The sequence below is a fragment of the Cannabis sativa genome, chromosome 3 (genome assembly GCF_029168945.1).
Source record: "Cannabis sativa cultivar Pink pepper isolate KNU-18-1 chromosome 3, ASM2916894v1, whole genome shotgun sequence".
Taxonomy (NCBI): domain Eukaryota; kingdom Viridiplantae; phylum Streptophyta; class Magnoliopsida; order Rosales; family Cannabaceae; genus Cannabis; species Cannabis sativa.
The window spans coordinates 46,213,592-46,285,680 of record NC_083603.1 but is presented as its reverse complement, the minus strand read 5'-3'; the positions used below and the strand labels follow the sequence as shown (position 1 = coordinate 46,285,680).

The window sequence follows — 72,089 nt, the reverse complement described above, 5'->3', positions numbered from 1 at the left end:
GCGTTAGTTATTAAATGAAGCAAACAATTTTGCTTCATTATATAATTGACGACAAATGTGTAATACTTTTGGCGTCGATTATTATATGAAGCAAAAAAAAAAAAAATTAGCGTCGGTAACAAAGTGAAGTAAAAAATAAGATTATTTGCGTCTACAGTTATTACATCGGTTACCCTAACCGACACAAATCATTTATATGTCACTTAAAAATTGAAGCAAAAAATCATTTTTGTAGCAGTTTTGAATTTAATAATTGCGATTCAAACCACACCGAACTATATATTACAAAATTACCAATTATTACAATATAATTTTTTATTTATTTTTTCATAATAAGATAAATATATGTAATATATGTGTATATTACATTACTTTTTTTTTTTTTTTAAAAAAAATTTAATATAATGACTTTGTGATTAGTATATATGTTATGATGTTAAAATTTTAATAAGATTTTTTTTTGTATTGTTAAAACTTGATTATATTGGTTTTTGAATTTTTTATAATGGTTGATAATGATGATAGTGTAAAACGCTCAAATCTCATAACACAACACCACATTTTTGCAGTTTTAAGATCTCACGGTACGTTTGTGATTTGAAAAATCACAAAAAAGGCATATGCAGTTTAGTTTGAAAAAATATTACAACCTGCACAACCCGCACCGCGAACACCCCTGTAAACATGTATGTTTTATTTTTTAATATTTTTATTAACTTTTAATAAACATGATAAACGTGAGACATATGTATGTTCTCTGCTAGGGCTCAATCATTTCAGCACTGCTGAAGCTATGGCCACACGGAGGAGTCCTAGAAAGAGTGTGATTAAAGGCAATGGAAATGGAGGTTCTCAGAAAAGTAACTCAAAGAAGAAGGGATCTTCATCAGAGGACCTAATTCTTAAAACAAAATCAATGGCAAAAATGATGGGTAGATTACTACCGTGGAATTCTTAAATCCAAAGGAAGAACTAGATTGTGCTGACGCTGTGGAGGAAGGTACGTTGGAGGTGGAGAAGATTTTGGCAAGTTACACTCCTCGGGAGAAATCAGCAGTCTTGAAAATAATTTCCACTTGAATTGGGGTTATGCGTGCCTCAGAGGGAAAAATGAGTATGTCTGTTATTCCTTCTGCACATGTCTAAATTTTGATGAATCTATGGCAGTGCATTTATAATCACATATTAACTTTGAGGGGAGTGGAAAGGAGAAAATCAAGATTTAGTTTGATGATATAGAAGATGAAATTTTGTATTGGAACTCTCCATTGGTCTGTTATGTGCTTGGGGCTAACCCTCTAATCCATGTTATGGAAAGTTTCTTTCACAGGATTTGGAAGGAGAAAAGAATTGATTAGGTTTCCCTTCTAGCTCATCAGATGTTTATTGTGATATTTCACTCTATTGAGGATCAAAATAGGATAATTGTAGGGGGGATGTATCTTTAGTTCTTGACGGAAAACCTATCATCATGTGCTGACTGAGATTTTTAGCAACTTCTTAATCTTATTTTAAGAAAATTAATTATGAGTAGAAAAGAGTATTTTTACATGGTCTAGGTGTTAATTAACCGTAGTCCACGAGTCACTTGTATTGATGAGTAATATTGTTATTACTTGAGAGTATATGCTCTCTTACAATTTCAGAGTTCTCTCTTTTTCTCTAAAATTCCCAATCCCCTTTTCGTTACATTTTTCCCTAAGGTAAAGGAAATGGGATATTCTTAGGTGATTGGTGCATCTTCCCATTACCTATAGGCTCCACATAGCATTTTTTTGCAGGTGTAGATGTTTGTAATGTGTGCATAAGGTAAACTCTGAAGTAGGAGTTTGATGACACAAGACCTATCTTCTAGGCGGTTAATAGGATAACACAAGGATTAGCCGTCAATTAGAATTCATTAAAAAAGGCAATTTCATAATAGTATGGGCTAAATCTTAAATATAACTTCTTTTGTAGGGTAGATTCACTTTGTCCTCTATGTTGAGGCAGTCATCTATAATGCTTTATCTTGGGAGGCGTGTCGAATCCCTTAGTACCTCTCGGATGCCATATAAGCCGAGAGTCCCTCTATTGGAACTTATTTTACCAGGATCTAGATTTAATAACATGTATGTTTGATTATAATCTATAATTTAACATCCTAAATGAATTTTCTAAAACAATGAAATAAAAACATAAGAGATTAAGAAATCCTTACATTGATGACATCGAAATAATAATAACCCCTTCCATTCAGATCTCTAGCCCTTAATTTCTGTTTGTAGTAGAGCATTATCAAGATATTATTGGGTTTTATGCCCTAAATAAAACTCTTTACAATCTGATTAGTTATCAATATAAGAAATTTGAAGTGATTGATGTTTGCATGAATTCTACATGCTAATGGTTTAATATGTTTATTACTTTTATACACAAAATCAGTTAAATCCAGATCATATGTTTATTCACAATTACAGTATCGTCAACACAGTGGAATGTGATTGTGATCATATGAATCAAAAGTATTGGTCCCTGTTTCATCAGTGTTATTAGATTTACACTAATGTGATAATCAGCGATGATGTGTACTTACAATTGGAGTAAGTGTTATGTTCTTTCCAGGACATTAGTAAAGTATACTAGTTTCGAATGTATGGAGTATACATTGGACTGGACCGATATTGCAACTAAGTTAAGATATTACAAACTTACCGTTATATATATCTTTCCAAGTCAATATCAGTAGTTGATCTTAAGATTAAAAGAATCTAAATCCTGATATGCTTAGGCTCAACTCAGGAGTACTATTCATGTTCTTTGATTTATTAGTTAAGCCTACTTTTAGGTCAGGGTGATACGTATATTTTGGGAACATGATAGTATGATTGAGTGGGAGTGCTGAACATAAATATGGAATCTATAGCTTCTACTGGTGTATAGAAGTCAAGTGATGATTCCCTTCGAGCTTAGCAAATAGAAGTAAATGGATGAGCTCTTGTTTAACTGACTAATTATTAGATCACTAAACACCATTTACAGGTAGCTAAGTGTTTTAAGGGAAAAAATACATTGAGGGGTGAGAACGGTAAAATTATCCCATCTCGATGTAGATCATCTATATAGAGGATCTTTAAATCACAATAAGATTATAACAATGGTTAAATGAGATAGCATATTGATATCGTGGAACATATAATATGCTCTATATAAGTCTGAGAGTGCAATTCTAAGTTCTAAGAAAGGATTCAACGAAGAATTAATAAGTAAGAATTTACTTGGTAAATTTGGTTCACTTATTGGAAGCTCAGCATATAGATCCATGGTCCCCATTCTAGTTGAGAACATTCTGCTTGTAAGACTCATTAATTGATTCGTGATTGATCAATTATAATTCTAAAGTTAGACTATGTCTAATTTTATGAATTTTCACTAAGCAGGGGTGAAATTGTAAAGAAAAGAGATTCTAGGTTTATTTATTTATTAATGGACTTTATATGTCTAGTTAATAATTAAATTAAATGATAATATTATTTAATAATCTATTTTAGTTATTAAATAATTAGTTTTGGCATTTAAAAGGTTAGAATTAGAAAATTGACGTTTTTGAGAAAATAGAAATAAAATTTGATAAAACTGCAAAATCAAGTGGGGCCCACTAACACACCATGGCCGGCCACTATTTGTGGATTTTCAAATTGATTTTTTCATTATTTTAATGCCAAATAATTCCTAACCTAAACCTAGTAGTTGCCTATAAATAGAAAGTGATGACTCAGTCAAATAACAAGTTTTCATATCATCTTCTGACAGAAATTTCTTTCTTCAGAAAATCTGAGCCTTCCCCACTTTCTATACCTGGCCGAAACCATCCTTCTCTTTTCTCTTCATCAATTTCGTGACCCTAGTGAGAGAGTGAGTGCCCACACACAGCAAGCAGTAACTCAATCATAGATTGGAAGATTGTGAAGGATCAAACTCAAAGAAGAAGGACATTCGGGCTCAGATCTTGATTATACTCTGCTACAGAAAGGATACAAGGGTTAGAGATCTGAGTGGAAGGAGACATTAATTCCGCTGCATCAATGTAAGGTTTTCTTAACTTTATATGTGTTTAATTTATCGTTTTAGAAAGTTCATATTTAGGGTGTTTAAACAACATACTTGTGAGTAGATCTAAGATCCTGGTAAAATAAATTCCAACAGATATGCACCTAGATCTTCTCTCATTCAATTTAGTTATACACAGTCTTCCTTACTATGTCAGGTATTGCTTTGATATGAGTGGGCATACTCTCAATTCACTTCAGGATTCAAAAATATTGAGGAAGAAGAAGAGGGAATTCAAAATAGAAGAAGAAAAAGCTCTCGCTTTATTTTCTAATTGTCTAACAAAAGAGACTAATGTAGGTTATGAAAATAAGAGTCATCTTATTCTATTTATAGGATTCGGGTTAGGTTTAGAATTTAAATGGAATTAAAAAAGATAAAATAATAGCTTTATTGAACTTAAGGGGCGGGCCATTTTATAGCCCCCACAAGTTTCAATTTTGCTATTTATTTAACTCCTCTTTATTTTCACAAATGTCATATTTTAATTCTGACTCTATAAATATTAATTCTATCTATTTAATAATTATGATTAATTATCAAATAAAATTGTCATTGAACTTATTTAGTAATAACACCTTACAAAGTCTTTTAATTAATAAATAAACCCTAAATCCTCTTTTCTTCTCAAATAAGCCTTTGCCTAGTGAAAAATTCACAAATAAGACATATTCTTATTTAGATTCTAATTGATTAATCAAAACTAATTAATTGAGACTACAAAATAATATTATCCCAGTTAGTGTAGGGACCATGGCCCTATGTAATCAAACTTCCAATAAGTAGTAACTTATTAATTCCTCCTAACTTCATTATAAATTTTGAATTGCACTCTTAATTATGTAGAATGCTGTATTACCAAAAATAGATGCGATTTGAATTACCAATTGTTATAATCCAAATAGTCAAAAATTCTCTATAGATGATCTACATCGAGTAAGGACAAATTTAAAGTTCTACCTTTCAATGTATTTTAACCTTAAAATTCTTTAGCTACTTGTAAATAATATTTCAATAAACTACTATAATTAGTGAAAGGAGCGCTCAATACATTATCGCATTAAGCCAAGCTTGAACGAAATCATCGTTTCACTTCTAGAAGTTACAGAAGCTATTGATTCTATATCTATGATTAGTGCTCCCGCTCAATTGTACTACCATGTTCCGAAGATGTATGTATTGGGAAGATCCACTTGGTTAACTTTAATGAACAAGTCGAATGACATGAATAATACATTTAAGACAGAAGCTAACCATCTCAGGATTAAAATCTATTGACCTAAGATCAACTAAATGATATTGACTTAGAAAGATATAATGGTAAGTTTATGATATCTTATCTAATGTCAATATCGATCCAGTCTTATGTATACTCCATACATCCGAGACTAACATACTTTGCCAATGCCCTGGAAAGGACATTCCACTTATCCAAAGTGTAAGTAAACTTTATCGCTGATTATCATGTCAGTGTAAATTCAGTGTACTGACAAATCATGGGACTAAACTTTTAAACATATAATCATAATTATTTTCCACTGTGTAGACAACACTATAATCATGAATAACTATATGTTTTGGATTTGATAGAATTTATATATTAAACATATAATCATGAAAAATAATCATGTGAACAATGCAACATAAATTGATTTTTGATCTTTTATTAATTAGTAAATCTAATTATATTGAAATAGGTTTTATTTAGGGCATAAAATTCAAACAAACTCCCACTTGCACTAATATAAAACTAAAAGTGTATTTCAAGTAATCTTAACACCTTGATGTCTAGATCAAGTGTAGTATGTAGTATTATCTTTGTAATAGGATATGACAGGTTGTATTCAATTTCAACCTTCTCCACCATTACATCTCCTTAGTCATAAAATCCTTGATATTGTGAATTTCTTTCTATATGTTTACTCTTCTTAAGATATTGAATTCTTTTTTGGCAACTATATGTATGTTATCGGGAAGTAACACTAGTAGTTAATCCATGACTGGAATAACGCTTAAAATTTTATAGAACTTTCCATAAGGTGAAAAATTATCTAGTAGCCTTCTGGACTACTTTAACATTCAGTCTCACTGGTAGAGTTAGAGACTCTAGATTAGTTTTTACACTTTTCCAAAATTACTGCTCCACCCCAAAGTAATCCCCATCTCATAAGTAGACTTTCTAGCATTAACGCAAGTCTAGAAACCTAATTTGGTGTAGTCTAAGAGTATTAAAATACCACCCTTATTGACTAACATATAGTTCCTCTTTTAATCTTAAGAGTTATCTAATTGTCTTCCAATGTTCCTTTCTTTGGGTTAAACTGATACTTACTCACAACTCCCACTCAACAACAGTGTCTGGTCTAATGCATACCAGAGCATACATGAGACCTCTCGCTGTTGGTGCTTAAGGAATTCTTTTAATGACTTTTTTTTTGGAATAGTTGAAATTGCTCCTTAGATAAATAAGATATATCTCTAGGAGTCAAAAGACTTCCTTTAGAGTTAGCCATTAGAAAAATGCTCCAGCATCTTACTAAAGTAAGTTGCTTACACTTGAGTAAATAAATTACCAGGCATACCACAAGCCATAGGTTTAGATAATCTCAAACCTATGATACTAGGATTGGGAAGTTTTATTAAGTCCATCAAATAGACGTATTATCAGATTTTCCTTTCTTATCCTTGTAATAGAAAACTTTTGGTTGCTCCATGTGAATGATTTTAACCATAGTTCTTTTTGGCTTTGATACTTAGTTCCTGATCTTGACTATCCATTGTTTATTTAAACTAACAATGAATTTTTATCACAAGTGTCTTCCAAGTAATATTAGGGTGGGTTCCTTGAAAACCTATCACTACGACAAGGTACCGTGACTTTCTGTCTAGGAATATTAGTGGAATTAACCTCATCAGTTGTGTCAATACAACAGAGGCGGTGGGACCATCTTATATAGGATAAGATGATAGAAGACTTTGGAATCAAGAAAAATATCTCCTCTACTTTACTACTTTATTTTCAGATTTAGTCATGTTCTTAGAAAAGTATTATTTGTTGAAACAAATACTTTCTTATCTTAATGACCATAGGATGGTTCACCCCTAATCATTTTAGAATAGCTATCAATCATGCAAACCTTAGTTAACAGTTTTAGCTTTTCTTAAGTTCGTGATTAGGACAACCCTAAATCTAGTAACGGTGTACACTAAGTATATGACCATTCAATCATTATGTGGTTTTCTTGGGATCATACTTAGATGGAACGACATAGAATGTTGTTTGCTATCTCTAAGGCATTTCCCTAGAAGGACTTAGGCAGGTGCTAGTCACTAACCATAGACCTTACCTTTTCATCAATATGCGACTTCAAAGTTTTAGGAAGGTAAGTTTGGATACAATTCAAAGTTCAAATTAATGATCTTTGAACTTCATAACTAAATATTTCTCCACCCTTATCATTTCGTAAGATCTTTAATCACTTACCTTAATAGTTTTCACCATTGCTAGAAATTGATGAAATTTCTCAAACATTTCAAATTTTTTTATTTAAGGTATAATCTAGAGTGACAGTCTTAAGAATTTAACGATAACTCATATTTGCCCCTGAATGTACATCCGTATGTTCGAATACAGATGAACTTACTTCCTAGTGGATATTGGCATGTTTTCTCTTTGCAGAGAATAATCTTGTCGAAACCACTATGAACAAGATTCAAATGCTATAGATTTAATATTGTGGTTGTCGTCTTTTGATGACTTGGGTTTTGTTACAACAAAGAGTTCTTAGAATAGTTCAATTGGATTCTGGTCATAAAATACAAAACTCATAATCCATACATTTAGCATACAGTTTAGATCCACTATTAGAAAATGGATATTAACAACTTGTTTAATGTATTTTGGAAATTGAAATTTAATTTCTATTTGAAATCTAAAATTTAAAGTCAAAGACATAAATTTATACCAAATATTTCTTGAGTAATTATCTTTTTCTTAGACCACCACTACCAATCTAACTCTAAACTATGTTGCCTATAGTAAGCATATATAAGTAAAAGATTTTCTAAGATTGAGGATTTATATCATTACAAGATAGAATATCTAAAATGTAGTCATCTACGCCACTCAATTTTATAGAAGAAAATACAGTGACATCATTAGCAGATGATTTGTAAACCTTCTGTCCAATGATATACTTTCTAAGCAATTTGTTAATGAAAAAGCTAAGAGGAAAAATTAAAGGATAATTTCGATTAAAATAAGAATCCAACGATGTCCCATTTAGGTGAGAGTTAAAGTTATTCTTATTTTATAAGCTTCTTCATTGTTTCATATTGTAAGCACTAGTCTAAGTTTTCATCTTTAGGGATGAGTCAACTAGAGGTCGCATTTACAAAATACTTATTTATGAGATCTAACATTATTATGTTTGTCTAACAAATGACAATCTTTTGAGGATTGTCCCACTAAAAACAACAAACCAAGTTAGACCAACAATGAAGTTCAAAATTTATACTACATAATCAATAACAGAAAACAATACATGTTCAATATAAATTCATAGACATATTCAGAAATTATAAACATTTAGCAAGTGATAAAGACATGTGAGAATACAAAACAAACACATCTTAAATAATTTCTAAGGTTTCTAATAAATCGATATCAGTGTCTCGTTTAGGCGAGAGTCAAAGATATCATTCATTGAATGTAGTAGTTAGCTCATCTAAAATGGATACCATTTTAACAACCTTTTATTCAATCGAAATGAGAATCCGACGTTGTCCTATTTAGGCAAGAGTCAAGATCATTCTATTTCATGAGCTTCTACCATTGTTTCATACTTTGTAAACCATACTCTTAATAGTCACTATTGGGGTGATTATTACTAAAAATAAAAATTTACAATAATACCAATCTTTCAAGATTCTACGGTTTTAAATTGCTAATGAATGAACATCTATTAGGGATGAATCTCATTAAAATAAGAACCTTATAGAACCAACAATGGAGATCGAATATCCTTAAAATTAAAGCTCATTATTTTAGAAGAAATTAAGCAAGAACATGAAAGCCTCAAGGCTGAATATGAATAAAAAATTGGTTCAAATGCATAAGGCCAAGCCCTACAAGAACTGTACAACTAAAGAAGAACTGGACAGAGTTCTTATTGGAACCACATACTGGGCTAAGGCAAAGGTAGAGTTCCTTGCAGGTTCCAAGCCAAAAAGATGATTTCCTTGCAGGTTTTAAGCCATAGACAAAACTTTGGGCAACCGTACCCAATGGTGCTTGCCAGACAATTTCATTGTACAAGGCTCGGTACTAGCAAAGTACAAGTCTCAAGTTTAACAAATTAGATAAATGTTGAGTCTTAAGTTGAACATTCGACTATAATAGACTCACCTTTAAGTTTCATATAGAGTTTCCAAGGGAACCACGTATGAGACTAAGGTTGTATATGCCTGTAAGGCCATGACAAGATTTTACCAAAGTCAAAGAAGACAGAAAGCTAGCCACCCGTTTGGAACCAAGGCCCAGACCGGCCAAGGTTCCCAAGCCTTGAAAATGTTAGCTAGGGTCCCATGAATCAGTCAAGAACCGACTAGGGTCACCAAACCTATGCATGAACTGGGTAGCTTTATAGGGTGCAACCCTAGAGCTGGCCAACTCCCATGATTGAGTCCTAGGACCGACCAAGTCTCAAGCAAGACCTCCAAGGCCAGCCAAGGTTTGTTTTGAATCCAAATGTGAGTTTTTTTTTTCAAAACTCAAATATGTGCTCCATGTTCTTTATGACTCAAAGAGTCAAGAATCACAACAAAGGCCAAAATCTAATCCTTTCCATCAGGAAGCCACACATTATACATTCTAAAACTGTCATGTGGATCAAAATACAAATAAGACTATAATCTAACAAGAGAATCAAAAGTTTCTAAAAGCTTAAAAAGCTTGAAACTTATCAATGGTAGGTACAAAAAAGAGATATCAAAGAAGGGAAGATGAGAAGTATATATAGGGAGAGAAGATAAAAGATTAAAAAGCATGCCATGCAAAAAGTCAATGCCTTGCTAGATAAGGCTGCTCGACAGAGACTACTACAAATAAGACGAGAGCTAGAAAGTCCCCATCTAACCAGATGTTCGAACATGGACTTGGGGGAAAAATGTTATTCCAAATTTTATCCACCTGACGTGGCATGTCAACGTAAGCCAAAATAGAGTACATGTGAAATACAACCTTGCCAATAGCAGAACAAAGCCTCCTTACCAGGTATGACAAAACTGTCAAGCAACAAGAAAAAGGAGTTAAGCGAGCTATCAAGCAGCTGTACTAACATGTCTGGCTAGCCAAGGGGAGTATATAGGCAGGCCAGGATGAGCTTGTATGGCCAGCCAAAATCTGGGCACAAGCTGGCCAGCGAAAAGGTGACTTTCAAACCAAAGGAAGGCCCATTCAAGTAAGAAAGCCTGACTTCTAAAAGGAAAATGTGTACAAAAGCTAGCTTCCATCTCTGAAGGCTAGCCTCCATCTCTAAAGGCTGGCCTCCTCTTGGTAAAGCTGATGGGAGCATGACCTGCAGGATCCTAGCAAGCACATGACCTGCCAGATCTTGGCAGGAGCATGGCCGACCAGACCTTAACCTGCAGGTGTATGGCTGGCCAGCTTTTCCCCTGCAGGACATTGATGCGTAGCCTTCATCCATAGATAGAAATCCAAGATGCGAGTTAGGCCTTTTCAGCCCACAAAGATGCTACAAAAATATCTAGTTTCAAGGGAAAATTTAGTCATTTGTATTTTACCAATTTAATATGTAAATATCTATTATTTTATCTTCTAATTATTGTTTAAGCTCTCTTATATAAAGAGCCTTAACTCAATCCTAAAAGGCTAGGTCTCATTTGAGCCATTAAGCTTTAAGTCTAAAACCCTAATCCTCTTCTCTCTTTCCTTTATACACGCCTAAAGGGCTTTCTCTCTTCCTCTCTCACACGCCTCCAAGGCCCTATCTCTCTCTCATTAAAGATCTGCCTACTGATTCATACTTTGTAACCTTAAGGAGAGCTTATCAGATCCCACCTATAATGATCTAAATAGTATTATCTCTCGATATTAGTACAACCAAAAGGGGAGTAGGTCATTACCCGCTAACTAAGGGGGCCAAACCTCTTTAAGACCCTTGTATTATTTATTTTATTATTCTTATTGTGTAACATGTGGCAATTATCAACATTGAATATAACTCCGCTGTCAGTTGGCCACTTTTTTGAGGTCAATAATACCCTATTCATAAGGTTAATAAAGGCTGCTAGAGTATTGGTTAACCTGAATGACATAACTAGGAACTCATAATGACCATACCTAGTTCAAAATGTCATTTTTGGGATATCTTATTCCCGAATCCTCAACTGATGGTAACTCGAGTGCAAATCATTTTTGGAGAAAACAGTTTTACCTTGGAGTTGATCAAACAAGTCATCAATCTAAGGCAATGGGTACTTGTTCTTGAATGTTAGTTTGTTTAACACCCGATAATCAATAAACCTCCAAGGGGACCTACTTTTCTTTTTCACAAACAAAGCTAAAGCTCCCCAGGGCGACACAATGGGTCTGGTAAACCCTAAATCCAGCATCCCCTAAAGTTGTATTTTTAGCTTCTTGAGTTCTGATGGAGCCATTGGATAAGGTGCTTTTGAGACAGGGTCTGCTCCAGGTACTAAGTCAATGATAAAGTCTATTTCTCATTATGGTGGTAATCCCTGTAGCTCTTCAAAAAATATATCTAGAAATTCTTTCACCACTCTGACATCCTCAGGCCCAAATGTTTCAGGTTTATTGGAGTTAATCATAACCACTAAAAATCCTACACACCCACTGTGTAGTAAATCTCTAGCCTTTGAGCTATAGTAATCAGAATCCAAGAACCCTGAATGGACCCGACATAAACAAATGGTTCCTCATCTTCTGGCTGAAAAGTTATCTTTTTCCGTTACAGTCAATATTGGTCAAGTATTTGGATAAAAATTCTGTTTCGAGTATAATGCCAAACTTGGTCAGTGATAGCTCCACCAAATAAACACTTAACTCCATACTCTTAATTCTGATTAGCGCAGACCTCACCCACCTTCTGGAGATAACCAACTTTCCACTAGGTAGTAGGGTTCCAAACCCTACCTCAAAGATATCACTAGGGCTACCCAGCTAATTAATTACTCTCGACGCTACATATGATTCTGTAGCCCCGAAGTCAAACAGAATAATATAATTTTAGTTGTTGATAAGAAACTGAGTTGTAACTATCGTAGGACTAGCTGCAGCATCAGCTTAAGTGATAGCAAATACTCGTGCTGGAGTGGGCTTTGCTTCTTCTTTCTTTAGTTGAGGGCAATTTTTCTTGAGGTGCCTGACCAACCCACACTGGAAGTTGGCTTTTGGGTTACAATTCCCAGGGTGATGTTTCTTTTAGCGTGGAAACTTAGGATATGAGTAAGCTTGATGTCCTCTTTCGCCTTGGTTTGCACGGAACCTCTTATTCTGACCTAAACATCCTATAGTCGAAAAAGTCTTCCTCTTCTAGTTAATGCTAAGATCACCACCCTCCTTACTAGAACCAAAAGTGGGAAGGGTGGTAGTCCCACCAACACTTGGAGTCCCTCGAGACTCTTGAAGGAATTCCATTACACCTTCGGCTCAAAGAGCCTTTAGAACCATTTTTGCATAATTTGTTGTATCATTGGTTGTAATAACTAGATCGTGCCTGATCTTAGCATTTAAACCCGTTAAGCACTTTTCCTTTTCACTAAAATTTGTGGGTACTATTCCAGTGGCTAACTTGGCTAATTGGCCAAATTTTGTTGTATACTCCATTATTGACATGTTCTAACCCTACACCAGGTCAGTAAAATTTTTCCTTTTGGCACTACGAACTGCATTATTATAGTATTTGCATTAAACAGATCTTAAAATTCTTCTCAGGTCATTGCAGTGACGTATCGAGTGAGGGACACAATTTTCCACCACACAAGGGGATTTTCCTGGAACTAAAACGTAGCACACATCGCTCGATCAACCTCGATGACTCCTATAAAATTCAAAATTCTTTCAATTACTGTCAATTATTATTCAACTTCATAACATCGAGACCCCCTAAAAAGATTTGAGGTACTTGCTTTCGAAATCGTTCATATAAAGGCTTTATATGGCTACCAGCATTAGGTTACTCTACTGGAAACAATGGAACAATAACAGCTGGTGCTTGCAGAGGAGGCACTACAGGAGGACTCTGTTGTCTAAACCTCTAAATTTCATCTTCTTGTTGGCTGATTCGGGCTTGCATCTCTGCAAACCTTTGCTCCAATTCAAGAGGATCCTGAGGTTAATTCCCTTGGCCACCCCTTTGAGATCGACCGCGACCTCTGCCGCGTCCACGAGGGTTTCGGGGATTTTGATCACCGCGACACCTCCGGTCTCAACCATTTCACCCTGACCTCTTATGTTTCACTGGGCATCCATATTATAGGACTTGGCCTACGAACCCATAAGGCATGTAGGTTAGACAGTGGTCAGATACATCCCTAGTACCACATTTTATGATTTTAGGTAACACATTAAAACATCTAACATGCTTCCTTTATGTTTTCCAAATTAAACAAATTAATAAACAAGTAAAGGCTTACTGAACCGTGAATCAAGCTCATCTCTGGCAATGATTGTACATATCTTAATGATCTTCAATAAACAACATGGTGGTTTTGATACCAAAAATTGTAACGCCCTTCTACTAGACACACAATAGAAATTTTCTCAAAAATAATGAAAATTTAAATTTTAACTTTTATCATTATATATATGTATATAAATATTCTTACAAAAGTTAGGATCCTGATTCAAAATATTATTTTCATAACATAATACATTTTTATAGCATGTCACACAGTGACTAAAAAATTTAACCCCAAAATACTTTAAGACCGAACTCTCCAAGCTAAATTGCCGCAACATTTATAATCATTGCCAAGCCCTGGACTCACTGGTTCTCCGCTTTAGCCTTTCCTTTACCTACAGATGGTAAACAACACTAGTGAGTCAATAAACTCAGTAAGAAAAACATAGAATCTACAATGTAATACCGACTTGTACATAGGCTCCCATACGCCTATTTACAAGACTTATCAGATGCTCAAGAACATTCTTAACAGAAGTACGACCTCTATACCATATGCACTAAAGTAATCATTTTGTACTAGTTTTGGTAGGGCTAAATCGTACTCCTAGGAACCACTGAGTGTTGTACCACATGCACTACGTACTCATCCCATACTAGTATTGGTAACACTGTAGCATACCAGCATGCAATTTAAATACATACACACATACATATACATACTTTATGCCAATCTTACCTCATTTTCAAATTCAAGCGTGTTGGTCGACCTGAATAGAAAACACGTGCTAAACGGAAGCCCAATGTCACATTCACATAAATGGGTAAACAACTTGGATAAACCTTCTTGAGGATCTAAACTTAAAACTAGAGGTTTCTTTATTGATAACTAGCATGGTAATATTCCAAATACTGAGGAAACACAAAAATAAAAGGTCTAAAAACTGCACAAATCGGTAAACTAGATTCTCAAACCGGTGAACTAGTTCCTTGGGCCCTGCTTGGAGAAACGGTTAATCAGTTCTAAGGTCAACTGGTTCTCTGCAGGAAAAGGTAAAAACCTCAAAACTTAATTAATTTTCCCTAAATTTAACTAAACTTTCCAAAACACCTGTAATATCATCCAAGAACAGTTTCCAAGTAAAAGCAGTAGCAATTATTCACGGAAACTCAAAACACCATTATTGAGCCATGTTTCAGTTCTTAAACTTAAACTTGCTCAAATCCAAAATTAATCAACAAAAATAGCTCAAACAAACCCAAAACATCAATATTAATACGCAGAAAAGAACCCCAACCGAAACCGTAGCAAAACAGAACCTAAATCCCAACTTAACCCTAAAGCTAACAAAACTTCAACAATACAAACGATAAGGTTTTCTAGGTTTACCTCCATTTGAACCACTTTAAATCCTAGCTGAAGCCTCAAAAAATTACTGATGTTGAAAAGCTTTTTCTCTGGTTTCCCCTTGAAGCTGAAAGTAAGAAAGAGAACATCAAGAAATAGGTTTTTCTTAAACTTAATTTTTAATGATTATGTCTTAATCTAGGTAAATCAATAATAACCTAAGTTTATCCACTAACCAAGTAGTGGTTAGCAGCCACTTAAAGGGATAATCCACCTATCCTCCATTTATTCAAATACCAACTTTACCCTTATTTTGGTGCTTAAATAATAAAATGGCTTAGGGGTAAAATGGTCCAATACCATAACCTCACCTAACCCCGATATTTCAAGCTCAAACATATAGTTGTCTCCTAAAATAAAAAGGTTCTATGTTTACCTATGTGACTTTAATGGCCATTAGATGTATTTTCCATCACCACTGAGCTAAAATCAGAAAAAAAAAATGCATATTTCATATTTAGCATTGATAATACTCTCAGAGTTTAATAAAATCTTCAAAATTGAGAAATTATAACCTAATGCCCATTTTATAAAAATAGAGCCCACAATAAATATAATCATATATAATAACACAATAGTAATAATTAATGTTAATTTCCTTAATAATCTATAATTTAATCATGCAGTCATTACAGAAGTAGAGCATAAACAACATCTCTGAATGGTTCTACAACGACTCAGAGATCATAAGTTGTAAGCAAAGTTTAAGAAATGTGAGTTCTGGTTATGACAAGTATCCTCCTAGGGCATATCATCAAAAAAGAAGGAATTATGGTCGATTAAGGGAAAGTTAAATCAGTTAAAAATTGGCCGAGGCCAAGGACAGTTACTGAAGCTCAAAGTTTTCTTAGACTGGTAGTGTATTACTGATGTTTTGTCGAATTATTTTCTAAGATTTCAATGCCAATGACAGAAATGACTAAGAAAAACTAACAGTTCGTAAGGTCTAATAAATGTGAAACAAATTTCTAAGAGTTGAAGTAGCGATTGATTACGACACCAGTGTTATTTTGCCATTAGATTAAGAAATGTTTGTGGTATATTGTGATGCATTCAGACAGGGTTTGGGTTGCATTATTATGTAATCTGATAGTTTCATTGCTCATGATTTTTGCCAGTTGAAGGTGTATGATACCTAACACATGATTTTGAACTTGCTGCTGTTATGTTTGCTTTAAAAATTTGGCAGCATTATCAGTATGGAGAAAAATATAAGATCTATATTGACCACAAGAGTCTCAACTACTTCTTTACACAAAAAGATTTAAATATGAGACAGAGGTAGTGGTTAGAACTAGTCAAGGATTATGAGTGGATGATTTTGTATCCCCCCAGAAAAGCCAATGTAGTGGCGGACGCTTTGAGAAGAAAAGGTCTTGGGCAGGTTTGTAGTACCATAATGATCTATCCTCAGTTAGCTTTAGATATGGTTAGGGTTGGTATTGAATTTGCTTTTGGAAAACTTCATAACCTAACACTCCAGTCAGACTTATTAGACAGAATCAGAGGGGTACAATTGAAAGATTCTGAGTTAGTCAAGGTTTGAGAGGAAGTACTAGCTGGTCAGGCAAAAGACTTCTCAATATTGAGCAATGGAATGTTACTTTAAAAAATGGGGCCCACAACATATATAATCATAAAATAAAAATAATTTATGCTAATTGTGCTACTAACCCATATTCTATTCATGCGGTCATTACAGCTGGAATTGAGGCATTTTTCATCATAACATTCGCCTCGTCAACATCGTTGGCATGGATTAGCCATCATCACAGTATCCTAAACATCACACGTTTTCCTAATGCGCGTAGAGTTCATACAGTTAGAAGGTAATGCCTCGTGTACAGAGTTAGTTGTAATCCAAAAGTCCCCCACCCTCCACATTTGGAGATATAGAAGGCGAAAGATCTCTTCCATTTTAAGATTATCCATGTGTCCATGGTAATCTAGAAAGAAGATTGCAAGCTTTCGCCACTATTGAGTCCTCGAAGCTTGAAGTGTAAATGTTATTCGTATTTTCAAAAGGGTAACAAGTGGCGTCTCCAAAGGAGGATTAATCCAAAATGACTTAGACTACAACCTTTCCATGAGGGGAGGCCTAGTCCAGGCTAAAGATGGGCTCGAGCCCATCCAAAACCTAGAAGGCTCACCTCTGAGACGAGGCTTGTCCGGACCTTAAAAGGCCTCTAGCCTTCTTGAGATGGAATAAATGAAGCCTTCTGGATGAACATTGGGTCGCATTCAGAGAGGGTACTCCAAAAGGCTCCTTGAAAGCCTAGTATAGGGTGACAGGGCTGCCCTCTAACACCTAGTCCCACCATATAAGATCTTGTCCCTTACGTCAAAGCATGATAGTGCGAGCACCACCAAAAAAAACATTTCTTTTGTCCAATATCACATATTTGACATGGCCGACCATATTGGTGTGCAAGGTGGGATCTGCACAGGGCCCAAAAAAATAAAGGGCCCAATATATTTTTTCTTTAATGCCCGATAATTTTTTTTAATGAACCTAATTTTTGAAGAGGCTAACAATTTGTTATTAGTCACTTCCATCACAATTCCCGAAGCCCATTTTCAATTCTATTGATGCTTTTAAGCAAAAAAAAAAAAAAATCTATTACTGTTATTTATTATTTTTTTCAAACCTTTTATATTTGTTTCTTATCACTTTTTTGTTCTATTGGAATCAATAATAATTTTTATAAATAGTTGGAGTTTTTTGGTGTTTTATAAAATGTATAACTGAATGATAATATTTAAAAATATTATTTATAAATTTTATATTTTTTGTAGGGGCCCAAATTTTAAATTATAAGAGGGCCTCTAAAATGTTTAAGACGACCCTGATATTTAACACCATAGCACACAAATACGGTGCTTGTAAGACATCTGTCCCAGGTTGGGTGGTCCCCAGACATACGAAGGCTTTCGCTTCCCGAGCTAGAATTCTGCTAGTGGGCCTAAAGTCATGTATTTTATGTATTTACCCCAATAGTGGGCCTAGTTTTGCACGAAAATCCTAGCGGGTCACGGGTGTACTTGGATCCAGATCCTAACCTATAAATACCCCTTTATACCTTCATGCAAGGGGGGATTCACATAACTTCTTTTAGGTTTTCTTCTTTGAGAAGTTTGAAAAGCCTAATTGACAAAATCAGAAGACAAATAATATAGCAAGAAGTTAGGGTTCTTGAACTTATAAGATCCCATTATAATACCTCAATGACATTTGACATAATACATTGACTCGTGGAGTAGGGTTAATTAACACCTGAACTACGTAAAAATCTCCATATCCATTTTATATTTACTTATATTATTTTTAAGCTCTTATTTAAATTGATTTTTAAAAATCTCAATAAACAATATGATAATAAATTTAATGTAAAATTTCTATAATTTACAATTAATGATAAATATTTTAAAAAATAAATAATTTAGACAATAATTTACTTGATTTGGTAAATAAATATAATAATTTTATAATTAATTGTGTAACTTTAAATGTTCACATTAACATAATTATTAAAATTATATGCATAAATGAATCATGTATGTAATTACCAAATTAAATATTTTTACTTTTAATTTATAACCAAATAACGTAAGAATACCAAATATATGTTAAATCAAATTGGAAAAAATTAATTAAATATAATTTATATACTAAATTAGTAAAAAATGAATTTAAATTCCAAAATAAATTAAAACAATTATAATTTTCATAATTTTTACATTTTTTTATGAAAACTGCCATTTTCCCCTTCATTTGCAAAATTAGCTGTTGTATAAGTCATCTTCCTCAGCTAACCGGGTCTTCTTGACGCGGATTCCTGTACGTGGGTCTACAGGACCCGATTCCCCACCCAGTCGGAAAATCATGTTTTTGACGCCAAAAATTATATTTTCAAGCCCAAAATTGATCGAGACACATCAATTAAGTGTTCATGAATATTTTAAGCTGAAACAAGCATGTTCGAATTTATTTTGCCTTTCAATAATATATTTATCCATGATTCATGGTGTAGATCCAAAGCAATTCGAAAAATATACATTAAAATATGAATCACGTTTTTATGTCAATAAAAATTGGAAAAATTAACTTTAATTTGAAAATAAGTTCTCGAGTATAAACATGTTTGTCAGATTTTTTCAAAAGCAAAAGATCACGAAACCAATTTAAATTTACATAAAGAATTACCAAATGTAAATAAACGATTTCTCAAATAGTAATTCATAAAATATAAATATGAATTACATTAAAAAAAAAAAACTATTACCAAACACTAAGACAGTCGAAAAGAATTTTAATTTTTTATTTATATATATAAATATAGATCCATTTAGTAATGAGGTAAAAGAAAGTAAAATGGATAAGAGAAATAAAAGAAATATGCCCAAGCCCAAACAAATACATAATGAACTATGTATACATACGTACGTATAGATAAAAAGTTGTTCGAACATATAAGATTATATATACAATTAATCAAGGTAGAGGTGTAGATATGCTATTGATACTAACTATTAAAAATTTATATAAGTGATATAAAACATATATGATTGTGTATAAAATACCGAATTAAATTTAATGTATACATGGTATAACTAAAATACCTCAAATCATTGATTTTTTGACCTTCATTTCTACAAGAGTTTTGGATCTACCAAAGAAAAAGAAACTAGTTAGTTCAGGCAAGTAATTACATAATCGGAGCTTCTAAGCTCTCTTACTCTCTCTAGATAAAATTTGTTATTTTTACAAAATGAGTAAGGATCTCGAGAATCAGTTACTTATATTTATAAGTGAGATACTTCATTAATATTTGTATTACATTAATTGTTAGAATATTCTGATAATTATTTTAAAAAATTAAATCAAAAAATAAATTAATTAGTGAATAGAAAACTGACCATAGAGTATTTATATACACGTAAAAATTAATTAAATGACTACATTTAATATAAAAATATTCTAACTCACACGTATTAAATTGTGGGTCATGTATGATTGTGATAAATATTATTATTTATGGAATATTATAAATTCAAGAAAAGAGTCACATTCACGACTGTGGTATCCAAAATATATAACATGTATCAAATAGATAATTTTAGGTGGTAGTAGTAGTCTTCAATATAAGGAGTTAGAAAGTAGATGTAGTGGTATATATATTTACTATGTATATATTTATATAAATGCATTGTCCTTTTGAGTAGAGAGAGTCACAATCAACCAACAATAAAGCTTCCTTTTCAAGAGATGATGATCACAAAATAATGATAGTGAAAGTAAAGCTTTGGAAACCCCATTTCTTTCCCTTCATCCTTCTCCCAAATGATTAGGTCCTTTGCCAAATGGGTCTCATTAACTTTTGCTTTGTCTCCCTTTGAAAAGATTTAAAAAGAATATTTCTTGTCGTCAAATAATCACAAAATATTGTTTTGGCTCACCCCATATGACATGCTACCGGTTTCACATAATTGCTCATTGACAAGTAAAATTTCACAAATTTAATTCTTTAATTATGAACATAATTAACTCATCATTCCCAACTTAATTTATTTATGAATATATACATACTTGTGGTAAAAATATTTAAAATTTTTTAGTTAATTAAGTATCTGAGTTAATACATTTAGAGCAAAGGTACTTAAATTATTATGCTTACAAATAGTTTAAAAGAGTCATTTTTCTATAAATTTTTAAAAATAAAAATATTTACTACCATAATCCTATAATTTGAGATCATTTGCTATAATTGCCTTAGATTTTTTTTAGCTAAAGGCCTCAGTTAATTTGGGAGGGGCATGTACTCAAGTTATTTTAATATATATATAGTACCGATAATAATTATAAGTAAATTTTATAACACATAAGTATACTTTAGCACCAAAATAATAAGGTAGATATTACTACCAACATAATAATTTATTGTAATTTTTGTTGTCAAAAAAATAATTTGAATAAATAAGTATTTTAATGTAATAATTAATTTAATGCTTTTACAGCCAAAGAATAACTTTTACAAACTTAGGTGTTATAGATTTTTTTATTTGGAGTGTAGTATAATAGTATTACAATCAATTAATAACTTGATAGTTTAAACGCTTTGAGTTCGAACTCATAACCTCTCCCTTTTTTCCTTCCTTTCCTCACCACACCACTAAGCTAGCCTTAGTGGTTTTAGGTGTTATAAATGTTATAATTTATGATGTATGATGTACTTTTGAATCACTCATTTTATGGCTTTCAGAATAATTCACATTTTATCTATTGATATATGTTAATGGATATATGTGTATGCATTGTTTTTGACATTTGCAACCACATGCTTGGAGAAAAAAGTACAAAAGAGATAGAGAGAAAAAGAAAAAGGTAGCACAATTTAATTACAATATTTATATATATATATATATGGATGAGTTTGGTGATAGTATGTCCTTGGCGAGAGGTTGTTAATTAATACTTAATAATTAAATTCAGCAGAAAATACTTCTTGTGGCATTATTGCCTTACTTAACTTCAAAATGGGGTTATTAATTAGGGTTTTCCAACTTGTTATTAAGGTGAATAGTGTGGAAAGATTCCTTGGTCCCCTCCATGCATCCAAGCCACTAACAATCAAGTCAAAAGTTGTAATTAGAGTGCCTTGAGAACTAAAACCTTCCATGTCTAATCAAATTGAGCTAAGGGGATAACCCTAATTAAAGTTTCATGTCTCTAATATGATAACCCCTCAAAAAAAAAAAAATGATTTGACACCAATACAAACACTAATTAATAATTTAAGTAATACACCTTTAAAAGTTGTACTCTTTGGCTCCACCATTTTTTCCCTACTTATAACTCTTATAATCAAATTCTCCCCATTTGATCATTCATCAACACAATTAGATCCAACCTCAAGCTGACACGTAAAAAAAAATTGTGTAACTTCTTTCTCTTAATTAATGACTTATTTCAAGGCTTTTAAGTGAGAACGTTGTACGGCTATGTGAAAGTCTTATATAAAATATATTACATCATCAACATGTTAATTCCCACTAAACACACACTAATTATAACTGTTTTGTCAAAATTAAGAAAACAAGTATTTGTGGTGGTGAGGTGAGTTGATCATTATATTTGCTATATGGGAAGTCAAAGATATCAGAATATATTTTTCTTCTCTTTATATATTTTCTTGGAAAGTTAATATGTATGAGCGCACATATATGTAGACCTTAATTAATCGATATAATAGATGTTGGACTTTTTAAGATTTCTATAAAGCTTTTATAAATTATTACCACCAACATTTTATTTTTGTTTGAAATTTTTATGATTATGTCCCAAGAGTAGGGCTAATTATATATCGGCGCCCACCCATATGGAATAAATATTAACCTATATTTTACATGTGTTTCTTGTATCTTTTATTTATATCTATTATTCAACTAGAAAATTATTTCTATATGTGAAATTAGACATTTAATGTTTGTATTCCTATATATATTTTTAATTTATATATTTGGATTCACTTTTAATAGTTATTATTCATGAGTATTATTAGAAAAATTGAATTTTTATACTTATTTTTGCTATTTAATTAATAGAAACCTTTTAATATTTTATAATATGGTTGACGTTGTTTCATTGAGTCTAGAGAAAGAGAAAAAATAGTTGAATTTGAGTTAGAAAGAAAAATAAAAATAAGATGAGTGCTAGCCACTCTCTCTTTGTTCTAATGACAAATATTATTTTCTAAAATGTTTGCTCATACTTAATAATTAGACATAGACTAATAACTGTACTATATACATTTATGCCATTGTAATGAAATTACTTTACTATTTTATTAATTTAGTAATTTGTTCACTTATATGAGAGAATTTATTTTTATCTTTAGTTTTCTTCTTCACTAAACAAAATTATATTATATATGTCCTTGTTTAATATCAATAAAGTATTATCTCTATTACACGGTGAATCCACGACTCTCGATGAAGATGGGTCCAAATAATATATGAAAATTAAAAAATATATAAGAAAAAAAATATTAAAATAGGTCTAATGAGTCTCACCTTAAACTAAAACCCAATACTAATAAAATAATCCCAACAAAACATATGCATGAAAGACTCTCCGTACAGGCGAGTATTTAGATTTTAAATTTAAAGACTATTTTCTAGAAGGAGGGATTTTATCCCAACTTATAGCACATGGAACACCTCAGCAGAACGGTGTTGCAGAGAAAAGAAATCAAACCTTTTTAGATATGGTTGGATTTATGATATGTTGCTCGATACTGCCACTAAGCTGTTGGGAATACACACTTTAGGCAACTACTTTTGAATGTAGTATCCTTAAAAAACATAAACAAAACTCTAATAGAATTATAGAATGGGAAAAAACTCAGTTTCAAATATTTCTACATTTGGGATTTTCCTGCTCATGTTCTTAAACCCATGACTGGGAAGCTTGCTCCCAGAACAAAAGTGTGTATGTTTGTAGGATATTAAGAGAAAAATCAAGGTGCCTACTTATATAGTCATCAAGACAATAAAGTATTTGTATCAGCAAATGCTACTTTTCTTGAACATGACTATATGAAAGATCACAAACCACATAGTCGTTATCAAGCAAATAAAAAAATGATTAGTTTTCTTAACCATCAACTCAGTACCATTAGTTGAATGACCAACATTGGTCACCACTATTCTTGAAAATGAAACCCCGGTACATCATCGTAGTGGGAGGGTTGTAAGAAAACCTATCCGCTATGAACACGAAACACATGTTCTTATCTCTGACTCAGACAAGGACGATCCTTTGACATACAAAGAAGAAATGGAAGACCCTGACTCTGACAAATGGAACAATTTCATGGATCAAGAAATAAATTCCTTGCACACCAACAAAGTCTCAGTACATGAAACTCCACTTGAAGTTGTTACACCCATTGGGTATAATTGGATTTTTAAAAAGAAAAGAAATGTTGAATGGAAGGTAGAGACCTTTAAAGCTAGGCTTGTAGCCAAAGGCTACACACAGCAAGAAGACATCGACTATGATGAAACATTTTCTCATGTGGAAATGCTCAAAGCCATTCACATTCTTCTTTCCATAGCTACCTCTTATGATTATGAGATATGGAAAATGGACATCAAGACTGCTTTTCGAAATGGCATATCTTGACGAAATCATTTATGTGGAACAACTAGAAGGGTAGGTGTTACTAGGGGAAGATCGAAAGGTAAACAAGTTTCTTAAGTCTATTTATGGATTAAAGCATGCCTCTAGATCTTAGAATATCACTTTTAATAAGACTATTAAAGTGTGTGGCTTCAAACAAAACAAAGACAAATCCTATGTATACAAATACATTAAAGGTAATGTAGTAGTATTTCTAGTGCTTTATGTTGATGAAATTCTACTTATTGAAAATTGAAAAACCGAGTTTTTGTAAATGTCAATAATTAATACAAAAATATACTGTATATAAAACTGTATATGTCTGCAACAACAGAAAGTAATTTTGATACTACAGAAATCAATTTTGCAGAGACAAAACAGAACTGTCAGAATATAAAAATAATTGCAGAAAATTAAATCACTTGACACAAGAGATTTGTACGTGGTATCAGTGTTCTTTCAAACACTACTAGTCCACGAGGCCACACCCAGAGAATGAAATCAATTAATAAAGTATCAAAGATTACAAAAGCAATTGACTTAAACAAATTTAGACTCCCTCTAGTGATTTGCCGCAACCCTTTGTAATTCACCTTGCTAATTTGATCTCTGAAACACACCAAGTAGTGAATTCCCTTCAGCTATTGATGTGTGCTTACTTCCTCCCAAAGTAAGGCTTCAACAAGATATATGCTCACTTCCTCCCGAAATGAGACTTGGAAAAGTCTTCTCCCGAAGACCCACGCTTGTTCAAAGCTTCTCTTCATACTATTCTAAGAATAGTATGAGATCATAATAAGAAAACCAAAACCTAGTTGAACACTCTTGGTTTTTACAAATGAAACACTCTTCTCACAAAGAAAGATATGAAAATATGAGACTAGAAGAGATGAAATCGTTTGGCTGCTCTTTAGGTCCTATTTATAGAACATAGAAACCCAAGAGACAGCCACAAAAATGATTTCCCAGCTGTACAAAACTTTCTTAAAAAAAATTCCTGATTTGCAGCATCAGAATTGGGTTTCACAGTTGCAGATCAGTACTAGAAAGGAAACTTTCTAAAGTGAACCAAGATCACGAATTTGGACTTCAAACCTGCCAAATAAAGTTTATTTGATTTGTTCTAATAAAGGCAAAATCGAAATCATCCATTAGAAAAAGGGAAAGTCAAGTTTCTCAAAATTAGACAACTTTCCATAAGAGAATTTCTTCTCTTACAAGAAGTTTCCAAACAAAGAAAAGTCCGGTTGAAAAATGATTCTTTCCTAAGATAGAAAAGAGCAATAAAATGCACAAAATCAATGCAATAAAAATAATTTAAATGCTCAATAAAAATGCATATTAATTAAAAAATATTTTAACAACTAAATTTTCAAAAAAAGGACCTAACAGAAATAATGTAGAATAATTATCATACATAAAGAAGTGGTTAGCCATAAAATTCTAAATGAAGGATTTGGGAGAAACAAGGTATGTTCTCGACAATAAAATCTATAGAGACAGGAAGAGGAGAACATTAGCACTTTATTAAGCAACTTATGTCGATAAAATGCTTGAAAGAATATCAATGGAGAATTCCAAGAAAGGATAGTTACCGTCCATGACAGATGCAAAATTTATAATTTTTATGATTTTTGCTCGGTGACAATGAAAAATGCGACAGATGGTCGATTTAGTCACTTGGGTTAGCTTGGAACCCTTTTTACTAGAGCAGACCCAGAAAAACGACTCGTTTAGCTAATTTTCTCGTACCTGCCATTTTTAGGCAGTTTCCCCGTTTAGCTAATTTTCTCGTGTTTCCTCGATATTTAGGCCTTTGCCATACTATTTATCAATTGGAAAACTTTTAGTTTCAAGTTTCAAGTCTAAATAAAACCTATTTCAATATAATTAAATTTACTAATTAATAAAAGATCATAAATTATTTTATGTTGCATGATTCACATGATTTATTTCATGATTATAAGTTTAATATATAAATTTTATTAAATCGAGAACATATAGTTATTCATGACTATAGTGTTGTCAACATACTAGAATATAATCATGATTATATGTTTCAAAGTTTAAGTCCCATAATTTGTCAATGCACTATTTTAGACTGACATGATAATTAGCGAGAGAGCTTACTTACACCTTGGATAAGTGTTATGTCATTTCTAGGGCATTGGAAAATTATACTAGGAGCAGATGTATGGAGTATGTTGGAAATATTTTACCAGGATCTAGATTTAATACCAAGTATGTTTCATTAACATCCTAATATGAATTCTAAATCAATGAAATAAACACATAAGAGTTTAAGAAAACCTTACGTTGGGTGCAGAGCATTATCAATGAAAACCTTCCATTCAGATCTCTAGCCCTTGATTTCTTTCTGTAGCAGAGCATTATCAAGATCTGAATTTGGATCTCTTTCTCTCCTTCTTTGATGCTGATTTTCCATAGTCTTACATACTATGATTGAGGTACCACTTGATGTGTGTGGGCACTACTCATTCAGTCAAGGGATTTCGAAATTTAGAGAAGAAAAGAGAGAGGAAAGTGGCACTCAGGAATTCTCTCTGAAAAGAATGAGATGCAATTGTGTGTTGTTTCTTGAAGCCATTACTTTCTATTTATAGAATGCCCTCTAGGTTTAGGTTAGAATTGTGTGGCATTAAATTAATGAAAAAACAAAATGGTAAAAACCTATGCATAGTGGGCGGCCCAGATAAGGAATTTGGGCCTCACTTTGCAACTTTCCCATTTTGTTATTTTTCATTCCCATTTTCTCAAAAATGCCAATTTTCCAATTTAACCATTTAAATGCCAATTCTAATTATTTAATAACTTAAAAAATAATTATTAAATAATATTGCCATTTAATATATTTATTAATTTAGACATATAAAGTATTTTAATTAATAAATAAACCTAGAATCTCTTTTCTTTACAATTTCGCCATTGCTTAGTGAAAATGCATAAAGTAGACATAGTCTAACTTTAGAATTATAATTGATTAATTAAAATCAATTAACTGAGTCTTACAAGCAGTATGGTCTCAACTAGTATAGGGACCATGGGTCTATATAACCGAGCTTCCAATAAGTCGAACCGAATTTACCAAGTAAATTCCCTAACTTATTAATTCCTTATTGAATCCACTCTTAGAACTTGGAATTGCACTCTCAGTCATATAGAACGCTCTATATGTTCCAGGATATAGACACGTCGTTAGTTATCCATTGTTATAATCCTAATGTGATCAATGATCCTCTATATAGATGATTTACACTGTAAAGGGATTAAATTACCGTAACACCCTACAATGTATTTTATCCTTAAAACACTTAACCCTGTTTAAATGATATTTCAGCTAAGTGAAATGAGTACTCCACCATTTATTTTCGTTTGGTTAAGCTCAAAGGAAATCATCCTTTACTTTCTATTCGCCAGATAGAAGCTATAGATTCCATATTTATGTTAGCGCTCCCACTCAATTGCACTACCGTGTTCCCAAAATGTACGTATCACCCTGACCCAAAAGTAGGCTTAACTAACAAATCGAAGAACACGAATAACACTCTTGAGATTGAACCTAATCATATCAGGATTAAGATCATTTGATCTAGGATCAACAGGTGATATTGAATTGAATAGATATTACGGTAAATTCTAATATATCTAATCAATGTTCAATATCGGTCCCTTCCAATGTATACTCCATACATCCGATACTGGTAAACTTTGCCAATGTCCTGGAAAGGACATAATACTTTTCCAAGGTGTAAAAATACCTATCTCTGATTATACCATGTCAGTCTAAATCCAGTGTTCTGACAAATCAGGGAATAAACTTTCGAACATATGATTAAGATTATATTCCACTGTGCTGACAACACTAAAATCTTTAACAAATTCATATGTTCTGGACTTAAATAGAATTCATACATTATATATATAATCATGAAATAAATCATGTGAACCATGCAACATAAAATGTTATTTCTGATCTTTATTAATAAGTAAATCTGATTATATTGAAATGAGTTTTATTTAGGGCACAAAACCCAGCAGAGTATACATCAGACTAGACGAATATTGAACTTTGATAAGATATCATAAACTTATTATCTATCAGACTAGGATAAGTCAATATCAGTTATTTGATCTTAGGTCAATAGATCTTAATTATGAGATGGTTAGGTTTTTCTTAAATGTATTATCTATGTTCTTAGAGTTTTTCGTTAAAGCTTGATCGACCGAATACTTACATCATGGAAATATGATAATGCAATTGAGCGGGATCACTAATCATAGATATAGAATCTATAGCTTCTATAAGTATTTAAAATTGAAACGATGATTTCCTTCGAGCTTGGCTTAATAGAGATAAATGATTGAGGTCTTATTTTAGTAATTATATTAGTTTACTAAAATATCATTTATAGGTAGCTAAGTGTTTTAAGGATAAAATTTATTGAAGAGTAAAACGATAAATTTGTCCCTATTCGATGTAGATCATCTATAGAGGATCTTTGACTATATGGATTAGAATGATGGATATGTTGGAAATATTTTACCAGGATCTAGATTTACTACCATGTATGTTTCATTAACATCCTAATATGAATTCTAAAACAATGAAATAAACACATAAGGGTTTAAGGAAACCTTACATTGGTTGCAGTGGAATATAATGACTCCTTCCGTCCAGATCTCTAGCCCTTGATTCCTTTGTGTAGCGGAGCATCACCAAGATCTGAACCTGGATCTCTTTCTCTCCTTCCTTGGATGTTGATTCTCCTTCTTGTTGTTTAGAATCTCCTACAGTCTTACACACTATGATTGAGATACCACTTGATGTGTGTGGGCACTCACTCATTCACTAATGGCTGAAATTATTTAGTGTGAAGATAGGCTTAGTGTTTCGAATTGAAGAAGAAACAAGAAGGAAGAGGTCTCATCTAGGTTTTTAGCTTTGGAGGCATTAGTTGGATAATGAGACCATAACCTTCCTTTTATACTATTCTTCAATAGGGTTAGGGTTGAATTAAATGGATTAAAAAAGAATAAAATATTGGGCAAAAATACCTCTTGGCCGTATACAACAAGTGGACCAATCTCTAGTTACAATTTTGCCACTTTATTTCAACCACTTTTTTTTCTTTTCAATAATACCATATTTTTCAATTCAACCTTATAACTGCCAAACTATTTATTTAATAATTAAAATAACTATCAAATAAAATTGTCATTTATAATATTTATTAATTAGACTCCATAAAGTCTCTTAATTAACAAATAAACCCCAAAACACTATTTCTTCACAATCAAGCCATAACATAGTGAAAATTCATAAACTAGACATAGTCTAACTTTAGAATTATAATTGATTAATCAAAATCAATTAACTGAGTCTTACAAGCAGTATGGTCTCAACTAGTATGGGGACCATGGGCCTATATAAACCGAGCTTCTAATAAGTCAAACCGAATTTACCAAGTAAATTCCCTAACTTATTATTTCCTTATTGAATCCACACTTAGAACTTGGAATTGCACTCTCAGTCATATAGAACGCTCTATATGTTCTACGATATAGATACGTCATTAGTTATCCATTGTTATAACCCTAATGTGATCAATGACCCTCTAATAGATGATCTACATTGAATAGGCACTAAGTTACCGTTAAACCTTTAATGTATTTTATCCTTAAAACACTTAGCTCCGTATAAATGATATTTCAGCGAAGTGAAATGAGATCTCCACCATTTATCTCTGTTTAGCCAAGCTCGAAGGATATTATCGTTTCACTTCTAAATTCCTCTAGAAGTTATAGACTCCATATTTATGTTAGCGCTCCCACTCAATTGCACTACCGTGTTCCCAAAATGTAGGTATCACCCTGACCCAAAAGTAGGCTTAACTAACAAATCAAAGAACACGAATAACACTCTTGAGATTGAACCTAATCATATCAGGATTAAGATCATTTGATCTAGGATCAGCGGGTGATATTGAATTGAATAGATATTACGGTAAATTTTAATATATCTAATCAAAGTTCAATATCGGTCCCTTCCGATGTATACTCCATACATCCGATACTGGTAAACTTTGCCAATGCCCTGGAAAGGACATAACACTTTTCCAAGGTGTAAGAATACCTAGCGCTGATTATCATGTCAGTCTAAATCCAGTGAACTAACAAATTAGGGAATAAACTTTCGAACATATAATTAAGATTATATTCCACTGTGCTGACAACACTATAACAATTAACAAATTCATATGTTCTGGACTTAAATAGAATTCATACATTATGTGTATATAATCATGAAATAAATCATGTGAATCATGCAACATAAAATGTTATTTCTGATCTTTATTAATAAGTAAATCTGATTATATTGAAATGAGTTTTATTTAGGGCATAAAACCCAACATGATAATTCATAGCGTATCCATATCTTGGTACATATAAAACGTTCTATATAATTAAGAGTGTAATTCTGAATCTATAGTGGCTCAAGGAGAAATTAATAAGAGAGTTTACTTTGTAAATTCTAGATCTACTTATTCGAAGTTTGATTATATAGGCCCATGGTCCCCTCACTAGTTGAGATAATACTGCTTGTAGACTCATGTAATTGGTTTTAATTAGTCAATTATAATTCTAAAATTAAACTATGTCTTATTTATAAATTTCCACTAAGCAAGGGCTTAATTGTGAAGAAAATAGATTTTGGGGTTTATTTGTTAATTAAGAGGCCCACTATGTATGGCCGGCCACTAGGTTGAATTTTTCCTATTGTTTTATCTTTTTTTTAATCCATATAATTAAATCTTAAAACTTATTTGAAATACTATAAAAGGAACATGATGCTCTCATTCTCATCCAACCTATCTAAACTTAGTTTTCATTATTTGTCAGACAACTGGTAAATGAGAGACTCCTTTCATAGTGATTTCGACCCTTCTATTGTTCTTCATCAAATTCAAGCCTTTAATGATAGAGTACCATGCTCACTCATAGCAAGTCAAGTACTCAATCATAGTGCGGAAGACTGTGGTTAACCAAATCGAAAGAGAAAAGATCCAGGTTCAGATCTTGATAATGCTTTGCGATAGAAAGGAATCAAGGGCTAGAGATTTGAATGGAAGGAATCATATTGTTTCGTTTCCATCAATGTATGGATTTCTTAATTTCTTATGTGTTTATTTTATCGTATTAGGATATTCATATTCAGGGTGTTAGATTATAGATTATAATCAACATACATGTTAGTTAATCTAGATCCTGGTAAAATAAGTTCCAAAAACTAGTATCGGAGCCATGGTAATGATTTACTTTCATGAAATATTTAGTTTCGTACTAGAATTATTTTTCTGGAAAGTAGATGAAAAATTAATCAATTTACGATTTTACGGATCTCAATTTGGATTAAAATTAACTGAGATATGATTTTTTAAAAATTGGTTGCAAAGCTGGCCGAGATACCCTACTTGCGCATGCAGACACCCATTTTTGGCCCCATTCTCTCGGTCATGTCCAAGTTCTGTGGCATAACTTGCATCCAAACTTGATTTTATCATATCTTGTGTTTTAAAAATAATTTTTTAATGGTTCATGTTGACGCAGTTTTTTCGTTAATTGATCTAAGAAGATTGAAAATAAAAGAGGACCACGGTAAATTAATCTGACTAATAAAATCGTAATAAATTAAATAGACATCAAGAATTTATAGTTCACCCCCATGTCGCAATTGTAATGGGGCGATGTCTACTTTTAGTTTTATTGATTAGATTCGACACACCAAAGTTATGTTCTCAAGAGTGTGAGGATAAAAATACAACCATGGATCTCTAGGTAAAATTTTAATCAAGATTTATGAATATAAGACTCATGGGAGCTTGATATTCATAAACATGATCTAAATTAATGGTTGTAAAGTTCTTGGGAACCATAAACCAATAAAGTGTAATGAAAAGTGTGTATCAATGGTGTTTTGAGGTCTGGTGTCAACAGAGTATGGTGGACTCAATGAAAAAGATGAGGGAATGAGTGTGGTGTTCTTGGATGCCGTCAAGTAATTTTCAAGGAGAAGCTTTTGAAGTAGAAGATCCAAAAAGAGAGAAGAATGTCCAAAAGTTCAAAATCCAAAACTCCAAAGAAGAAGTCCATTTCTCATCCTTTACTTGATCGATATATAGGCTGGTTTGCTAGTGACCCCCCACATGTCGGGATGTCTCACTAACAAATCTCGTATACTACTCTTTTTAATGAATAAAATATTACAAGAAAATAAATATCTATAAAAATCTCTTTGTTTCTAGGCAAATATCCCATAGACATTAGGAAAGTTGTTATTTTTGATTGAGGATTCGCCAATTTAAAATGGAGTGATGGGATGTCTCATCTTGGCTAGAAATGCATGAATTTGGTGACAATTATAAAAAACATGTGTTTGGAGTGTCAATGCTCGCATACAATGTCACATGGGCTGTGGCTGTGTCCTCCAACAACCTTTACTTAACCACATTACTCAATTCCCAAATATAATATACTAGACTGACTTGTGAGCCGATTTTGGACCCGATTACATCAGAATTGAGCTATGGCTGTGAGACACACTTAGATCTTTCTTGAAATTATATTTCCAATACAATTTGGACAAGGTCATTTGAATAAAAATTGAGAGAGTTATGTCTATTTTACTGAAGGTAGTTTATGCTGAGTTATACCAGTTGCTAGCACTAACATGGCCAAATGGCAGTGCTTGCCCGTGCATGTTCACGGACCCCTCGGGGTGTGTTTTGACATTTTTTTTTATGGTGAGTCATATTTTGGGGGTCTCGGGATCCAAAAATCTCATTTCGACGTCTGAAATCCTAACGGGAGACCACTGCCACTACTTAGAGCCAAAGAATGGAAGTAGTCGGTCATGGCTTATGAGATTCCATGGGTGGTATTTCTCACTTGTATTTGATACATGGATGTTGAAAAAAAAAATTTGCCAATAAATCCCCTTTCCTTGTGTAGTAGTCGACTACTGTCATTCCAGTGTGGCAGTGCCCATCAAGTTTGATGGGCACTGCCATTTCCTTATGGCAGTGGTCGGATAGAACCTTATAAAGCCTTGGGTGACTTTTCTCAATTTTATTTGATACATAAATGTTGAAATACAACTTTGCCAATGAAACCCTTTTTCTTATGCAAGGGTCGACCACTGCCACTCCATTGTGGCAATGCCCATCAAAATTGGTGGGCACTGCCATTTCCTTATGGAAGTGGTTGGCCAAATAGTTTCTTAACCACTTGGTGGCTTCTTTCACTTGGTTTTAAGCATTATTCGTGATATCATGGTGAATTTATTATTTTACTTGGTCAATCTCTCTCATTTATTTATATCTCATATCCATATGTTTTCGGTCATATTGTGTTAGGTTCTTTGACTTTCTTCTTTGATGTTGTAGTAGATACTTTAGCATTTTTTTTTTGCAATGAAGAGTCTATGTTGCATTTTTTGTTGCCATTTAGGGGGAGCTTTTAGTTAAACTTTTAATTTTCTTAGGGGGTGCATTTGTTTTAGGACCATGGTTTTTTTAGCATGGATTATGCTCAATGAAAAGGGATAAATATTTATCCTTTGTGTAAAGTGTTGTGTTTGTTGTTTGGTTGTTTAACGTCTTTAACATCTTTGTTTTTACCTTTGTTTAGACACTGTTATATTTTGATGGTTGTTTTTTTCTTTTTTTTTTTGTACTGGTATTGTTGTCATTGACCGAAATTTGCAAGGGGAGATTGTAAGAACTAATATTTTTTTGTAGTTACAAATTAGGGCCAGTTGCGTTTGGAGTTCGTGGTGTTTTGTCTGGGGTTTATACCGTTAGTGATAGTCCACGTCAATAAAGATATTTTGGATTTTAATTATTCTGATGGTAACAACTGTCTATTTTGGGGTTCATGGTTTAGCTGGGTATAAACACAACTTCTTGTTATTGTGTTGACTAATCTTTTTGATCGGAGATTACGAATTACATTTCTTTCTTCTTGTTTCGTCTTTGTGTTCCATAGCAGGTTTGAATCTTGAGTGGTGTTAATCCAAAGGTGGCGATCAGAGTTTGAAGATGTTGAGTTCAGGCTAAAGGGATTTCAGTTATGTATTCATCACTAGATCCAAAGGGAGTTCAAATTGAAGAAAATTGTTGAAGAAAGCTCATCATTCACACAAGGGGATGTTGTGTCTCCAACCAAGGGACTTAGTTGGTTTGGGTATAGATTCACTGTATTTTCTAAAAGAGTGTATTGTTTACAATATTCTTTAGGTGTTGCTATTTTTAAGATACATCTTTGAATATAGTGAAAGTTATTACCCTGGTTCGAGGAACCCAAGCACTAGCCGGCTAGAATGAGTTTCTGAGGAAGATGAAGCTTATAAATTTCTAGTGTTGAATCTTTTATTTTGTTTTTATATTCAAGCATAAATCAAGATAAAATTGATCCAAATATGAAAAAGATAAGTTAGACAAAAACTTGGGGTTTACACCTTCCTTGACCACAAGTGTTGCATAATGAAGCCAATTACCTTCATTGTCAGCTTGAGACATCATTTGATACCATAAAACCCATGATTGATTTTGCAAATTAGAGGTCGGAACCTCAACAAGATCCACTCTAGAATGGTGAGCGCTCTGCCCAGGTGAAATTCGCACATCCAGCTAGAAAATAGAACTCCAACGCACCCTGAAAAAATCTATCTTCAACGCTGATCTCCTCTTCCCCTTTTGTATCCTATTGTTTCTGGTTTGAATGGAGCTCTACAAGGACTGTCGTAGACAACGAAGACTGAATTGCATACTTCAAAGAATCCAAAATAATGTTCGGTGAATCCGTCCCATGCTTCGGTAAGTCACGCGTAGGCTTCAGAGAGGGTTCTTTCTTCTTTGCTATTCAAAGAGAGAGAACCATTTTATATGCCTCTGTTATAAAATAGTCTTTTATTATATGTTGGGATCCCATAAAATTTATTCTCAAAATATTACAAGTTATTTCATACAGGTCGACCTAAGCGACAAAATAGAATTTCTATACAATTACCTGCTAAACCCAACCCTCGTGGTCTAGCTTGCTCAGAACATGTACAAGTCATCTTCAAAACCCTTGAACTCATGGTTGACCCGACACCGCCTTACCCTTGCCTGCATAATAGAGCATCCGTTAGCCAAGGCCCAACAAGACAGAATAATAAAATAATATAAACATTTATATAATCACATTTCAACAAGACAGAATAATAAAATAGTATAAACAATAATAAAATTAAAGATAAGTTATTTTTTTGTTACTTCTCCTTCCTTATTGCGTTCAAAAATAATATTTGAAATAAGTGGGACAAAATTACATAGTGAAACAATCACTGAGAAATAACATTAATTGAGGAGGTGGAACCTCTTGTCTCTAGACTCTCCATCATTAACTTGATGTTTTAGTTTCTCTTTGGTATAAAATTTTCATATTAGTAAAAAAAATAAAAAAAACAAGTATTATATATGAACGACATAATGAACAGGCTAGACATGTCATTTAAGAATAAGTGGAGCTAAAAAAGATATCATGTGAATGAAAAAAAGACAAAGTATGTGGAAAATAATTTGTAGAAAGTAGACAGAGAAAAATGACGTTTTATTGTTATCGTCAATTGATTTCTGAACGACAAGCATCATCATTGGCTCTGGTTGTGCGGTAGGATGACTGAGAACCAGAGAGAAAGAGAAAAAAAACGTGATCTAGTTGGTGGATAGGAGGAATTAATTTGTGGCCCAGATGTAGCCACTACAAAAAATTAGGCCTAGGACAAGTCATCGTTTAAGGTATTTTCACACCAGCGGGAGAAATTCGCATTTTTTTGGGATTAAGTTCCTCTACCGATGTTCTCGATATTAGTTTTACCGAGGATAATTTATTTCCCTTTATTTTTCACCTGCTCTTTCTCTTCCCAAACCCACATAAACCAAAATCCTCCAAACCCACATTAGACCAGTCTTCTTCCTTTTCTCTCAGCCCTGGCATCCCCCTCCCTCACCGACGTCTTCCTCCAACTCCAATGTCTTCTCTTAGCTCCAACGACTTGGTCCTCAAAGTTACACAGTAAGTTATCAATATCTACATAATATTGAAATATGTTTTTTCCACTTTGAGTTTTTTTCTTACTAAAATGTAAATTAATTGGGTTGATCTTAGATTTTTGGTTAGCTGGCCTCGACTTCTTCTATAGTTGTGGAAAATGAATCAAATCAAAATCAAGGTTTATCTAGGACTTTTGTTGAACATTATGATTTTTCATTGATTGTGAAAGCTAAAATTAATTTTTGTTTATTTCTTAGGATTTGGTACTGATTTTATTGTTGTTAGTGTTATTTTTGATTGGGTATTCCATTTTATCTTAAGTTTTACCAACTTTTTCTGGGAGAAAAAGGTGTTTTATTTGGTATAACTTTGATATGACTGAAACTCATTATGCACATTTTTTTTTAAAATAGTATGTAGGATTTGAGAAGGAAGGAAGAAGAAGTTTTGAGATGTTTCAGAGATTATGTTCTTCAATTCCTTACTTTTAGAGATGTTTTGTTTAATTCAATTTTCATTATGTATATATATTTTTTTGGGGGTCTATTTGGTTAGTAGAAAAATTTAATAGAGAGAGAAAATGAAATTGATTTTGATATTCCTATATATTTGGTACTTTTAGTTGTGTACTTAGTTTTCATATTGAACAAAATCAATAGTTGTGATTTTATGAAGAACTTCAACAAATTTACCTTTTTCCTTGAATGAAATCAGATATTTGATAATCTTGTAAATTGATATGTGTGCTAATTACTTAATTACTGCATTAGTCTCGTGTATGTTCAGGCCCTATATATACATATATATATATATACATTGTTTTTGAACTAATTATTTCATTTTCACTAATTATAAACTTTTGGTTTGACTTTTCACTCTTTTGACAAAAAAACTACTGTTATCATCAATTTTCAAATGCTAAAAGGAAAAGTATTAAAGATTATAGGCATTGTAGGAAATTTAAGATAGTCTTTTACTATTCTGCCCTTACACCAACAAAACAAACAAATCAATTTCCAAGGTCACTTTCGACCTTTAACTGTTCACTTTGACTTTTCAAAGTCAGTCCCAAAACGACTTCGTTTTGTCTTTGAACAAAACCAAAGAAGGGATCGAGAACCTTCTCATTCACTCCCTTACTCTCTGAAATGCTAGAAACCCTAGCAGAGAGTTTCTCTCTGAGAAACTCGAACCCTAGCCCTTGTAAACCCAGAAATCAAAGCCTAAACACAACACACAGATCAGATCTACAATGATCTGATCTATACACAACCACACACACAAACAGAAATAGATCAGAGTTAGAAAACACCAGGATTTTGCCAAAGTTCACCAATAAATTGGTTACGTCTCCGTTTGAGCTGCTCCTCAAAGATGAGAGCTCGATTTCCACTAAATCTTGCTGTTCAGAAGTACATCAATGGAGATTCCAAGTCACAAGTAAATTTCTGACTGGTAATCTCTTTTATTTTACAAGTTTTAGTGTTTAATCCCTCTTCCTAACAATTTCTAACTCTTGTTTTTTTTTTCTTGTACATGCAAGGCTATTTCCTTCTTCTCCTTCAAGCTCAGAACTCCTGGATCTTGAAGTGAACTCTCCACCTTCTAAATCTAAGCTTGAGTGCAGGTATATATAGATCTAGGGTTTCTGGTTTTATTTCTGCATGTGATAGTTAGTTAGTTATAGAAATTAGTTAGGTGTGAATTTAACCAAATCCATTCTAACTAATTTCTGTTAGGGATTATAGAGGCCGAAGGCCAACTTAGGGCTTTACTTGTAATTACTGTTCTGTCCTTTGTATTTAGTTAAATATCAGTGTAAGTGGAGGTTTAATCTAAGAATTTCCACCTAAACCTTCACTGAGCTGATATTGCAGTGGTCGAGTTAAATCTCAGGGTCATAGCTCTGTGATCCAAGGATCACATTATCCTTGATCCAACCTTATTAAGTTTAAACAATGTTTAAACTTAGATAGGGTGATCACTTTAGTCCCCATGTCTGCAGGATTCTCTTCTGTAGGCACCTTGTCAATATTTATGTGTCCCTGTGTCACTTTGTCTCTGATGAAGTGATACTTTATCTCTATGTGCTTAGTTCTGTCATGGAACATAGGAATTCTGCATAGGTGTACACAACTCTGGCTATCAGAGTAAATTACTGGTTTTGAGTCTAGTAATCTTAGCTCTTCTAGGACTCCTTTAACCCATATACTTTCTTTAATGGCTTCTGTAGTTGCAATGTATTCTGATTCAGTTGTGGATAATGCCACAACTGGTTGTAATTGGACTTTCCAACTTACACAATTTCCTCCCAATAGCAATATGTAGGCTGATGTAGATTTTCTACTATCTCTGTCCCCAGCATAGTCTGCATCACTGAAGCATTCTATTGCTGTTTTTCCTTGTTGTTTCTTGTATTTGAGTCCTAGTTTAGTTGTCCCAATTAAGTACCTTAGTAACCATTTCATAGCAAGCCAGTGTGTCTTACCAGGATTTGTCATGAATCTGCTAAGTACACTAATAGCATAAGCTAGGTCTGGTCTAGTGCTTACCATTAAGTACATAACAGATCCAATAGCATTAGCATAGGAAATTTTACTCATTTCCTCCTTCTCTGCTTTGCTCTCAGGACATTGCTTCTTAGATAATGTAAACTGTGTAGTTATAGGTTGGCTAGCAATTTTAGATCCCTTCATTGAGAATTTCTCAATTATTTTATAGATGTAGTCCTCCTGATTTAGGCTAAGTGTCCCTTCTGCTCTGTTTATCTTAATAGAGATTCCTAGAATCTTAGTAGCTTCCCCTAGATCTTTCATTTCAAACTCAGTCTTGAGTAGCCCCTTCATTGTGTTTACTCTTGCTCTTTCCTTACTGATTATAAGCATATCATCTACATACAGAAGTAGATATATGACTTTATTAATATCAGTTCCTTTGTAATACAAACAGTGGTCATAGTAACTTCTAGAAAATCCTAGCTTTAGCATAAATCCATCAAACCTTTTATTCCATTGCCTAGGTGACTGTTTTAACCCATACAGTGACTTTACTAACTTGCAGACATAGTTTTCCTTCCCCTTTTCAGTATAGCCTTTAGGTTGTCTCATATAGATCTCCTCCTCTAGTTCACCATGTAGGAAAGCAGTAGTAACATCCATTTGGTCTATTTCCAGGTTGTGTTGAGTTGCTAGACTTAGCATTATCCTTATAGTCTTGTATTTTGCAACTGGAGCAAACACTTCATTAAAATCTATGCCTTCTTTCTGTGTAAATCCCTTGGCCACTAACCTGGCCTTATACCTTATAGGTTCTCCCTTAATTCTGCCTTCTTTTTCCTTGAATAACCATTTGCAATCAACTACACTCTTGTCTTTAGGTTTAGGCACCACAACCCAGGTTCTATTTTTCTTAAGAGATTCCATCTCTTCATCCATTGCACCTTTCCATTTCATGGAATTTGGTCCTTTAATGGCCTCTTTATAAGACTGAGGTTCATTATTTACCATTTCCAACTCACTCATAAAGGCATATGCAATGTCTTCATCCCATATGTTAAAACTGTACTTAGGATTAGGTCTTGGTACCCTTCTGCCTCTGTCCCTGACCAATTGATAATCCCCCAAGTCATCTTGAGTCCCTTCATCAATAATGTCAGTGTTGTCCTCATCAGGTTCAACTCGAACACAGTCCCTGTGTTCCACCTGAACCTGTTCTCCCTGGTTCTGTTCAGGTGTGTTCACTGTTTGTTCCACCTGAATAGAGCCAGTTCCTTCATTTGCAGTGTTACCTGTATTTTCAGTGTCTTTTGTACCTGCACTAGGGTTAGATGAAATAGGCAAACATGGAAAAATATCTTTCTTAAATATTACATCCCTGCCATTAATGGTTTTAAATCCCCTTTGTTCCCAAACCCAAAGCCTATAGCCTTTAACTCCTTCTGGATATCCCAGAAAAACACATTTCATAGCCCTAGGTTCTAATTTTCCAACACTTTGGTGTGCATATGCTGCACAACCAAATACTCTAAGATTAGATAGATTAGGAGGTTTACCAGACCATTTTTCTTCAGGAGTCTTGAATCCATTTGCACTGGATGGACTTCTGTTGATTAAATAAACAGCTGTTAAAGCTGCTTCCCCCCCAGAATCCTTGTGACAACCCAGATTGCAACAGCAAGCATCTCACTCTGTTGAGAATGGTTCTGTTCATTCTCTCTGCAACTCCATTCTGTTGGGGTGTAATTCTAACTGTCTTGTGTCTCTGTATACCATTTTCTTTACAATAATTGTTAAACTCTTCATTACAAAATTCCAATCCATTGCCAGTCCTTACAGTTTTTAATTTTTCATTTGTTAAATTTTCCACAAGTGTTCTCCACTGTGTAAACTTAGAAAAAGCCTCATTTTTATGTTTTAAAAGAAAAATCAGACTTTTCTTGAAAAATCATCAACAATAGATAGAAAATAGACACAGCCTCCATGAGTACTTGTTTTCTCTGGTCCCCACAGATCAGAGTGAACATACTCTAGGATTTTCTTAGTGTTGTGTGTGCCAGTGGAAAATTTCAATCTATGATGTTTTCCAAGCACACAACACTCACAAAAATCAAGTTTACATACCTTGTCTTTACCTAGCAGATTTTGTTCACTCATTAGTTGCAATCCCTTCTCACTTATATGCCCTAGCCTTTTGTGCCAAATCATTGCATTTGAGTCATCACTGTTGCTGTGTGCAGTGTAGTTACAAGGTACAACTGGTGTGCCTTTTAAGTAGTATAAACCTCCATCTTTGTGTCCTTTCATGATAGTTAGAGCCCCTTTGCTTATTTTCATTTGGCCAGATTCAATTTTGCTCACAATTCCTTGGTCATCTAGAACACTTAGTGAAATTAAGTTCCTGGCTAGATTAGGAACATATCTAACTTCACTTAGGGTTCTGACCATTCCATCATACATCTTAAAACTGATTGAGCCTGATCCTTGTATGTCACATGTTTGGTTGTTTCCAAGTATAACTCTGCCCCCATTTGATTTCCTGAAATCAAACATAAAATTTTTATTGTTAGTCATGTGGAAAGTGCAACCAGAGTCAAGGATCTAACTTGGTACACTTCACCACTTTCATATCCATCTGTTACATTTGCATCATGCATATCAGGTTTATTTTTAGAGTTTGAGTATTTAGAATCTCCCTGTCCATGTGGTTTTTGTTTGTTATTTCTTTTCAAGAAGTAACAATCTCTTTTAAAGTGCCTAGGTTTACCACAATTGTAACAACCATTAGTTTCATCAGGATTCCTTGTGTTTGAATTTGATTTTCCTCTTTGATAGCCTCCTGGTTTGTTTGAGTTTCTGCCTTGACTTCTACCTCTGTTATTCCAAGGTTTTCTTGGACCTGGTTTTCCTCTACTCAAATTAACTTCTCCATTTGAGTTTCCACCTTTCTCTGTTCTCATCTCTAAGTCTTTAGATTTGAGTGCAGAAATCACCTCCTCTAGGGTTATAGATGTCCTTCCATACTTAATAGCAGTCTTAACTTCTCTGTACGATTCAGGTAGAGAATTTAAGATGATTATAGCCTGGTTTTCATCACTTAGTGCCTCATTTTCCCCAGAATTTGCAAGTTCAATATGCATCCTTAAGAATTCATCCAAATTTTGATCAAGAGATTTGGATGAACTCATCTTAAAACCAAAAATCCTTTCCTTCAAGAAAATCTTGTTGGTTAGAGATTTTTGTTGAAACTGTTCTTCCAGTTTCTTCCAAATATGGGCAGGGGTTTCTTCCTTGTCTATTAATCTGATTATGGCATCCGATAAGTTGAAAATCATGATTCCAGTTGCAGTTTCCAAGTATTCTTCTTGTTGAATCTTGGTAGTCCCTTCTGGCCATTCTATAGGATCATTAAGCACTCTCAACAGTTTCTGTTGGGCCAAGAGTGACTTAATTTTTCTCCTCCAAATCCTGTAATCACCAGAACCATCAAATTTGTCAATGTCAACCTTTAAATTGCTCATAATTAATGAATTTAAATAATATCAAATAAAGATAAGTAATAATAAGCAATTTAGTTATAAAGATTATTGTAAAGTATCCCAGAAATCCTTTGTTAAAGATTTCAAGTTGATCTGGTTGAGTTCTTTGAATTTCTTGTTTGTGTTTCTTGATTTCTTGCTTGAGTTTTCTTCCTTCTTGATTAGTTTGAATGTTGATCTTTTTCCAACTTTAACCAAGCTCTGATACCATTGTAGGAAATTTAAGATAGTCTTTTACTATTCTGCTCCTACACCAACAAAACAAACAAATCAATTTCCAAGGTCACTTTCGACCTTTAACTGTTCACTTTGACTTTTCAAAGTCAGTCCCAAAACGACTTCGTTTTGTCTTTGAACAAAACCAAAGAAGGGATTGAGAACCTTCTCATTCACTCTCTCACTCTCTGAAATGCTAGAAACCCTAGCAGAGAGTTTCTCTCTGAGAAACTCGAACCCTAGCCCTTGTAAACCCAGAAATCAAAGCCCAAACACAACACACAGATCAGATCTACAATGATCTGATCTATACACAACCACACACACAAACAGAAATAGATTAGGGTTAGAAAACACCAGGATTTTGCCGAAGTTCACCAATAAATTGGCTACGTCTCCGTTTGAGCTGCTCCTCAAAGATGAGAGCTCGATTTCCACTAAATCTTGCTGTTCAGAAGTACATCAATGGAGATTCCAAGTCACAGGTAAATTTCTGACTGGTAATCTCTTTTATTTTACAAGTTTAAGTGTTTAATCCCTCTTCCTAACGATTTCTAACTCTCTGTTTGTTTTTCTTGTACATGCGAGGTTATTTCCTTCTTCTCCTTCAAGCTCAGAACTCCTGGATCTTGAAGTGAACTCTCCACCTTCTAGATCTAAGCTTGAGTGGAGGTATATATAGATCTAGGGTTTCTGGTTTTATTTCTGCATGTGATAGTTAGTTAGTTACATAAATTAGTTAGGTGTGAATTTAACCAAATCCATTCTAACTAATTTCTGGTAGGGATTATAGAGGCCGAAGGCCAATTTAGGGCTTTACTTGTAATTACTGTTCTGTCCTTTGTATTTAGTTAAATATCAGTGTAAGTGGAGGTTTAATCCAACAGGCATGTATAATAATACAAGTTTACTAGCTTTGTTATAGTTTTGATATTATTTCTTATTTGTGTTGTATACTATACTCTACTAACTAAGTTAGTTTATACTTTTCTAGTACTGCAATTTCTACTGGGGCATCAAAATAATATTTGTAGTTAATATTAAAGTTAGTAATAAATATTATATGCTTATTATGAAAACACTAATTATCTTTTTTTTAATCTTTAAGAAGTTGTTCATATAAATGTATTTTTTAAATAAATGTGGTGATTTTATATTTAAAGTTTGAATTGTATATTGGCTTATACTTTTTCTTCATTGTTGTAAGAAACTGCTCAATCTTTCATTATAAAATTTATGGCGCTACTTAGACGTACAATTTTAAATTGAATATTGAATAAGCAAAAATGTACTTTAGATGATATCAAGAGTTATGAAAGTTAAGAGTAACCGTTCCTAATGACGCCTATGGAGGATATCCTTATGTATTGTAAATGCATATGTTTACTAAGTGATTATGAAGGTTGGGTTTGTATATTAAAAGTATTGTTAGAAATATTTATTATAAAGACATTTTATATAATATTACTCATGTAATTGTCTTAATTTCAATTTATCTTCTATTAATCTTAACTTTATTATTATTTTTTTAATAGTGAATTTTAGTTAATAATGTATATGTTTTTATATGGATATATAATATTAGCTTATGTTTTATATGGACAAAACAATATTAGCTTATTTGTGATTTTATTTTTTAATTTGTAAAAGGGTTTTATCGTGCACAATGTTTTCGGTATAAGTTTTACCGACCACTTTTTATATGTCCTCATTAAAAAGTTGTTTGCACCGAGGAAGCGTTATCGAGGACCTTCTAACGAGAACATATTCTCGTTACATGGTTCTACCGAGGACATTCGGAGCTATACCAAGAACATATGTCCTTGTTAGAATAAATCTCATTTTACTACTACAAATATCAGAATTCGCGACGGTCCTAAAAATAATTTTTTTCGGGGACCGTCGCTAAAAAAATTAATTAACTATTTAAAACTGTCGAGAAAAATTTAGTATTCCCGACGGTTTAAAATTGTAGTAAACAAAATAGGCGACGTTTTTTTTAATAAAATACAATTTTTAATGGACCTTTATAGGCGACGATTTTAAACCGTCGCCTATAAGGGTCTATTGAAAAATCATCACCTACTTCTTGCCACATTTTTTACCTGCCCACCTACTCTTTTTCTATTTCCCACATGCCCACCTATATCTTCTCACCTATTTCTTCTCCATTTTTCACACCCTAAAACGAAAATCTTAACTCTCCGAAACCCCACCCACGCCTCCGCACCATCGCCCTCCTCTCTCGCCGTCTTCCTCCCTCTCTTGATCTCAATTTCTTCTTGTCTCTCTCGTCCATCAATCTCCACCCACCCCTCCTCCCGTCAGTCTCCCTCTACACTTCGTCGCATGCGTCAGACCACCACCACCTCCCGTTGGTGTCCCTCTCATCTTCGTCTCATAGGTCGAACCACCACCACCTCCCGTCCGTCTCCCTCTCTCTCCAAGCTCGGTATAAATACATTTATTTATTTATATACTTTTTTATTTGTTATATATATTTATTTTGTTATTGTATAAATTTAATGTGTTTTAAAGTTAGTTGTTATTGTAACAAAATTAATTAATTTTTTATTTTAATTTAGGTAAAATTGTAAAGCTAATGGAGGAAAAAAAAATGGAGGAAAATATAGATTTTAATGGCAGAAAAATCTGTATTTTTTTTTTTACATTCCTGACGTTTTAAAATTATCGCCTATAACAGGGTATAGGCAACAGTTTTAAACCCGTGTTATAGGCGACGGTTTTAAACCGTCGGGAAACCCACATTAGCGACGATTTTGAACCGTCGCCTATTATGCCCGTTTTAGGACGGTCGTATAGGTGACGGTTATAGAAACCGACGAGAATACTTTAAACGACTATTTAAAAATGTCGGGAAAACTCATTTTTGTAGTAGTATTTTTTGTAGTGAGGAGATTGCATCGAAGTAGAAAATTCACATAATATTAGGTTAAGACAAACTGAAACCCTAATGTTTGAAATTAAAGGTTTGTTTTTTTATATGGGAGGAAGATGGGTCAAGCGGTTCTGCAAAAAAAAAATAATTAAGTGTCATTTTTAAAAACTAATTAATTATTCAAAAATTTATTTTAGAACATGTGAAAGTTTAATATTTGTAAAAAAAAAAAGTTTTATTGTAAATATTTTAATTAAATAATTTTATTATTTAAAAAATTATAATAAGAATTTAAATATAAAAATAAAACTATTTATAAATATTATCCTAAAAAATTTTGTTTAATATTTAAATTGAAAAATTAATTATTTTAATTCTTAAAAAAATTACATATTGGTAACCTCTTATTTCAGGTTAAAACAAATGTAACCAACATAGTTACAATAAAAATATAATCATTCAGTACTTACTTATCTATATATATCACTTTTAGGTATATTTATGTGTAAGTTTATGTTTTGAGTTGTAATTCTACTCATCTTCTTTTTTTTTATTATTTATATATTGGTATTTTTTTTTTTTTTTCATTTTGAATTGTAATATTTTTTTTTTCAATTTGATGAGTATATATTCCACTAAACAAAGTTTTACATCCTAGTAGCATCATTTAAAATCTACCATTTTTTTACAATTGTTCACAACTGTTTAAACCATTCTAAATTCTTCCTTGTCGCTTTTTTAGACATTACAATCTGAATTCTACTCTTAACATCATATTTAATTCTTTTTACATTTATATTAATTGTATAAATTTTCATATTTCAGAGAGCTTCATTCTTGCACCACCATATGTGGTATGTTATTGCTGCTAATGTTGCTAAAAAATTGGTGCTAAAATCTATTCATTTTTTAATCTATGCAGCCACTATAGTAACCTCAAAATTGATACTGCTGTAATTTCCCAATTCAACCACCCAGTTGTAACATTTTATTTAATTTTCTTTTGTCTTTTTATGTTTTTGAATCGAGTACGTTGTAATAGTGATGATGTTATTTATTTATTTATTTTTTTTGACATGAAATTGCAACTTCATTAATTTAGCATTCTGAATACAGGATATTCTAAAGATCACGGGGGATAGAAGGCCCCAGAATGCTACGACCAGTTAGAGATCGTGCATGCCTAGCAACATAGTGGACAACCCGATTTGCTGATCGTCTAACAAAACGTAAATAAACATCAGAAAGAGAGGATAATAAAATTCTACAATCATTAACAACTAAGCCAAACACATAAGTCATTAACTGAGTAGAATGAATAGCCTGAACGGCGAGCATGCTGTCACTCTCGATCGTAACTCCCTTCCAATGGTTTGCCTTGATCCAACTAAGTGCTTCTTTGATACCCATTGCTTCAACCACTTCAGATGGAAAGTGAAGAGGGGAACCAAGATGGTCACGGGCCACCATCCCGTAACCATAAGAATTTTCCTGCTCAAATGAAGCTGCATCAATATTAATCTTGATGGTTTTCAACACCGGTTTGACCCAAAGCTCATTCCTATCACCTAAATTGTTGAGAAATATAGATGAGAGAGAAGTAATATCCTGAGCTTTTCTCCAATGATCAAGAGAAGTATTTGCTGATGCCATAACCTCATTCAGAGAGGAAGATTGTTTCTTCCACACTTTTTTATTCCACGCATTCCACAGTGCCCAACAAACCATAGCAATTTTACACATATCTTCAGTCGCAAAAGAAGAAAATATGTGTTCAAGCCAAGAGGTAAAAGTGTCAGGGGGTACGGGCAATGAACTCCAATAAACTGCCAGCAGGAAGCAGCCAGAGCACACTCAATCAAGGCATGAGAAGTGTTTTTGGGATGTGTTTCACAAATGGGGCAAAGGACAGACACATCTACATGTTTAGTAACAAGATTGAGACAGGTTGGAAGGCACTTAGTCAAGGCCCGCCACAACATGTTTTTGACTTTTGGTGGTATCTTCAGTTGCCATAACTCTTTCCAGAACCCGAAATTATTAGAAGCAGGTCTAGTGGACTTGCTCTGTTGAAGCAAGGCGTACGCACTTCTTACACTGAAACTCCCATTTGGTTCACCAGTCCAGTACCAACAGTCATCATCAAAAGTGTGACTCAAAGGGAGACCGAGAATAAGAGAAGCGTCTCGGGGGTTGAACATATCCATGATTAAATCATAATCCCAACACAGCGAATCAATCAAGAACAATGCCGAAACATTCTGATTCAAGAGCCTAGGATTGTTGGTTGTAACAAATGGATTGTCCTTATCAGGAAGTCACGGAGCATCAAGAATTCTTGTGTGCATACCGGTACGGATAGTACGACGGACTCCAAGTTTAAGGAGGTTTTGAGCACTCCAAATGCTTCGCCACACAAAGCTGGGGTTGGAGCCAAGGTCAGCACTGAGGAAATCTGAGTGGGGAAAGTATCTTGCTTTATAGACCCGACTAAGAAGAGAGTTAGGATTACATAAGAGACGCCATCCTTGTTTGGCTAGCATAGCAAGATTGAAATCACTTAAATGAAGAAATCCCATTCCCCCGAGGTCTTTATGGGTAGCCATTCTCTCCCAAGACATCCATATAATTCCATTTCCTTTGCTTGAACTAGTCTTCCACCAAAATCGGGCCATAAGCTTTTCAATCTCATCACAAGTGCCAGTGGGAATGAGGAAAACACTCATGGCGTAAGTAAGAAGTGATTGGATAACCGTTTTGAGAAGAATCTCCTTACCAGCTCTAGAGAGATACTTATCATGCCATTTGTTCAAACGGTTTATGACTTTGTTCTTTAAAAACCCCAAAATAGCATTCTTGTTTCGGCCAATGATGTTAGGGAGTCCCAAGTAGTGACTGCCTTTGGAAGTTTCGACCATGCCCAGGATACTACAAATACTTTCACAGATAGAGGAGCTTGTATTCGGACTGAAGAAAATATTAGACTTAGAAGCATTGAATTTCTGACCTGAAGCATTCTCAAAAGAGTGTAGAAATGGAGGAGATTGGTGGCAGCATCATTGGTAGCTTGACAAAACAAGTAGCTATCATCTACAAAGAGCATGTGGGTGATAGACGGGGCACGGTTAGCAACACAGATACCACGAAGACTTACTCTTGATTCGGCTTGATGTATCAAGGAGGAGAATCCCTTTGCACAGATGATAATGAGGTAAGTGGAGAGAGGATCGCCTTGACGGATTCCTCGGGAAGGAACAATAGGTCCTATGATTCGGCCATTGTGCACAACAGAGTAACGAACCAAAGACACACATTGCATGATCAAATTTACCCATCTGTCAGCAAATCCCATCTTAGACATGATAGCATGAAGACAACCCCATTCAACTCGATCATAGGCTTTACTCATGTCTAATTCAACTGCCATAAAACCTTTTTTTCCTTTGGTCTTTCTTTTTAAGTAGTGCATAACTTCAAAGGCGACCATGACATTATCAGAGATAAGACGACCAGGAATGAAAGCACTTTGAGTGTCAGAGATTACCTTATCGATAATATGTCGCATCCTATTACCAAGGACTTTTGCAGCAACTTTGTAAAGCACATTACACAGAGCAATAGGACGAAGGTCGGCCATAGAGGAGAAGTTCTTCTTTTTCGGAATCAAAACAAGGTTAGTTTCATTAATCCCAACAGGAAAAGAACCAGTGATGAAAAAATCATTAACAAACTTGATAACATCCTTACCAACGGTTTCCCAATGAGTTTGGTAGAACCCTGGACCCATGCCATCAGGACCTGGCGCTTTGTCAGGATGCATTTGAAATAGAGCTTGTTTGACTTCCTCATCTTGGATAAGCTGAAGGAGATCATTATTTTGAGCAATGTCAACCAAGAAATTGACCCCATTGATAACCAAATGATACTGGGAAACATTAGCAGTGTAGAGAACAGAGAAATAATCAGAAATGACAGTTTCAAGACCTGAATCCCAGTCTTATAGAACCCCGCGGCTATCTTACAAGACATTAATTTGATTATTGCGTTTTCGGGTACTTGTAGAAGCATGAAAATATTTACTATTTTTATCTCCTCCATGTAACCAGTGTTGTTTTGACCGCTTCTTCCAATAAAGTTCTTGTTGGGCCAGGATTTCAAAATAATTAGTTTGCTCAGTAATGAAATTCTGCACATCAGTAGCATCAGTACTACTTTTCAAACGAGCCAAATTCTGCTTGCTTTTAGAAATACGAGTTTTGAAATTACCTGTAAGAGTTCGACCCCAAGAATCCAAGCAATACCACAAGCTTTGATTCTTTCAGCAAGAGAAAGACGTTGATTATTGTTCCAGCAGTCTTCTACTAACTTGGAGCAAAGGGGCTCACAGCTCCAACAGTTTTCATACTGAAAATGGTATGTTTTTTTAGACATCCATGGAGGTTTCGGTTCAAGGAAGATCGGAGTGTCATCGGATGAAGAGAAGTCTCCATTGGTAAGAGTAGCTTGGGGAAAAGATTGAAGCCAAAGATGGGAAACAAGAGCTTTATTGAGCCGAATTTCCACACTTGAAGAAGTTCCTTTGCTGCGTTCCCAAGTAAAAGGGTATCCTCTAAGATCAAGATCAATTAAATCACAGCTTTGAAGGACATCTTGGAAACCGGCAATAAGAGAGGGGGGATAAGGGCAGCCACCTTTCTTCTCGGCTTGGCTTCCTATGTTGTTGAGATCACCAATTAAACACCAAGGAAGCTGAGAAAAAATAGCAAGGTCATGAATGAGCTTCCAAGTATTGAACCGCAAGCTTCGGTTTGGTTCACCGTAGATGCCCGTAAGACGCCATGGAATCGTATTGTGCATTACGATTTCTGCATCAATGAAATTATGTGCATATTGGAGTAAACGGACCTCCTCTTGGGCTTTCCAAAGAAGGGCAATCCCTCCTTTATGGCATTGGGCTTCAACACAAAAACTGCCTTCAAAACAAAGTTGGACTCTTAATCTTTCAATCACATCTTTTTTACATAGACTTTCAGACAAAAAAATGAAATTGGGCTTCTTTTGAACAACAATGTCCTTAAGGAATTGACAAGCCCGCGGGTTCCCAAGCCCACGGCAATTCCAACTAATACAATTCATACTGCTTGGTGGGCCTGGAATCCAGGACCCACCACATTCACATTTTTTGACCCACTTTCCATATTGACATCTACACGGCCCATAACCACTTCAGTATCAATTATCACAAACTCATTCCCATGCAATAAGGAGTCGTTGATAACAGCTTGATTTTTGTCAATTGCATATCTTTTCCTTTTTAATTCAGCATTGGTCAACTCCTCATCATCTTCCTGGCTATCATAAATGACAATTTCTTTTTGTCTGGGCATTGATTTCGGACGGTTGGCTGGTGGATTTCCCATAGAATCCGTGGCTGATTTAGTGGCAGGATTATCTCCACAATTTGTGGGATGTGGAGCCGATTGTGGGGAACCCGTGGATCTGCCAGGCCGGAGAAATGGAGATGCAGAAACTTGTTGGTGTCGTCGGGGCGTTGCCTTCATTCCGATCCCGTAAGGTTTGACGATGGAACTTGCTGGTGTGTCAAACAATCGGGGGCAAAACCTTTTGGAGTGTCCCATAAGACCACAGATAAAGCAAAAGAGTGGAACATATTCATATTTGAAGACAGCGTAGAAACTTTCTCCGTCACGTTTTCGGAATTTTATTCTTCGCTTTAATGGTTTATCAAGCGATAACGTAACCCGCACCCTGAGATATTCGCGCTAAACTCCGACAAAATTGTTTGGGTCAGATTCAATGAACGTTCCCATGTAACTAGCAGCATCGTGAACCACCTTCATCGTGAAAAACCCAGATTGCAGCTCGTGGATTTGAACCCACAGATCAATGGATTTTAAACTGAGGGTCCTGGGATTATCACCGTCTTTCAGTCGAGAAAAAATGATTTGTTTTCGATCATGTGTCCAAGGGCTACCAGTTATAACCCGTTGAATGTCCACTTCATGGTAGAACTGAAATAGAAATCAGTTTTGATCAAGTTGTTTGATGTACATACCTCTCCCGGGCTTCCACAGATCAGCCATAACATTTTGAAACACCCAAAAATCTGATATCTTTCCCGTGAGCAACCGGCCAACGAGACACCACCTTGTATCAATGGCTTCTTCTTCATCGTCATCCTCCCCGGTATTGTCACCATAGAAAACTTCATCTTCCTCTTCTTCCTCAATTTGGATATTCTGCCAACGATCCTCAATCTCTTTCATGTGACTGCTTGACGCCATGGAATACCAACGATGAACCAGGAAAATGGTTGGGACGAAAACAGAGCAAAAACAAACCAGGAAAACAGAGCAAGACAAAACAGAGTGAAAAGATCTAATTCAGATGATCAATCCAAAACAGCAAGTAGACAAAGCAAAACTTTTGCATACATTCGAACCACTCAAAAGAGAGAGACGAATGATAGTGATGATGTTATTTAATTCATCAATATGTAATTTTTTAATTAAATGAATTATCTCCTTGAAAAAAAGTTAAATGAATTATAAATGCAAATATGTTATAAATATGTTAAACAAGTCATTAATAGATTAATGGTCGACTTGTTTAATTTTTTAGTCACAATATAATTTTTTTGTAACTAAATGTGACTTTTAGTCACAACAAAATATTACTTGTGACTAAAACATAATATTTAGTTACAAGTTGTCACTAATTTAGTTTTAGTCACAATAAATATTGTGATTAAAAATACATTTAGTCACAACGAATTATAATTTTTGTGACTTCTCTTTTATCTACGAATCTTTCAGTCACAACATAGAAATTATGATTTGTAATTAGTCACAATTTTTACACTTTTAGTCACAAGTTTTGTTGTGACTAAGGGTGTGTTTGGAAGGAGGGAGACATGGGTGGATGGAGTGGGAAGGAGGGAGAGGGGTGGTGGGAGATGGAAAATCCATTTGTTTGGCATAGAGGATTGTGAGAGGGAGAGGAGAGGTGGAATGATTTACAATCCATTTGGGCCCACCATTTTGAATCCTTCCTCAAATGGAAAGATTTATACTCTTCTTTCTAATTTATTTTAAAATTACAAATGCACTATCATAAAAAAATTATAAAAAAATAAATAAATGGATAATAAAATAATTTTATATGTATATATAATATATCCCTCCACCTCTCCATCCTTCTTTCCAAACAACTTGAAAAGATAACTACCATACTCTCCCTCCCTTATATTCTTTATCCTCCTTCAATTCTCCATCCTTTATCCTCTCCATCCATCTCACTAAACATAGTGTAAAAGTAAGATTTTTTGTAGTAAATACATGAATCTCGATATAAATTAGCACTTCTAACTAGTTTTTTTTTTTTTTTAATTAAAAAGTTCTTACTCTTATTTACAGCACTTTCCTTCTTTCCCATATACATGTACTATGTACTATAAAAGAACTTTAATATATCTTAGAAGGAAAATGAATTGTTAAAATCCTATAAGTCAAACTCAAAAGTTAATTTTCATAATAAAGTTACAAAAGGTGTTTCCCACGGGGATAGAGCACATTTTCATGTAGTTTCATTTATTTATTTCAACCAAGACTAATTAATTTAATATATGTACTCTTTTAGCAATTGATGCTAATTAAACTATACTTCATATCATATTAATGATTTAAGTCAATAATCAACATTCAATAGTCTATTCTGATGACATATAACAACATCAATTATAAGATTTGATTAACTTACATTTTATCAACAAATAATGAATATAAAATATAGCTATAGTTTATTAATTTATTAAACCCCACACCGACGACAAAATACTTTCCGACAAAAGAAGAATTATTATTTTTCACGTGTAATGAAAAATCTCAATACTCTTTCTTTCTCTACCGCCACAAGAAAAGAAAAAAAATCTTAATTATATATTCAAATTAAAAAATATTTAATTCCCATGCTTATTTTTTTTTTAATGAGTATAAAATTCACACTCTCTTTCCATGCTTAATAGTGTTGAATATATACAGAAAAATACAAATAAAATAAAAAAGAGGAAATGTAATTAAGTTTATAGATTAATTCTTAAATATTCATCAAATCCCAAATAACTCTTCTTAATTAATCTAAACGAAGTCAGAGGCAGCTGGTAGAAGATTCATTGAGCTAACAACAATAAATCTACACGTATAATTTTATGTATCTCAAAACTCAATTATGGCCAAAATCTATTTTTTTCTTAGAAGAAAATATGTATAACACTAATTTAAAAATGATATACCTATATATATTAAGTTACTATACCTAATAGAAAAATAATAGGAAGATCAAATACATACCACTTCTCCATTTCAATAATATATATATAGAAGGGAGATGAAATCATAATTATAGAAGTGGCTTAATTCTAATTTTATTATAATTTTAAGAGAAGGGAATCCTAACTATTTTATAAGCTTAAATTAAAAACATTTACATATTTTATAAAACAAAATAAATAAATTGAATCAGGGGCTGGCCACAACAAGGCTCTGACTTCTTGTATATCATTTAATTAAATCACAAAAAGATATGAGAAATAGTTGGTAATTACTAATTAACTTTTGTTACATCAATTCGTAAAAAAATATATATTTTTTTTTTAAAATATAAAAAATTATTTTTTTTATTAAAAAAACAAGTTTAAAATTATTGGGTTTTGTAAAAATAAATGAACAAAATCTTGAGAAAGAAAAACTTAGTACTATATAGAGTTCTCCGTCCATAATACATGCATACTTAAATATTATTATATACAACTAATAAATTTTATAACTGTATTAAATGATTTTTTTTTTTTTTTTTGATTACTTTTATCAAAATATTTTAGATTGAGTAGTATGTACATAAATTAGAATATTGTAAAGTAGTACTCGAAATTACATATGAGGTAAGTATATAGGTTAGTGTAAAGAAGCAATATGTAGTGGTGATTAGAGTTGTGATGAATATGACCCGTAGGAAATGATAGGAGTGAAAAGGACAGAGACAGAGAGAGGTGTAGGCCTATAAAAAGGTCTGTACACCAATTGTATGGCAGTGTGATGAGATTGGGATACTCAAGTCAAATCCATCTGAAGAAGAACAACAAGATCATATATTTATAAGTCATGTATATCGGCTAATTTATTCAAGTTATTATATTTGTAATATTAATAATTAGTATCTAAGTTATATATGTTTGGATCGTTTTGGTTATTTCTTTCTTTGAGGGAAGTGGAAGATGTTGTTTTTACTTCTGTAAATGATGTTCTGATCTCCCTTTAGTGTTTTTGTTAGAAATACTCTCTAAAAATTATTATATTAAATTATATGGGACTTTATACTAAATTAAACCAATACTAATATTAACATGTACGTAAAAGGGTGCTTGTTTTAGCATTTCTCTTATAAATATACTAATATACATGGATACTTTTTTCTACAGATATAATAAAGTGATACCTATTTAATTATATGCTTATTACAATTTCTTTGAGGAGAATTATAGTGAAAGTTTTCATATAATGATGCATGCTGTACTTAATTTTTTTTTTTTTTTTTTTTTTGACGCGGCATGCTGTAATTGGTAAGAAATCTCTCAAATTATTTTTCTTATATGGCATTTTTGGAGCTTAGGTGGCAGTGTCAATTTAGTGCCACACACATATAATTAAATAATTTTTTAAAAAAACATATTTATTAAATTTAAAATTATTTTTTAAAAAATAAAACCGTGAAAAATATTATATTATTTAATTTAAACAAAACTCTAATCTAATGTTTATTTAATTTAAAATATTCAAAAATTTATTTTAAAAATCAAATCATAAAAATATATGTATGTATTTGTATTTATATTATTTATTTTAAACAAAAACTCTAAAAGTAATTAGAAAAAAAAAAAAAAAGAGTAAATCCTGAGTAACACAATTTATAAAAAATATATATTAGATGACTTTTTTGAAAATAAAAATACATAGATTAAACTTTAAAATATATTGTTAAGATATGATTTAGTTGTGTATTATTGTGCATTTATTTATTTATTTATTTATTTTTTTGAGAAAAGGCTGTTATTATAAATTAGAATGAATCATTTACAATAACAGAGAGAATAGCAAAGGAAATTTAATCATGCCAGATACAAACATTATCCAGCACTAAAGCCTGTTTTGCTAATTTATGAGCCGCTTGATTAGCAGTTCGTCTGACATGACGAACACAAACTTGAGGGAGATTGGATAAATGTTGTTTAATATCTATGACTAAATCACTGAAATATGTTAAGGGGTACAGTTCTAATTTCTCATCTTGTTTGTTAACTAACAACTGTCATACAGTTGTAGGTTGGTTATCATTCTGTTACAAGTCTGTTAGATCTATTCTTGGTTCTTGCATCAGTGTAACTTGTATATATACCTCAACTGTATCAATAATAATCTCAGAACTCTTTCATCATATCTTTGCACCATTCTTTCTCTTTCCTTTCTCTTTCATTTTCTCTATCTTCTCTTTGTTTCTGGTTTGCCTCTTTCTTACTCATGCTTCAATGTCAAGGAGGTTCAATACTCCTGATATGGTATCAGAGCCGTGGCCTCCATTGGTGGCGAATATGGCAACTACAGGTCCTGGAACAGCTGCAACAAGAGCTTCAACAGCAGACAACAACAACAATGGCGTCAGTCAGATTGGCAATCGAAATCGAACCAGAGATACAGATGAAAACTCTCCAGTGTACATTAATCATTCAACTTCCATAAAACTTAACGATCACAACTTTCTTCTTTGGAAACAACAGGTTCTAGCTGCTATACGTGGAAATCGACTACTAAAGTTCATTCAAAATCCTCCTCCTCCACAATATCTCACTGATGCAGATCGTAACAATGGCATTTTCAACCCGGCATTCGTCGAATGGGATGTACAAGACCAACTCCTCGTTTCATGGCTTCTCTCGTCCATGACAGAAAGCTTACTAACAAGGATGGTAGGATGCAATACTGCTAGACAGATCTGGAGCTCGCTGGAAAAATATTTCACCCTTCGTGTTTCATCCAAAATCCTGGAGTTTCGTACTAAGCTGCAAAACCTTCGAAAAGGTTCCATGTCTTTGAATGAGTATCTATTGAAGGTGAAACAAACTGTGGATCTACTGGCTAGTGTTGGAGAGATTGAACGATCGTGATCACATTTCTGCTATCTTCAAAGGTCTCCCCAGCGAATACGATACATTCATAATCTCCACAAATACAAGGATCGAAGGGTACACAGTTGCTGAGATAGAAGCATTACTCCTAGCCTCTGAATCAAGAATCGAGAAAACTGATCAAGAGCATGAGATCAGTGTTAATCTTGCCAAAGTCGACACTGACTATGCTCCTGATCAGGATCTTGAAGCAAATCTTGCACATTTCAATCGCAATCTGAGGTATTCTATGCCAAATCGCAGCAATTTCAACAATAGCAGGGGAGGCTATGGAAACACCAGCTCTCGAGAAAGTGGATCTCAGTTTCAACAACCAAATTTCAGCAATCGTGGAACCCAGTACAAGGGAAGAGGAGGCAGGTTCCCAGCTCCACCATCTCGAGTCCAATGCCAACTCTGTCTTCGACCTGGACACACTGTAATTGACTGCTATTACAGATTTGATAAGAGTTTCACAGGGGCCAACACCAGCTCCAATCATCAATCCCAACCACAGGCCAACATAGCTCATCAATCCACAAATCAAGACTCAAATTGGTACCCCGACTCAGGCGCTACAAATCATTGCACTCCTGATGCCCAGAATCTCATGACAAGAACCAGCTACAATGGGGCAGACAATCTTTATGTTGGAGATGGCACAGGTTTGTCTATTGAATCCATTGGTCAATCTTACTTTCTTTCTAACTCCAATCATCCTTTAATCCTAAACAATCTGCTTCATGTACCAAAAATTACCAAAAACCTACTCAGTGTCTCTAAGTTTGGCAGAGATAACAATGTGTATTTTGTGTTTTACCCTGATGTTTGTCATGTTAAGGATCAGGTGACCCACAACACACTCCTGACTGGTGTTCACAAGAATGGCCTGTATTCTTTTGATGAATTACAGGTCCAACTTCAGCCTTCAAGTGTCATTCCCAACACGGAAATCACAGCCACTACCTAAACTGCTCCTGCTCAAGCTTTTGTCTCCTTAGCAGAAAATAAAGACAACCTTTCCAACACCAATTCTCACTACCAATTGTGGCACAATCGACTAGGGCATCCTAGTGAAAAAGTTGTAAAAACTGTCCTACAAGGCTGTAATATACCTGTTAGCAATAAAGAACAATTTTCCCCTTGTAATGCTTGCTGTCTAGGAAAGATTCATAAGCTTCCCTTTCCCAAACACTCTGAATCTGTGTATAATGAACCCCTGCAACTTGTTGTTACTGATTTATGGGGTCCCTCTTATATCACATCCACCAATGGATACAAATATTACATACACTTCCTAGATGCTTGCACTAGATTCACTTGGATTTACTTACTCAAAAATAAATCTGATGCTCTAAAAACCTTTCAATTATTCAAAGCTGAAGCCGAACTTCAACTTAGTAAGAAAATAAAAGTTTTGCAAAGTGATTGGGGGGAGAATACAGATCTTTTACATCTTACTTAAACCAACATGGGATAGTGCATAGACATCCTTGTCCTACTACACATGAACAAAATGGCCTAGCTGAAAGAAAACATAGGCATATAGTGGAAAATGGTCTAACCCTTCTTGCACAAGCCTCTATGCCCTTAAAATTTTGGGATGAAGCTTTTAGAACTGCTGTATATATTCATAATAGACTTCCAACACCTATTCTCCAAAACAGGTCACCTATAGAAGTCTTATTCAACATTAAACCAGATTACACTACCTTCAAAACCTTTGGGTGTCAATGTTTTCCCAATATTAGACCATACAACAAACACAAACTCATGTTTAGATCATCACCATGCACTCTCCTAGGCTACAGCATTAATCAGAAAGGTTTTAAATGTCTAGATAACTCAGGAAGAATCTACATCTCAAGGGATGTTATTTTTCAGGAATTTGAGTTTCCTTATGCTCACACACAGCCTGGGTCACCTAATGAGCAAATTGAATACACTCCATCTGCTCTTATTCCTACGATTACACATGACAACATCACCCATAACACACCTGATCCTGTGTCTGCTATAAGCATCTGCCCTGTTACACCAGCAGCCATCCCTTCTGTGTCTGCAACCCAAACCAGTAGTGAACTCGATCCCAACTTACATGTTCAGCAATCTATCCCTTGTTCACTCTCTGTCATGCTTGAAAATCAACATGTGTCTCATGAAAATCAGTCCACACAACCTGCATTCCAGCTCCCTGTCCCACCTATACAGTCCACCATTCCCACCAACACCCAACCCAACCCACCCTCAACCACAACCAGTAATCCCACTGTCACCAACACTCACAAAATGACCACAAGGGCCAAAGCTGGTATCCATAAACCAAAGACCTACTTGTCTGAAAAAATACCAAAGACATTCAAGTCAGCTATGCAATATGAAAAGTGGAGACAAGCTATGTCACAAGAAGTTCTAGCCCTTGCTCGAAATCACACCTATACTGTTGTACCATTACCACCAGGAAAAAGAACCTATTGGATGTAAATGGATCCTAAGAATCAAAGAAAATCCAGATGGTTCTCTAAAAAGGTACAAAGCAAGGCTAGTTGCTAAGGGTTTCCACCAACAACCCGGATTTGACTACACTGAAACATTCAGCCCTGTAGTCAAACCGGTCACTATAAGAGTTGTTCTCACCCTAGCAATCAACAATAATTGGCCTATGAGACATTTAGATGTCAACAATGCCTTCCTCAATGGCATTTTACATGAAGAGGTTTACATGACACAACCACCTGGGTTTGAAATCACTACTCAACCTAATCTAGTTTGCAAGCTTCACAAAGCTTTATATGGTCTTAAGCAGGCTCCAAGGGCATGGTTCGAAAGGCTGCATCAGTGTCTAATCACTTTTGGGTTCTTGTCCTCCAAATCTGATCATTCACTCTTTATTCTTCATGACTCATCCTCCATTACTCTAGTTCTTGTGTATGTCGATGACATACTGATTACTAGAAGTAATCACAAAACAGTGACTGATATAATTTCTCATCTTCACAATACTTTTTCTCTCAAAAACCTGGGAGAGCTTAAGTATTTTCTTGGCATAGAGGTTACCCACAACAGCAATGGTCTTGTTCTGACTCAAACGAAATATGCCAAAGATCTATTGCATAAAGCAGATATGCAAGATGCCAATCCCATTGCCACACCAATGATTAGTGGACAAAAGCTCTCTGCTAATGGAAGTGAACATTTTGCTGATCCTCAGATGTACAGATCAATAGTATGAGCCCTCCAATATCTCACGATCACCAGACCCGAGTTGTCTTATAGTGTGAATAAAGTTTGCCAGTTCATGCAAAAGCCTCTTCAATCTCACTGGTTACCTGTCAAAAGAATCCTACGATATGTGGCTGGTACTCTACAATATGGCTTGCATCTCACCAAATCTCCCCAGCTTGAATTAACAGCCTACTGTGATGCTGATTGGGCATCTGACATTGATGACAGAAGATCAACATCAGGGTTTGCTGTGTTTCTCGGACAGAACTTAATCACTTGGAAATCTCAGAAGCAACACACAATCTCAAGGTCCAGTACTGAAGTAGAGTATCGAAGTCTTGCCAATGTTGTTGCTAAAATCGCATGGCTTCAATCTCTGTTTTCAGAATTTCACATTCATCTCTCTCATCCACCAACTGTATGGTGTGACAATTTAAGCACTGTTTTGCTCACTGCAAATCCGGTGCTTCATGCTCGCACCAAACATATTGAGTTGGACCTCTACTTTGTGCGTGAAAAAGTTCAAAGTCACCAAATTGCTGTCAAGCATGTTCCTGCTACAGACCAATTAACTGATGGACTCACCAAAGCTATCTCAAATCAAAACTTCTGCAAGTTCAGAGCCCAACTCACCATTTTGGATCCATCCAATGCTGAGTTTGCGGGGGAGTGTTAAGGGGTACAGTTGTAATTTCTCATCTTGTTTGTTAACTAACAACTGTCATACAGTTGTAGGTTGGTTATCATTCTGTTACAAGTCTGTTAGATCTATTCTTGGTTCTTGCATCAGTGTAACTTGTATATATACCTCAACTGTATCAATAATAATCTTAGAACTCTTTCATCATATCTTTGCACCATTCTTTCTCTTTCCTTTCTCTTTCCTTTTCTCTATCTTCTCTCTGTTTCTGGTTTGCCTCTTTCATACTCATGCTTCAATGTCAAGGAGGTTCAATACTCCTAATAAAATAGGACCTTGAAGATGATGGATTATTCACAGCATTTCTAAGCAGCAAAGAATCTGTTTCAATGAAATCCAAGTACAAAATTGAGATCTTGAGCCATTAGCAAAGCCACAGAACAGCGCCTTAGCCTCCATTTGAGGACTATAACAATCAAATGCTGGTTTTGACATGGCAGCAATTACACAATCTGAAGAGTCACGAACAATAGAACCAAAACCAATTTTAGTTTTCTTTAAAGTTTAACTTTTTTAGAAAATAAATTTCTTTAATTATACGCATAGAGTTGGGGTGCTATTGTCACGTAAGCAATTTTTTGGCCAGATGTGATTGAAGAAGCAAAACTCTATTAAGGAAAATAGTTTGGAGAGTATTTTTACCTATATAAAAAATTTAGGGGGCAATATTTGTGGTAATATTTGAGGGAGGAATCTTTTTATAAAATGGCCAAAATTCCTTTCGTTTTGGCGTACATTTAGTTTAGGGTAAAGTTGAAAAATACCCCTTTTATTAATCAATTAATCAAATTTACCTCTAATTTTATATTTATTTGAAACATACCTATTTTTATGTGTATTATATCCAAAATACCCTGACATAAGAGAGTCACATGGAGAGTATATTGAAGGGACAAGGGCAAAATTGGTACAATGTTTAAAAAAAGAGGTAAAAATGATAGACTTTAAAAAAGAGGGTAAAAATAAAAGAGGAAAATAAAAAAGGTATAGAGTGTAATTTCCTCTTTAGTTTATATATAATTTTTTTTTTCGATAAATTTTATTTACACATATTATTTTGGGTTAATTTCACAAATGCACAAAAACAAAAATACTGTTTCACGGAATTTTAAATATTTTTACGATTTTTTTGATTTTATTTACATAAAATACAGTCTTTTTATGTTGAAATTTTGTTCATTTGTTGTTAATTTTTTGTTATATGTATGTTATTTATTGTTGTTTTTTTGTTGTTATTTTCATGTTACTTTTATGTTGTTTTCTTGTTGATTTTATGTTGTTTTCGTGTTATTTTTTGAAAAACCGTAAAAATGTAAAAAAAAAATATTCTTTGAACGTAAAAATGTAAATATTTTACAAAAAATGGTGCCTTATGTAATTACTCAATTATTAGTATTGTCTCTAATTAATAATTATTAATTATGTTAACATTTAAATAAAAATGTTTGGGCCAAAGATATATATACTTGGTGTAGTAATATTTATTGTGGTAAATATGAGAGGACAATTTTATAGTATACCATCTAAAATGATAGTATTAGTACATCTCCTATCTACCTCGACACGTAAAAGTTTAATGAAATTACACTCTATATCCTTTTTATATTGTCCTCTTTTATTTTTACCTTCTTTTTTAAAATCTATCATTTTTACCTCTTTTTTTAAACATTGTACCAATTTTACCCCTATCACTTCAAGATACTCTCCATGTAATTCTCTTATGTAAGGGTATTTTGGGTACAATACATCTAAAAAGAGGTATGTTTCAAATAAACATAAAATTAGAGGTAAATTTGATTAATTGATGAATAAAAGAGACATTTTTCAACTTACCCCAAGTTTAATTTTTATGATTCTATATGTTTATTTATGTAGAACAACCTGTAAAAATACTATAGTACTTTACAGTGAAAAATAAAATTCAAATATAATTTGATTCAGTTTTTTTTCCCTCAAGGTATAGTGTTGACTTAGTTGAATGAAAGAATTACATTTCACCAAAAAAACAAAAAAAAACAAAATCTATCAAAAAAAAAAACATTATATTGTGTATTTATTTTTGGGTGCTTCTATAATACACTTCATTAAAATGGGTAATAGATGTACTGATGCAACTCCTAATTGTTTCAGTATTTATAAGAATTTTTTAGTCTAAATTTTTTCATAATTGTGTACGTTATAGTTATTTAAGAAATCTTACAAAATTTTGATAAATTTGAAATAATTTATAATATAAAAATCAATGTTTAAAACGTTTATTTCACAAGCGTATAAAATAAAAAAAGTCACGCGTGCAACAGACTCTTTAAATACTGTTTTTGACGTGTTAAATTTTTCCGAATTTCTCAAAATTTTGTCAGATTTCTTAAATAACTATAATCTATTTACGACCATAAAAGAAATTAAACTAAATATTTTTTTAGATACAAAAATAAATAAAACTGCATCGATACAACTATTTTGAAAGGGTGTATTGTAGAATTTTCATTTATTTTTTTTATCCAAATTTATACTAACATCATGTAGTAGTTAGGGGCCCTAGTAGTAGTAAACGACCAGAAACTATCTTTGTAAATAAATTACGAAAAAATTATTATCTTACGTGTAATGTGTCGGTCATCGTAATGTCTATCAAAACTCTCCTCTCTTCTCTCCCTCCAATCATTGACATTACTTCATTCAATTCAAGAGTTTTCATAAAAACAACTTCTGTGTCCTTGACACGTGTCAACAAGTTGCATCCGATGCCAGATCAAATTTACCCTTGAAAAAAGTAATTTTCATGATAAATAAATTTGGGTGATTCTACCATGCACCCTCTTAAAAGGAATGTACTGATACACCCTTGACTTGTTTCGGCATCAAGAAAAAAAATTTAGTCTAATTTTTTTTTTTTCATAATCATGTACGTTATAGTTATTTAAGATAACCTACAAAATTTTGAGAAATTCCGAATAATATATAATATAGAAAACAATGTTCAAACAGTCTATTTTACACGTGTATAAAATAAAATAGTCACGCGTGCAATACACTGTTTGAATGTAGTTTTCGGCGTGGTAAACTTTTTCAAATTTCTTAAAATTTTGCAAGATATCTTAAATAACTATAACGTACATAACCATGAGAAAAAATTTAACTAAAAAATTATTTCGGATGCTAAAACAGATAAGGGTGCATCAATATATTCATTTTAAGAGGGTGCATTAAAAAATTTCCCATAAATTTTGGTTGCATTGAGATTTCTCTAGGGCAAGGCTCCCAAGGGAGGGAAGTCTGCCTTTTATATCATCTTATTTCTTTCCAAATAAATTCATGTTAATTTATACTACATGACAGCTAGCAGAACAAACCTTATCTTTGTCCTCTTCTTCTTCTTGTTTTTTTTTTAAAAAAAAAAAAATAGAAAAATATATGTATTTACCATTTGAAAATAAATAATAATGGACAATGAAGTGGTGTTTGTTATGGGACCAAATTAATAACATAGAGTATAATATGGGCTGTACAACTTCTGTACTCTTTATATTTTGTGGTCAAAACTATCTCCTAGTGGTAAATTTTAGAAAATGAGTTAATTATGTACATGTCTTTATCAGGAAACTGTTTAACTGTGTGCTCCTTTTGAGTAAAAAAAATAGGAAAATTTACATCCAAGTACATCAATTATAATTTATTTTCAAAAATACAGTGGGTCCATTATAATACTAAAATTGTACCGTTTAATACCGTTTTTTAATTTAATTGGTTTTTATTTTATGTTTCTGACATCAACCCATCATGTCCATTAGCCCATCATGTCCACAAGGAATTACGTGCCACAATCTGTAGGCTTTTTTTAGAAAAAAATTAGTTGTTTAGTTTTGTATGAGTAAGTAATAGTTTATAATCAATTTTTTTATTTAAAGTAGGAGTGAGTAGAGTATTTATAGGGGTTAATATCAGTTATTGTGTTTTTATTTTCTCATTTTTTTAGTTTTTTTTTTCTTTTTCTTATTCTTCTCTACTTTTATTTTCACAGAGCACAGAACTCATGGGTATGAGTTATGGTTTATTTCCTGTTGTAGAATCTTCTTTGTTACTTGTTAGTTTGTGTATGGGCAATTATTTTTTGCTATTTCCAGAATAAAAAAAAACCATTAAGTTACTCATAATACCAATCATATATTGATTAGTTGTCGTTTTTTAATTTTTTTTAGTATATTGATTAATGTATCTTAAATAATGTTAAGATATCATAAAATATAACTTTAAAATAACTTATTGGTAATTAATTTAGATAATTAGTAATTTAAATATTTACAAATTTTACTAATAAGTTACGTGAATTTTTTTTTTTAAAGAAAAAGTTGTAACTTATTAGTTTATTGTATGTAATTTATTGCGTAACTTATTAGTTTATTTATAAATTTTATTAGTTTATTAGTTATGTGAGCTTTTTTTTTAAGTTTATTGTAACCTATTGTAAATAAATAATGTTACACAAGAAAAAAAAAGTAACCTAAAAGTATTTAAAACAATAAAACAATATAATATAATCTAAAAATAAATACATTGGTTTCAATGTAACAAAAAAGTATATAAAATAATCGGTACATTTATCTAAAAAAAACAATTGGTACATAATAATGGTAGCTTATTATAATACATGATAATCTATTAGTTTCGAAAATAAACTTTAAGGTTACCCAAATATATTTTAAATATTATACAATAATATAACTTAAAAAATAATTATTTGATTATAAGATCTTTACAAATAAGTTTTAGAGGTAACCAAATTGCATCTAAAATTATATGATATAAAAATAAAGTTTTTTTTTTTAATGTAAAAGTAACTAGTTAGTTTTTTATCGGCATTATAAATAACCAAATTGTTACTTTTGAAAATGTTAAAAAAAAAAAATAGAATTCAGGATGAAGAAGCTATATTATTGGTTTATAGTATATGTTAGTTGATTGATGGTATTTATAGTATATTGTTAGAAAAGATAGAACAATAATAATAACAATATTTTTTTACGCAAAAATAAACTTGAAGATGCTCATTCGTATTAATAAAACCTAGAAATAACTCTTTAATTATTAAGGTGTTCTAAATAAATTTTAGAGGTAACCAAAATGTATCTCAAATTATAAAATATGAAAAAAAAATATTTTTTTTTATGAAAAAGTAACTGATTAGTTTCTTATCAGCATCATAAGTAACCAAAAAGTTACTTTTGAAATTGAGGAAAATAGAAAAAAAAAACAACAAAGTAAGTTTTGGATCAATTTTTCTAAAGTGTCGATTGAGTTGTTCCTTTATCCAGCAACGATTCCATCTCTAATTTTTAGGTATTTTTTGTAATTTAAGGAACAATTTCAGTACTGAACTCGTGATCGATCTTGTGGCGATTGTAATCGAAGCTTTTTTGTTCGTTAATGGAGTTTTTGTTGGTGAAATGGTCTTGAATTGTGACTTTGATCTTATATATATTCTTAGTGAAACAATTTTGCAAATCTTATCAATAGTTTAAGAAACGATTTCGGTTATGAAGATTGATTGATGTTGTGTTGTTTGTGAACGAAGCTTTTTTGTTCATTAATGGAGTTTTTTTTTTTTAGAATGATTAAAGTTGTGATTTTGATATTCTATAATCGCAGGAAAGTAAATTTAAAAGTTTTGTTTTTGGTATTGTGTTTCACATATTGTTCAAAGGACCCGCATTCATGGAGGGAGTTGGCAGGTTTCCTTTTTAATTTCGGTATGAGATTTTTTTGGTATTGCGGTAGAGATGATGATGTGTCACGTTACTAGAAGACTAATAAATTAATCAAGGTTATTTATGTTATTATTATGTGTATTACGTATATTAATAAAAATTTCCCAAAAAAATATCTGTCTAGCTTAATTAGAGAGTTCCCAGCCAAAAATATAACCGGCAATTTATGGCTTTATTTGTAGCTCCCTCTTTCTCTCCCTCCATACAAATTAATTAATATATATAGGTGATTATTTAATGGTTATATTTTTCTTTAACCTGTAATAGCAGGTTATTAATAGGTAGACATTCTTTTTTCAAAATTAATTAATTATAATTAATTATTTTTTAAAATAATTAATTAAATATTTAACAATACCTCTTTTGGCAATTAATATTTATATTTAAATCCTTACTCTAATTATTTTAATAATTAAGCCATTTAATTATAATATTTACAATAAAATTTATTTTTTTACAAAAATTAAACTTCTTTTAACACAAATTAAAATTCTCTTCTTATAATAAATTTTTAAATAATTAATTATTTTTAAATTGATATTTAATTATTTTGTTACAATTAGATGAACTAAGTATGAGGCATCAAGCTAGTCAATCGATAACAAGTGCAGCCATTTTTTTTTTCTAAAAATCCTTCAACTTATTTCACTTTTTACATTTTAAATATTTTAGTAAAAAAATAAAATAATTAAGTGTAATAATTTAAAATTAAGATTACAAGTATAATAAAATTTAAATTATAAAATTATATGTGTATAATTTTAAATTATAAAAAGTTTTGCTATAAAATTTTAAATAATTTAAGTGCAAAAAAATAAATTGTTAAAAGATCCTTATATAGTAGTAAATTGTAAAAAAATTAATTAATTATTATAATTAATTTAATTTTAAAATATAATTAATCTTAATTAAAGTTTTATTAGGAAATAAATTATTAGGTTACTTTTAGGTTACAAGTTATTTATTATTTATTTTTATTTAATTTCCAAATTAATCACAACCATTTAATAGTAATCTAATGACTTAAAAAAAATGTAACCATGATGGTTACAATAAAAATGTAACCATTGAAACCTCTTCCATATATATATACATATGGGTGCACTCTTAATAGGTATTACCCATAAATGGGTAAAATTAGAAAAAATTGAGTTTTTATACTTAATTTTTCTATCTAATTAGAAAAATCTTTCACTTTTACATCATATGGGCTGAGATTGTTCCATCGGTTGAAAAAAAAATTAAAAAAAAAAAGTTTTTTAGCAAAAAAAAAAAATAAGTAAAAGTTGAATTTCACTTAAATATTTTAATATGAACATAATTTTGATATAGTATAAAAAGAGATATTCTTTGATATTTTTTATAATAAGTAGTTAAACTAAGCATAGAAATTCAAATTTCTCTTTTATTATTCGTTATTAAATCAAAATTTGATGATTTAATATTTTAAAATTAATATTTATAGTTAAATATTTTTAGTAACCATTTATGGGTAATACCCATTAAGAAATGATCCATATATATATTTATATATATATATATATATATATATATACTTTTTAGGTATAAGTAGATATTACTAGGAATATTTGAATTTTATGTTTAATTTTTTTTATTTAATTAGAAATATTTTTTATTTTTATATTATATAAATTGAAATTGTTTTATTGGCTAAAAAAAATTTCTCGACAAAAAAAAAGTTGAGTTTAATTTAAATATTTTGTATATAATCATATTTTTTATATAGTGTAAAATGAGATATTTTTTTTATATTTTTTTTAATTAAGTAGCTAAATTTTATATATATATATATATATATAAATGAGAGATATGAGGGGATGGCTTGTGTTGACCGAGGTTTTTGGCAACTAATAAAATAATAATAGTTTAGAGAGCTATAAGAAATTAAGAGAGAGATTTTTATGTGGTTGGGGCGTTAATGAGCCTTAGTCCACGAGTCTGTGTATTTATGATAGCATTTAATACAGAGAATGTTCTTGGTGAGCTTTTTACTCTTCTAGCACTTATGCTACCCAGAATTCTTGACCCCTCTTTAATGAGCTTTGGGAGGTATTTATAATGTTTTCGTGAGGTGATCCCCAGAATTAAGGTACATGTATTTCTGTAACTATCAATAAAGTTGTACATTCCCAAGGAATATATTATGGATAATGCATGGTCAAATCCCTAGGTGTCGTAGGGACTTTATGGGGGCAGTCTTTAATCCCTTTTGACTGATGTGATTCTTCACAGAGTAGCCGTCACTAGACTTTATTGGTCATAGCCTAGTAGGTACAGATTGGGGGTTGTGCCGTCAGACTTTATTGCGTGTGGCAGTTCCAACACGCCTCCTCCCATGTGACATTAAATGCGAGATGACTGCTCAGAGGAAGCCTGACACCACCCGGAGATGCTTTGATACCAACTTGCTCTCCGGGAGCATATGAGACCTTGCAAGCCTTCTCCGAGAGTCATATCCAAAATAATGCTTTGTTTCATAAAGACTTAGCTATTTAATTTAAGTGCTAATCATTTGTGTCCACGTGTCCTTGTCTGGTTGGTCCACGTATATTGGGCAAAATCAGGGGCAACAGCTTGACACTCTAAAATCTCTCTAACTAGTATTATTTGTTCTCTCCTTAATTCTCTCATTTTTTTAATTTTTTATTAGCTTCATAAATATTAGAATAATTAGTAATTTTGTCCCCTGTGTTGGATTAAAATTGGGCAAATATGTATAATGTATATGCTATTATAAAGTGTGATACAAAATTAAGTTACCAATTATGTTATAGGTATCAGAAGGGTATTAAACTATCATGAAAATAGTGTATAGAGACTATAAGTTAATTTATAATTTGTTCAGGAGTCAAATTATAAATACCCAAAACTCATTCTAAGATGAGTCTATAAATTGGTAGTGGTCCCCAAGGAACACTAGGCTTCTGTATTCTCTCTTTTCCCATCAGAGAAAATACTTTTAGAAATAGTGTATTCTTAGAAGATCAAAACATTCTCTGCAATCTCCAATAATAGCATCAGGTTAGTGCTTTCGCTCATTTTTTATCATCATCTTCTTCTTTAATTTAGTAAATGTTTTATAGATTTATGATTTAGGATTTTCTATAGTAAAGTACTTTTAAAAAATATGTTTAGATCTGTGATATATATATATATATATATTTCGTGAGTGTTTTATAAATCCTAACAAGTGGTATCAGTTTTCCTAAATTGATTGAAGATTTGGTGATTTTATTTATAAAGTTTGGAGATTTTAAAAATTAAGCTTTTGATTTTTCTTTGAGTACGTAATATTGCGCTGCAAGTTTTAGTTTCAGTTGTATATATATATATATATATATATATATATATATATGGGTGACTATTCAATTGTTACATTTTTATTGTAACCATATAGTTACATTTTTTTTTTTGACCTGTAATAGCAGGTTACTAATAGGTAGACATTCCTTTTTTAAAATTAATTAATTATAATTAACTATTTTCTTAAAATAATTAATTAAATATTTAACAAGACCTCTTTTAGCAATTAATATTTTTATTTAAATCCTTACTCTAATTATTTTAATAATTAAGCCATTTAATAATAATATTTACAATTAAATTTATTTTTTTACAAAAATTAAACTTCTTTTGACACTAATTAAAATTCTCTTCTTATAATAAATTTTTAAATGATATTTAATTATTTTGTTACAGTTAGATGAACTAAGTATGAGGCATCAAACTAGTCAATCGATAACAAGTGCAACCATTTTTTAAAATCTTTCAACTTATTTCACTTTTTACTTTTTAAATATTCAAATAAAAAAAATAATTAATTAAGTGTAATAATTTAAAATTAAGATTACAAGTATAATAAAATTTAAATTATAAAATTATATGTGTATAATTTTAAATTATAAAAAATTTTGCTATAAAATTTTAAATAATTTAAGTGCATAAAAATAAATTACTAAAAGATCCTTATATAGTAATAAATTGCAAAAAAAAATAATTAATAATTACAATTAATTTAATTTTAAATAATAATTAATCTTAATTAAAGTTTATAAGGAAATAAATTATTAGGTTACTTTCAGGTTACAAGTTATTTATTATTTATTTTTATTTAATTTCTAAATTAATCACAACCATTTAATAGTAATCCAATGGCTCAAAAAATGTAACCATAATAGTTACAATAAAAATGTAACCATTGAAACCTCTTCCATATATATATATCAAAATTTTAATATATGTGTTGATTGATAAATACTATTTTGATTACTATATATATTTGTTATATATACATAAATGATTTTGGATTTATCACTTTGGTTTTAATTTCGTTTGGCTTCAGTAACTATTCATATTATTTGTTGATCAATAACTAAAGATTATTCATGTAGTATGTATGTAATGGGCTTGGTATTATATATGTCGTTGTTTTAATTGTGTTATTCGATTTTTCGCATTATGACGTGGTAGCACATGTTGGTGACACGTGGTTCCTATTTCTTATATCTGGTTGAAATGATATTTCGAACAGAGCTCAGCATACACTTGCACAGATAGAGTCTTCCCGACTGAACAGGGTAAGGGTAGACAGTTCGAGCAACATATCAACACTTAGCAATTCCAAGATTGGCATCATGAAGCAAGAAAGTAATCCCCACAATTCAGGAATCGTATCAAAAGGATAGATCAAAGGCATTGCGCAAGCAACTTTCGAAACCCTTCATTGAAACCAAAAATTTTGAGAACATTTCCTAAGGAAGACCATTCCATATGATCATAATGTTGGGTTTTATGCCCTAAATAAAACTCATTTCAATATAATCAGATTTACTTATTAATAAAGATCAGAAATAACATTTTATGTTGCATGGTTCACATGATTTATTTCATGATTATATATATATAATGTATGAATTCTATTTAAGTCCAGAACATATGAATTTGTTAATGATTATAGTGTTGTCATCACAGTGGAATATAATCTTAATTATATGTTCGAAAGTTTATTCCCTGATTTGTCAGAACACTAGATTTAGACTGGCATGGTATAATCCACGATAGGTATTCTTACACCTTGGATAAGTGGTATGTCCTTTCCAGGGCATTGGCAAAGTTTACCAGTATCGGATGTATGGAGTATACATCAGAAGGGACCGATATTGAACTTTGATTAGATATATTAAAATTTACCGTAATATCTATTCAATTCAATATCACCCGTTGATCCTAGATCAAATGATCTTAATCCTGATATGGTTAGGTTCGATCTCAAGAGTATTATACATGTTCTTTGATTTGTTAATTAAGCCTACTTTTGGGTCAGGGTGATACGTACATTTTGGGAACATGATAGTATAATTGAGTGGGAGCGCTAACATAAATATGGAGTCTATAACTTCTATAGGAATTTAGAAGTGAAACGATGATATCCTTCGAGCTTGGCTAAACAGAGATAAATGGTGGAGATCTCATTTCACTTCGTTGAAATATCATTTATACGGAGCTAAGTGTTTTAAGGATAAAATACATTGAA

General features: G+C 32.5%; 2 protein-coding genes across 2 annotated transcripts; both read right to left on the bottom strand.

The window, feature by feature from the left end:
* Positions 1-46,731: 46,731 nt before the first annotated feature.
* Positions 46,732-47,262, bottom strand: LOC115710350 (uncharacterized). The gene has a single exon (XM_030638720.2). It carries the CDS (start codon positions 47,260-47,262, stop codon positions 46,732-46,734), a length of 531 nt encoding a protein of 176 aa, XP_030494580.2.
* Positions 47,263-47,927: 665 nt separating this feature from the next.
* Positions 47,928-50,745, bottom strand: LOC115710349 (uncharacterized). Its single transcript, XM_061112596.1, has 3 exons — positions 49,876-50,745; positions 48,617-49,534; positions 47,928-48,440 (listed from the first exon to the last, which is right to left on the bottom strand). Exons 1-3 carry the CDS (start codon positions 50,743-50,745, stop codon positions 47,928-47,930), a joined length of 2,301 nt encoding a protein of 766 aa, XP_060968579.1.
* Between the last annotated feature and the right edge of the window lie 21,344 nt (positions 50,746-72,089).

Bases quoted from the DNA above. Each gene is read 5' to 3' on its own strand.
- LOC115710350 (XM_030638720.2), bottom strand. From the start codon at position 47,262: ATGGCATCAGCAAATACTTCTCTTGATCATTGGAGAAAAGCTCAGGAT.
- LOC115710349 (XM_061112596.1), bottom strand. From the start codon at position 50,745: ATGAATTGTATTAGTTGGAATTGCCGTGGGCTTGGGAACCCGCGGGCT. The intron at 49,535-49,875 runs GTAATTTCAAAA...AATGTTTCCCAG, and splicing joins TTGGGGTCGAACTCTTACAG to TATCATTTGGTTATCAATGG. The intron at 48,441-48,616 runs GTCAGAAATTCA...GGGTTTTTAAAG, and splicing joins CTCTTTTGAGAATGCTTCAG to AACAAAGTCATAAACCGTTT.